The following is a 72089-nucleotide window of genomic DNA, read 5'->3' on the forward strand; positions in this document are numbered from 1 at the left end:
GTTACGCGCCCGGCTCAAGATCACGCGTCGGCTCTCGGGGTGTGCGCTTGAGCAACGCATTTCAGCATTGCTCTCCATTTAGCGGTACTTAGTGAATGGAATAATTTCGCGACAAAAAGACTTTAACAATCGGAAACTTCACTCTGTCAATCTCGGTAACCTACCCTGCGTCAAGAGCCTCTACAAGTATGCAAAACTACCAGGAATAACCTATCAAGGCTTTGTCAGTCCGAGGATAAAGATTCAAAAACAAATAAATAATTGAAAAGTGGTAAAGTGAAGCAGCGCTGGTTCGACTATCCATGTTTGTGCTTGAGCAAAGCATTACGACGACGACAACATCTCAACAAGTGAAAACTTTATTCTGTCAATCTTGATGGCTGCGTCAATAGTTTAAAGCAGTGGTTCCCAACCTTTTTTGGCTGTTACCCTAATCTCCACCCTGAAGTGAGCCAATTACCCCCACGATCAATTTTCAAAAACAAAAGTGTTTATTGCTATCAGGGATTTGCTATGTGTTTCAAAGGGCTAACTATGACAATCAAAATGCAATACAATACTGAATACAAGATAAAAAATGCGTGGTAAACATTCAATGGGAAGGTTGGGCCTGGACTTCAGCCGCCAGCTTTGTGATACTGGGCTTTGTGGTACTGAGGGCGATTCTTGTGTCGCTTTTAACATCCAGGCGATTGCGCTTCTTTGTCTTCATTCCCAAGACAGTTGAAAATCTTTGTTCATAATCATACGTTGTTGAAAAAGATGTCAGAATATTTAATGCATGTGTCGCTAATGTTTTTGTGCCCTAGAGTCTGCTAAACCAGAAGGGTTCCAACCTTCCTCCTTGAAATCAAGTTTCAACTTCTCGTTCATTCGGAGAGTGATAAATTCTTCTTTAGTCGGAAAGTCGTCATCATCCACCTGGCTGTCATCACATGTGAAGAGCTCAGTGCACCATTGGAGACTAGCCGTGTCCAAATTCGGAAAGTAGTTGTCCATTTTCTTGGCTAGCTGGCCTAAGTGGTCAGCTATGTCTTCCTTCAACGCCGCTGTCAAATCAAGTCCATTGCCTTCGAGTAGGCTACATGTCAAGCGTGTGAAACTGTGCCTCTTCCAACTCGGTTGTTCCACAATTTAACCTTTGAGATAAATGCTGCTACGGTTACTTTGGTGTCGATCACAATTACCTACATTCTTGCCTTGAGTTAAACGATTGCCTTTGTTCAATTCACCAAAGATATCAGCCAGATAGCACAGCTGGGAAATCCACTGTTGGTTAGAGAAGTATTCAGCCAAGTCGGACTTTTTTTTTACCGAAGAACATGGGCAGCCTCACGAAGTTCGACCAGACGGGTTATCACTTTGCCATGAGACAGCCATCGTAGCCTACTTGTGGTACAGTAATCGGTAAGGCGATCTGTGTGGTACAGTAATGCTTCGTATCTTTCTTCCATCTTCTTGCACAGTTCTTTGAAAAGACGGCTGTTCAATTCCTTTGCTTTTATAAAGTTCACAACCTTCACTTGCTTCACTGTTTCTAAATCGGGTCTCGTTACCCCCCAAAAACAGGCAAATTACCCCCCGGGGGTAATTTACCCCCAGGTTGGGAACCACTGGTTTAAAGCGAAACTTCCAGATTTAAGCCTCTAAAGCAGCTTTTTATGTAGGTGGTGACTGGTGATGAAGATTTCCACAAGCTACTCAAACAATACGCGTAAAAAACTTTATCAAGGTTATAAAAACACTGAATAAGACGTTACCCGAAGTAAAACACTTTTTGTACGGGTAGTAGATGATAGATATACATGTACGTGCTAATCTGAATGGACAGCTTACTTTATCCAAGATGAGATGTAGGCTACGTTCATCCATCGATCACAACATATTTGTAGAAGCTTTGGAATAGAAATTGATTACTACTATTGGTTATAAGTGCAAAACCAAACAATGATAAGCACTTTGCTCCATTAAAAAACGACTGTTCAGTGTTCATACAAATGTAAGTTACTTTGTAAGCTACGTTTTTGCTCGTGTAAATTCAGTGTTGCCATAAAGTTTTCAACAATCAATCGATATTTTGGAATCGGATCTTTGAAAATCCAAGAAAAGAAGATTGATCATTTTAAATCTCCATTCCTGATTCCATCAAACTTATAAACAATTCAAGCACAAAGCTCAAACATATTCAGTGTTGTATGTTGGGTTTGTAGATTTGTTTGGGAGTTTGTAAGCCGGTCGGTACGGAGGTGTACTGTCTATGTCATCGTCTTCATACCTACTTCCGCATATCATCAGCAAACCTCCAAGAATACATATCACCAAAGCAGCCCAGCCAACGAATAGACTTGTACCATAGACGTACTTTTGGCCAATATCGTTTGCAAAGTTCAACAGATCGTGGTTGTACTCTGACAAAACCTGAAATGTAGCAACAATCACTAGCAAGTTGATAACATCACAAAATTTATTAAATGCGATAAATAAGCTGAACCGTCAATAAACTAAACGTTGATTAACATTTAAAATGCAATACTTTTGATGCAATAATTTAAGAATCATATGCAAAATAAGGTGTTGCAATCGTGCCAAGTTTTGAACTGCTGATTATTTTATTTCGATCTCAAGCACATTATAACGTTTGCGTTCATCGCTTCTACCTTTTCTAGACCTGTGGTAAGTTTGGCATATGTTGTTTTTCTTTATGATGGTCAGAAATAAAAACAAATCGAACAGAAAATTTCTAAAGTATGTGATGCTGGAAAAGAATGTGAAAAACAAAAATTGTTGTCAATTGTTTATTGAGCTTTTACTCAAAACGCCCTTTAGCTTTCTTATTAATTCAGTAATGAGCTTCGTGTAAGCTATTAGATAGATTAAGCGCACAACCATACCTGATGAGCATAATAAGATACCGCAATCCCGATGCAGATTCCACAAGAAACCCAAAGCCCACCACCAATCATAGCTATTTTTGATTTGCTTTTTTCATCACTGCTGAGGCAGTTGGTGCAATCCATTCCTACCATTGAAGCTAGGAAGGCCATGAAACCAAGCGCTATGGCTGCGCAAGACATTCCTCTCGCAACCTAAACATGGAAACGAAGTTAAACTTTAGGGGTCTCTCAAATTTATGAAATAAAAATAAAAAGAACGTGAACTATAGCTTATTGCACTGTTTAAGAATAAAAAAATTGAAGCAAAAGTAGCCTGAAAAAGCTTTAAAATGTTTCAAGATATTTTCAATGGTTTAGGAAGACATAGGCCTACCTTATGCTTTTTATAGCTAACTTTCAAGACTCTGTCCTAAGCATTGCTTAATTCACCAAGTCACTGAACACTGCAAACCATATATCAAGTCATGAAGAAAAAGATTTCACACAAGCTGCGCATGAGCCTTTATGTCAGAGAGCATATTTTTACCACCCTATGTTGGCTACATAGTAGCCTAGGCTACATAGCCAATATAACTTACTTCATACTTTGTCACCCTGTTGCTGTATTTTGCAAATGGAAGTATGACAGTTGAAATGCAGACCATTAAACAAGAAACTATGGTTGGTTGGTTTTGAATCTTTATCCTCGGACTGACAAAGCCTTGATAAGTTATTCCTGGTAGTTTCGCATAATTGTAGAGGTTCTTGACGCAGGCCGGTTACCGAGATTGACAGAGTGATGTTTCCGATTGTTGAAGTGTTGTTGCCGGGGAATTATTCCATTCACTACTTGCCGCTAAATGGAGAGCAGTCCTGAAAGTGCGTTGCTCAAGCGCACACCCCGAGAGTCGTAGCCTACCAGCGCGCTCGATCTTGAGGCGGGCGCGAAACCACTAACGGGGCGCACAATATACAGATTATACAGTAGCCTTCGGTAGCCCAGCTATCCTATCGGTCTACTGCATAGGCGAATAGAAAAATACTCCTAGGGAAAATCACCCTGAATATCCCTCTAAGTAGGCTAATAACTCCTGAAAAATATCTCCCAAAAATTTCTTTGAAAAAAAAAATTCCAGAAAACATCCCCCCTAATAAATATAGGCTTACTTGGTAAAAATTCTTCGTGTGGACATTGTCAAAATAGATTTTTTCCGGGAGATGTATTATCAGGGACATTTTTTCCAAAGGATTTTGACCGATTATCTACATACAGTATATAATAGGTACCAACAACCTAATATACCTGAAGTTGTGATGGTAACCCAATAAAGAAAGTGTCAAAGTCTTCGCATTGCCACTGACCGGTGGGGTAACTAACACATTTCTCCCAAAGTCCTAAAAACAACCAATGCAAGTTTGATAGGGCATACAATTTAGATGTGAAGGCATTACCAGTAAAACAACTTGAATTAAATGTGCAATAGTCTAGTACAACTGCTGGAATAAATTCTTCCTCGTTAGGCTACATCAAAATGTCAGACAACCTCACATGAATCATAAACAGAGTGTTTCTAATGATGTAATTAGGCCTGTTAACTTAATAACTGGAATAACTAACAATGAGAAAAAGTAACAAAGGCAAAATATTTTTTCACTTAGTGAAAGGCAAAAGATACACAGCCTCAAATAAGCCATCTTAGAATCGTTATAGGCTAAATTTAAAATATTTATAAACATAACATCTGGTTCATGTCATTGAGAATACGTATATATGCTAAGCTATTGCCTACCTGAGAACGTTTTCGTGGCAGACGACGTGAAGCATATAGGCCTACTGCCAGTGGCAAAAAAGAGCCTTGTGGAACACCGAGCGACAGAGGGCGAAAGGGAGATACAATATTAGCGTGGAGTTAGTTGGCAGCCTGTTGGTTATGGTACAGAAGCTATCAAGAAAAAGCGTAATGCAACAAACTAAGAAGATATAGCCTATTTATTTTGCTTTAGTCAAGTACCTTGATATCGAACGATAGACTCCAAGAGCTCATCTGATGGATCATTTTTTCTCCACTCTGGCAACAAAGTGGTAATAATAACACAAATGCCTCCAAGGACTCCTATAACGGAGCCTATTAGTTGGAGAGGGCCGACAACCATGTTTGCGTAAAAGTTATTCTTTAAAATATATAAATTTTACATCGAAATGATGTCTGTTGAAGACCAGATAACATTATTAAACATTTATGATGAATATGACAAATCAGGCTAAGCTAATACTGGTCTTTGCGGAAAGGATTTAAGAACTTAAAAAAATGCAAAATAAATAAAAATATTTACCCAGTAATATAGCTAAAGGAAGGCCACGACTCCCCTTTCAAGACTTGTGTTACCTCACGATAATTGGATAACTAACACAAGCCAACACACTTTTTGTGTCAGCATAGTAAATGTCATTCTAGGGTATATTTTGGGTGCTGAATTCAAAAATCACATCAGATTTTTTGTATCACATCAGGATTTTATGATATCTGGGTGCTGTTTTGGTAAAAATTGGTAAAATCGACTCCTGATCTGTATTGGTAGACTATAGCGTTTCATGGAATTTGAAGTCTTTTTTGTCAACAAGGTCTGTGATAAAGTCTAAATTCATCACGATCAAGTCTAAAGTCTACACAAGAGATACAAACATAATATTAATGAAAACACTGAGGTATTTCAAGACCTGTTTTATTTTTTTTTATTTTTTATTTTATTGAAGTGTGGTAACTTGAACCTAATTCTTCAAAGTTTATCTGCTAACACTAAACGTTCAACGTCATTTTTTTTTACAAGAGTAGGCTACATTGTTACTTTTTTCGTGTTAAGAAGTAGGTTTGATGGCTGTGCAAATCCCCAATGCATATTTTAAACCTTTTGGTTTTGCCATTTTTTCCTTTTGTTGGTGCTACAGTTGTGTGTTTGTAATGTCATTCGTTATTATGTTTGCGCCAACAAAGAAAAATAAAATTGAAGAAATTGAATAAAATAGACACTTAAAAATAGGTTCAATTCTACAGAAAAAAGAAAATTCACATGCACATTTGGGAAACGTTACTCTGGACAAAGTTTCGCTTGCATGATTTTTGTGAATGTTGTGAGTGGATTTAAGATTTCCATTGATCTATCGTCTTAGGTTTTCCACACAAGCTTTACATGCAGCATGTGTGGAGCCCATGATTTGTCCTGATCACCCAGGCGAATTTTAAAGTATTTAAGATATGCTTGTTTCACAAAACTTGTTATGGTTTGCCTTTGGTTAGGAACAGTAGCCTATAACTGCTACATATGTAACAAAGAACATCCGGGTCATTTTCACACTTTTTTGAAGATGTCATTCTGCTACTTATTCACACCACAAACAGAATTAACACCTTGCTAATATGAAAAAATCTGAATACATGAAAATTCAAATAAGAATGAGTCATAGACAAGTTTCACATGCGCTTAAATCTCCACGTTCAGCGAAAAAGATAAAACCGATGTTATTTATCAAAAAGTAGAATGGTACTAAGCATTCAGGCGAAAGTGAATGTAACCCTGCCTGTAAGGGGTGGTTTATGGACAGTTCTCAGAAGGTACATAAGTTGGATGGTCTGCCATAGACAGATGGTCCACTAGCCAGATGGTCTAGGTGACTCGTTTGACCAGTGGACCATCTAGCTAGGGGGGCTTCTGACTAGTGTACCTTCTGAAGGTAGGTCGGTCACTCCAATGGTCATGGTGTCCTCATACATCTCCAAATGTTACAAAATAAAATCATTTCCATGAATATGACAAATTTTGAAACACTTTTGGCTCATAAGGTCTTTATAAAACGGTAACAGTAAGAGAAAATTCGGCCAAAAAGCCAATATTATGAGAAAAAGTATCATGCAAAAATCTCAAAAACCTGATGTGATGGATAAAATCTGATGTGATTTTTGAAATCAGCTGCCTCAATATACCCCAAATCACATCTTACATTGCAGACACAAATTTTTTTATCTCTTTTGTTGGCCTGTGTAATAGCAATGCCATTAGAACTTAATATAATACTTAAAATTATTGTTTTGATTTAACGATTGTGATGTTCCACACCTTTTACAAGAAGGGAAACTTTTGACTTCCAGCACTCTTCCTTATTATATTGCATCCATTACCTTACACATAAAGCTATAGGCTAAAGGCCTTGAACATGTTATTTTCTTTTTTTTTCTTGAACTTCACATGTAGGCCTACGTTGCAGAATCGTAAGTCTACAAGATTTTATTAGAGTTTTAGATCATGGGGGTGCAAAACTACATTCATTTTGGGCTTATCCGCCACACTAGCAAGGTTGCGTTTTTTTTTCTGATTTACAAAACATTGCGCTTTCTATGGGTTATAAAAAAGTAGTGAGGTTGTTTTAAGTAATTTAAGGTTTTTGTTGCAAGCTAAAATGTAAAGTTGGCAATTCAACCTTCTACTGTACCTACTATGACCGGAACAGCATAGCTGCACGTCCCGTAATCTAACGTCTCTAGATTTTATGCAAGTAGGATTTTTGTAAAAAGAAAGAGCGTGGTCTCTTGACAGAACCAATATGTTGCGCTGCTTTAAATCTCTTCACTTACATTCATGGTTGTTGCTGCCAATTTCAAGGCCTCCTGAAACTCTATGCCAAAATACAACGAAAGCTACAAAGCTTCTCAAACTAGTAGGCTTAGCACTAGAACTTTCTGGTTTGTCTTTTTTTGTTAACATTAGTGGCTTAAAACAAAAATTACCTGATTAGGTTATGTGCAGCTTTGCCAGCCATCAAGATCAGTAGCCTATTTGCACGAATAAAGCTTTTAAAAGCCATTTTATCAGATTTAACCTTAGACTACTGTAACTTGACAAATTGTAAATGTGTAGGCTATAACTTATTGCTATCTAATGTTAAAACTTGTTGCTATATAGCGATACCTAGACTAGGCTTGTTTTAAAGCCTTTACACAATTGTCTTTAAATTATTTTTCCGTGGGTAAAAAATCAATCAAGGCATTCCTACTGTCAATTAAGCAGCCGCAAAGAAACATTATTTTTTACATTTAAACGCAATGAAACTACGTTAAACTTACCGTACTAGCTTGGAAACATGTTCTGACCCAAGTACACTTGAAAACATTACGCACCAAATCGTAGGCTAAGTAGCTTTCCAAACGTTTTTTTGGCTGGAAAAACTTTGTTATTCGATTTCGAAATGGCCACTTCAAATGTGCTTCTTGTTGCACTTGTATTCAAGCAAAAACTTTTTATCTGTTACCAAGAACCTTTAACAACAACAACCAAGCAAGTAAATAGAAATGTTGTTGAAGAAAAATACTCCAGTTCAATCACGTGCCTGAAAGTTTAGCGCATTGGACAAACTGACTGCCACTTAAATATTACATTAAAAGCATTAAAACAGTAGCTTACAGAGCATAGGTGGACAAACTACGGCCCGTGGGCCGCATGCGGTCCGAAACAACTTTCTGTACGGCCCGCAAAAGCTTGAAGCAATTATATAGGCTAAAAAAAAAATTGCTAGCAAATTTATTGTCACTCTGGGCTATTGTTTGTTTATCTTTATCCTGCATTGCGGGAAAGCGGACTTGAGCGCTATGCATCGGTGTACGCCTTCCGACGTACACCTGACCCACGCTGCAGCCGACGGCAATGTCTGTTTCCGGTTGTCTACTTTACTTATGACTTAAATTTGGTACTACCCATTACTCGAAATCGATCACTGGGTAGAGGCAATTATCGTAAAGTTTTTTGCCCACAGAAACAACAGCAAGTGCGGGTGGCTGGAGTCGAACATGCAGGCTTTCGACTGTGAGCCCAACAGGCTAACCACTCGCCATTGCTGCCGGCTATCCAGCTGTGTAGGCTACACAGTACACAAGCGGCCGTAGACTAAACAAAATTACTTCGCCGTTTTAAAAGTGTTTACTTGACTCCATCGGGATTCGAAGCAAAGCCTGTCGTAATTAGAACAGACAAAAGATACTCTGCCATTGAGCGGGTTAATAAAAGTATGGTTTTATCTATTTTCGCTCTACAACAGCTAACGTCTTGTAGGGACAGAACACAATCGGTATGTACCGTTTTTAAAGTTTTCGGATTGACCCGACCTAGAATCGATCTAAAATCTACGAGTACCAGAGCCGAAGACGAAATCACTCGGCCACTGAGTTGGTCATTGAACGGGTTGGCCAATTCCTAAAAGTTTTTTTCCATAACTTCGACGTATAAAGATCATAGCGCAAAATAAAAACTCAAAACATCTGTTGATTTCTTTGGTGTATTCGCAAAAGAACAAACACAATTCTTATGTACAATCGCAAATGTCAAATTTTGATTACAAAAGATTCAAATAAACTGCTCATACGCTGTTCCTACCAGTCGCAATTAAGAAATTACGCCGCGCTGAACATAATGTCACTATGGTACTTCCCGAGGAAATTTAACTTTGAGAGGAAATTTAAAACCTATTTCTGGTAAAATGTTCCTTGGAGCCTTCAAGACGTAGAAGTAAATGGCAAGTTTGTCTTTTCACCGAACTAAAAGCTTCTAGTGTGCTTTCCCATCGGCATGTTACATCTATTGGTCGTTTTGAGTATAGCCCACCACGATTTGAAACACCATACGCTTCTATCGTCCAAACGCCTTGGAACGCTTCCTGGGACTTCGAGGGCCTTGTCTGACATCTTCCACGTATTTGGGTTCCGCTGTGACGGAACCATGGCGGCGGTGCAAGTGACGCTGACAATTGTACCTGAAGAACAGAAGACGAGAACGTTGATAGTCATATTGAGAATTGTGCAGGTTACTTATGGCAACCATGAAATAGCGCACAAGTTTGCAAATATTTATCATCCAATCGGTTAAGGCACTTCTCAAACTATGAAAAATTGCCAATCAGGATAAGAGCATTTCAACAACAGACTGATACCATCCACCAGTTGCAACTGAATGCTATGCTAAAAGTTATTCACTGAAACGTTCACCCTGGGAGTTGAACCATTGTCGCTTGATCTTGGCGTTTCTTCGTTTTTAAACCCTGTGAGACGCAGTGGCAACATTTTGTGTCAAAAGTTAACAAACATACAAAAACTTTGGTCAAGTGATAACTTCAAACGTTTGCTACAGCAATTATTCTTGTTCTTACTTGTTGGTAAAAGGCACGCCACATATTGTACAGTGCCACGGGTGTGGTATATTATGCTCTTCTAAATGTTCCTTTAACTCCTTCACATCCTTAAATATCCGTTTGCAGACTCCGCATCCGAAGTGCGTGTGCTGGAATAGATACGGATAAAGGAACCGTTACACTACTGATTTGTCTAAACATTTAGTAACAGATCAATCATACACATTGAAATTATTTTTGAAAATAAAAAATTGAATCTATATCGTGAAATGAAAACAATAAGGTTTGTAGACTAACCAACTTTATCATAGAGCTTTCGCCGCCGTAATGAATCATGATTCTATTTGAAAAAGCTAAACCACAGAAGACCAGCCAAACCACCCGCTCATCAAAAAAGACGTTTTTATCAAATTGATGCATTTAGCCACAGAGGGCATGTTTCTATACAAAGATAAATTGTACAAGCAAATTGACGGAGTGGCTATGGGTTCGCCTCTGGGTCCCACTCTTGCCAATTTCTTTCTAGCCCACCTTGAAAATAAGATTTTTTCTGAAAATACTTCCCAATTCTTTCCCAAGCTTTACTTACGTTATATTGACGACATTTTTGCCATATTTGATGACGATAATTCTTGTTCACAGTTTCTTGAAGTACTCAATACGCAACATCAAAACATAAATTTTACTGTAGAAAAAGCCACGGAGACTATACCTTTTTTTGGATGTAGAAATCAAAATAAATGGTAATGGATTTGATACTTGGGTCTGGCGTAAACCGACAAACACTAATCTTTTCCTTAATTTCAGCGCTGTTTGCCCGTCTAATTACAAATCTGCTTTGATCAAGTGCCTTATCTCGCGAGCTCGAGACATTTGCTCGAACAATGACTGTTTCAATAATGAAATTAATAAATTACGCTCATACTTTGGTGCTAATCATTATCCGACTTGGTTTTTTAATAAGGTTCTTAGAGGGTTTTTGAATTCGGTTTCCACTACGTCTCCAGTTGAGGAGCCTGATTTCAGAAACTTTCTAACAATCCCGTTTGTTGGCAAGGAATCCAAACGTTTTGCCACAAGTTTGTCCAGATTTATTGCATTGAAGTTTAACGTTAAGATTTTTCCCGTTTATAAAACATTTAAAGCTGGTTATTATTTTCAGTTAAAGTCCAAAACTCCTTTCCGCTTATGTTCTAACGTCGTGTATAAGTTCACTTGCTCGCATGATGCGAGATCGTCATACATTGGTATGACCACGCGACATTTGGTGACGAGAGTGGGAGAGCATTTGAATTTGGCTAATTTTAATAAAAACAGTGCAATTAAAGACCATATTAGAAACTGCCAATCGTGCTCAAATAATAAACCGTCATTGCAGTCTTTCAAAATTGTACGTAAGTGTTTGTCCGAATTCGAAACCAAAATTCATGAGGCATTGATCATCAAATCTTTAAACCCAGGGCTCAACAGGCAATTATTTGCTTGCGGAGCTTCTTACCTTTTAACAGTTTTTTGATTAAATTATCACGTCTTGTGCTTTTCGCATTACTTTGTTTTGTGCCACTATCTCTTGTGCTTCTGTCTTTCTTGCGTAATCTACCTGAGTCCTTGTCTGAACAATCAATTATTTTTACCTCTGAAATACTTGACCCGTTGCGCAGTGTAATTTTCAGTTATCATTTTGTGTGAGCAAGGCAGTTTCTCAAATGTTTAGATTTGACCATATTTTTGCTGTGATACTATAATTATGATTCTTTAGCATTTCTTTCAATAATGTATTTTTCTTATAGGCTTGAAAAGGGCTATATGACTAGCCGAAAACGTTCGCTTGTTGTTTTTTGTTTTTATAATGTTAAATGTAGTGTTGTTGCTTAGTTATGTCTGTTTATATTTGAAAAAGAATAGTGATTCTACGGTGGTGAAAGCTCTAATATTAAATTTTATTAGTTACCAAACCTGATTTATTTTATTTACTCATTTTATTCATTTGGGTTGCAACCCACAACACATGGATCTTTGTAAAATTTATGATCTGCAATTCTCCGAACATCGAGAAGCCAAAACGGAGGATTAAAAACGTCACTTCATTACTTAAAATGTTTTGAAACGTTAAAATAACCAACCCTGATGTTCTTTTTCCGTGGTTTTGCGTCTTCCTCTTCTGCAGCTGCCATGCTGGCCTCTCCTTCAATCTGCAATGACGTCATATCGTTTGCATAGAAAATACATTAAAAAGACGTTTAGTAGACGGAACTGGATGATCGTTCCGTCGCTTTGGTTGGCTTGCAACTTTTCCCGAGACATGAGGCAAATATAGGACTTGGCTTTAATTTTCCATTAATAAAAAAAATATTGTTTCTTAAATTTCCAGTCCTGCTAATAAAATAATTCTTTATCTACGCAAATGGGGTTTCGATGTACTCATTGCAAATTTATTCTTGAAGGTGTAAAGACAAAAAGGAAACGTCATTTTCTTTGAAAAAGTAAGATTGATAATTATTAGAAACCAAGGTTAAAGCAAAGGGATGATTATAATAATGTTGTTTGTAATCACGATGATGATAAACTTATCGGTGCGGAAGGTCTGCGTGTCTTGGATGATGAAACCAAAAAGTGGCTGCTGTTTGGTAGCCTTCCAGTGTAGTTAGGGAACATCGTGAATCTGGAGTGGTAAAAGAATAGACCCTCTTTCCCAGAGGCTCACGCGACCGAGAAGATGATGAAATTTGGATTTTATTTAAAGAAAAACTAACCTTTCGACGGGAAGAGGATCGACGTCTCTTTCCAGATGATAAGCTGGAGAATTCCTCTTGATCTTCTTTCAATGATAACTTTTCTTCCTCTTCTTCCTCTTGCTGAATCAATGGTTCTGGCTCCTTCTTAACGAGAGACAAATCCATTGGAGGATTGATATCGTCTGGGACAGATTCTTGATCTTCTGCATTCATTAAAAGAGCATCGGGAGAGGATGGGAGTTCAGGAAGATCTGGATCCAATGGTGGAGGACTAAGAGTAACATTGATCTTCACCTGTTGACAGGGTCAAAAACAATAAACGACTTTCAATTTTTTGTTGAATAACATAGTACTAACGTCAAAATAAACATACATTTTATATTGATTGTTTTCCAATGTAAATCAATTTTTGATTAATCGAAACACTGGTTCTTATGAGTGTCGTCAGAACGAAGGGAACTTAGCACTCATCAACGCATACAAACTGACGCATTGAAACCAAGTAAAAATAAAAAATAAAGTATTTACTTACATTGATATAGCAATAACAAAAGGTAAATATACGTAACATATTAAAATTTTAAAACATTTTGTTACCGTTTCGCTAGGAATAGCTTCATCATTCTTCTCTCTGACGATATTGTTCTGAGTCATATCGTTTCGAATGATGAGACTTCTCAACTTCTCGCTTCTCCTGTCGATGCTGTGTTGATGAGTGATGTGCCGCGCGCAGTTGTTGCGTTTGGTGAAACCGATGGAGCAAATCCCGCAAGTGAAGGGCTGGAATCAAGATTGAAAACGGTCAATCGTCTCGCGCCAAGCCGGCAGCGCCAGAATGTCCTGACCCCTTCTTCGTTCCACCATGACTTCATAACTAGCGAGTAGAAGGTTACTCAATACTCATAGCTTGAGGCTGCAGTTTTTTGTCAAACTCTCTTCAATTTTAAAACTACTGTAAATCACACGGTCAGAATCAAGACTGAAGATTAGTTGGTTCACAAGAGTGACCGGTACGCAACTTTTCAAAAGGTACCATTAAAAAATCCCCTTTGAGCAACAAAGGAAAACGTAAATCCAAGCTAAATTAAGTCATCGGTTTGCCATCACCTGACTTTGCGCAGATAGGATGATGGTAGTCATTTCATTGACGTGGGTTTGATTCCAACCACTGCTATTGCTCTTTTTCTTCTGTAATTACCAAACAAAGTTCAGAGGGGATTTTTTAATGGTATCTTTTGGAAAGTTGCGACCGGTATTGGTGAGTTGGTTGAGAAGCCACGCGCAGATAAGACCAGGTGGTTCTTTAGAACCATATACAAGCTCTTCCATAATAGCCATCAATAGCCAATGTTGCAAATTACACATTCGTTGTGATAACAACTTGTGGAGATGAGAAGGTATCGTATGAAGCTAAAGCTTGACTAGTCATTATTTAAGTCTGTCCTAAACAGCAAATCCGTTACTTTTACATTGATTTAACTTTGAATCAATGTACAAATCACGGATTTTTTCTGGGGTGTGGCATTTTTTCTATATTCTTTGTCAGATTGTGGATGTCTCATTGGACTACACTGAGAAGTTTCAGCTGTGGGTTTCGTCGTCTAACAAAGCCTTTCCAATAAGTCCATGTGTTTTATATAGTGTTGGTTCCAGGGGCGCCGGAACAATTTTTGACTGGGGGGGACCGGATTATGAAAAAAGGGCACTTTCATTGCTGAAAAGCCATTTTTTTAAGTTTTAAGATAAAGTGGTTGTAGGCAAATTGTTTGTAAGCAATTGTTCGTAAAGCAATTGTTCGTAAGCAATTGTTCGTAAAGCAATTGTTCGTAAGCAATTGTTCGTAAAACAATTGTTCGTAAACTGTTTTTCGTAAAATGAAATCCGTAAAACAATTGTTCGCAAAGCATTTCTTCGTATACATCAAATTTTAACTGCATGCACGAAAAAAATGCTTTAGGAAGAATTGTTTTACGAAGAATTAATTTTACGAACAATTGCTTACGAACAATTGCTTTACGAACAATTGCTTACGAACAATATGTCGGACACCAGATAAACTATAGCGATAATGCTCATCTATCAGCTCATTATCAAGTAATAATACAAGTGTCCGATATACAAATAACAATGGCACGGAAGGACGTCATACTATGTTATAATGATGTAACCTACTGTGATACAGAATTTTGTGTCGTGAATATTATTTTGGGGCAAAAGTGAAAGATTATAATTAGGCTAAAAGCGAATAGCAGGATTTGTTATATTGCAAAATGTATAGTAGCTTACATGATCTTAAAAGGGTACCGTTGCCTCCCCATCCACAGGAAAATTGAGGGAAGGGGGGCATTCGTCCCCCCCTTGCCCCTTCGCTTCCGGCGCCCCTGGTTAGTTCAGTGCGATACTACAGTCAAGTGAAAACGTAAACAAGGCAACAGTTTTCTTTAAAGATTTCGTAAAAGCACTGTGTCAACATCCTTAGCTGCATTTTCCACAACGTTTCTACAACGTACAGCAGATGTAGAATCTACATTGTAAGTATATTTGCTTCTATATATTTACAACTTTTCGTATATTTTAGATTGTAACAACTTGCAAATTTACATGGATGTTCGTGAAATAGAATTGATCGCAAATTATGAACAAACACTATTTGAGTAATTGAAAAAATTGGCAATTATAACAAAATTCGAAGGTGAAAATAGAGAAATTAAAAAATAAAGCTGTTGTAGAGAGGAAGACATACTTTGAGCTTCATGGGAACACCAACGGATGGAGATGAAGAAATGGAAGGAAAACTGTCTTCAAGAGGAGGAAGTGGAGGATCAAATCCATTCACCATGGTGGGAGGAGGCGAGTATCTGGAAAGTTGCTGGTCATCTTCAGGAAGAGGATTATCCTCAATTGCGTTCAATGAAGGAGTTGGAGGAAGAGCTAGGACCCTGTTGCGGATTTTGACCAGAAGTGACTGGAAAACAAGAGGAATAAATTATAACTTATCTGTAATACAAATAAATGCGGTAGGAGCTAGATTGTGGAATACATGCGTTAGAAGTTAGAATTTGTTATAATGTAAATCCGTTCTTCTTCTTCTTTCGTTTGAACCTTCTTCGCCACTTCAAGGGTCGAGGGGCTCTGCATTTTACCACCTTGGGAAGTGGCGGCGACGCGGTCTAGATGTTTGGGCAGGTGTCCAGCAGCCATTTAATTGATTCGTCATCCAGTTCACGCAGACCACACACACCATTTGGCGCATGTTAGATGACGCAGTTACAGATGTTGTGGTCTGCGGTTTGTTCCTCCTTGCCGCACTCACAGATCGCGCATGGAGCCATTCCCCATTTGTGCATGTTGGAGCGGAATAGTCCGACGCCAGTACGCAGGCGGTTGAGCCGCACCCAGGCCTTCCTTGGCAAATGCATTCCGGTTGGGTGGGGACTGGTGTCGGAAATGAAACTTTGGAGTCTTGAGTAGTTCTTCTTCCACTCCGAGCTCCATTGGTGGTCCGCCCAGGTAGTCGCACTGATGCATTGGTCTTCAGCGGTTTTCATCAGGAGTTGTGCGGCACGTACAAATGGGTGTCTCGATTTCAGTCGCCGAGGTTGCATGCTCGCAGACTCGTAGAGACACACGTCAAGCGCCGAATTGACAAGAAACAAATGACAGCAGACAAAACTTTATCAAACCACGCTTCTGCACTTTTGTGCCTCAGTGTCATCTTGTGATTTGAAGTAGAAGTTCAAGTAGCAATATATCTCACCCTAAAGTTGGGGTGATCCTTTGTGATGTCATGCAATCGGTGGAGATGGCGAACAACGTTAGATCGGTTGGCAAAAGGCAACTTGCAGAGGCCGCAAATGTACCGCTGGAAAATGAAACAAAAAGTTGAAAAAAAGTTTGTTTTTATCAAAATAAACTACAAAGATTTCGGTATCCTTGCTTATGACACGTATTTTGGTAACAGAATACGCACGGGACATTATGAGTCATGTTTGATTGATGAAAACAAAGTTAGTACAAATACCGTTTCTAATAACTCACCATGTCTTAATGTGTCATGCTTCAAAATTATTTATACTTATGTTCTGATTAATAAAACTGAATAATAGATTTACTTATTAAGTGGGGTATTGAGATCAATACCTTGTTTAATAACAATAACCATAGCGCAACACACTTTGGTGAAACAATTCACAAAAACAACAAGCGAAACCTTCATTCTGTCAATCTCGGTGATCGAGCCTGCGTCAGAGGTTCAAAACCTTTACAAGTCTACAAGTATGTGACACTGCTAGCATTAAGCTTTCAAAGAGACTTTCTCAGAAAGAAGATAAATAATTAGTCAAATATGATCTTAACTAATCGTTTGGTAATCTAAAGGTTTGGTACAGTAAATTAAAACAAACAAGATTTAAAGAAGAAAGGAGCGTTCTTCCCGGCTATCAGCACAAGGCTGAGCACTCACGAGCCAGCCCCATGGGCAAAACACGGTGTCTATCGCTGTCAATTCTTGCTACAAATCGGCTGCCGAGAAACATAAACATTTAAAGAGTTGATTTGTGGTACAAAGCTTGAAGATAACGAGGAGAAGGTTTATCATTGCTCAAAGCTAATTTTTTGTCTGGCTCTCTTTATGAGCTTGTCGTAAGAATAACATTCAACCTCACAAGATTACAACCTAACAACAAACAAGATCCCGGATCCTCCTCACCTTGTTGAAGTGCATGGCATCCTCTGGAACAGAAGCGCTGACCACCATGTCCTTCCTCGGTGTGTTTATACTGGTGTTAATGCTGCTGGTGTCTTTAATGCCGGTGTTGATGCTACTTGTGTTCGTATCTTCTACGTCCAGCTCATTCTGCGCATCATAAGTTAGATCGGTAAAAGGTAAAGGCTTGAACATGACCACAGATTTAAGAAAAAAGCATCAGCCGTAAGGAAAAAAGAGTGTGGCTTTTTTCTTGCTGTTTGCTGTTCTCTTTTTAAAATGTTAGTCTCTCATTATACTTAATCGTTTTCGTAAACCACACTCATTTTTTCCTTACAGCTTATGCTTCTCTTGATTTCTTAAATCAAGTCATGTACGAACCTTTACTGTCTATTATACATAAAATTAAGATCTAGTGACGATGAAATTGACGTTGTTGAATGCTCATAAAGTTACTAAACTAAGACTCGCCCACTCGCCATTATGAACGAAAGACTTTCGGGATAACTAATGTCGAATTTCTCGGTAGCTTATTGAGCTAAGGTAGTTAATTTTGTATCACAATAACCATCTCTAACAAAAACCAATAAAAAGGTTTCCATTTTGTGCCAACATCTCAAATACCTGCTCTTGCATGTGGAGCGCAGCTTCGGCTGACTCTTCATCCATTTCCACAAGTTTTTGCGCCTCTTTTTCCGCATACTCCTTTTGCTCACGTAACGACAACGTCACCAACATGTTATGACGTCCCTCCGACCCACGCTGTAGTCCGTGACGTCGATAGGCGTGACGTAACAAGTTGGAACGAGTCGTAAAGCGCATGGAGCAACCGGTACACATGAAAGGCTGGAACAAAGTGACAACGTAACAAAATAAATAGATTTAAAAATGCAGTTAAGGAAGTAGAAAAATCTTCAGTTGTTTGGCAAGCTTTATCATTAACAATTCAAGATATAAAAAGATTAAATCAAAAGAGTTGATTATGCAGTTTACAGACAACGTGCTGGTTTGTCGTATACCGTACCTGGTATATCATTTCCGTTCCGGACCGACTAATGACAAAAAATGGAGAAAAAAATAATTTTAAGTAGTTTTCTAATGGAAATAAAGACAATTGAAATTTGGGCAATAAAATATTTTAACTTCTTTTATTCTTTCAATAACTATTTGAAGCCCTTTAACTAAATCGAAAAGGTCAAGACCGACCTTGTACCCCGTGTGCGTCATGATGTGGCGGCTCAATGAGGAGGCCCATGGGAAGATCTTGTCACATTTGGGGCATTTTCGACCCTTAAGGGAATGATTTCTATGAGACAACGCCAGGGCTCGGCGCCGGTTGACTGAAAATGAAAAGAATTGTCTTCTGTGAAATGCGAAAAAAACAATTTTTTAAAATTTGATAAAGACGGTCAAATTCTTAATATTTAGTTGTATTGATGAAATAGGCTTAGTCTGAAGTTTGAGAACAACTAGATTTTTAAAACGGCACATGCGCAGTCACTGGTGTGCGCACGCGCACAACGTGTTTGAAGATAAATGTTCGGTTAGAGACAATTTATCCACTCAAACAATAACTGCAACGTTTCAAAGACAAACGGAAATGGTACAGTGTCTGTCATGGTGATCAGACGTGCGTTAGTGATTCAAAGTTCGGAGAAGTATGCAAATCTACGATTAAATGCATCGAAATAAACTTTCTGAATTCAGGAATAAATACTAATTATTGACCAGTACGCAACAGATCACAGCTACATATTTTTTACTGGTGTTTACATAAGTTGCTAAATCTTGTACTGAAATTGTAATAACCAGTCGGGAGGTGGGCTTGACAGGAGAGGACGCGTTAGACAGATCGATGTGGAGGCAGGGTGTGAAGGCAATTGCGGCACTTGGAAGTGAATCCGGCCATCCTCGGTAACGGGGACATCACCGGATTAAAACTGGACTACTACTACTACTAAACGTACTTAAGCGTTTCTCTATATTTGTGAATATATGTTATGGTGATGTAAGCTTATTGTGTAGCATTATAGAATCTGTTAGGCAAATAAAGTTATTTCTTTCTCACAGAAAAAAACGCTACTCAGAGTAATCAACCTTTCAGCTCCACCTACCGTTAAGATGAAATCTCCCGCTCTTCGACGATACCATCGTTGGTCGGTCATCCGCTCTTCTGAACGACGACATTGATGAAGAGGACGACTTGCTGGTTTCAGGAGCATTTGGATTTCGTACATACCTGGATGAAGATACATTCGTCAGGCATGCAAGAAATAGTTTTTCCAAGAGAAAAATATTTTAAAACCTCGCCAGAGATTATTTCAAGAAGCTGAGATTGAACAATTCGTCACTTTTCGACTGGTCAAGAAAAAATTATACAAGAACAAGATCGCATGGTGCTTTTTTGAGAACTATTACGTAATTGCCACAGTACTAAAAACACCTTTTAAGTATTCTTTGGTAACCGAGAAAGCTTTGGTAGAGAGCTTTGGTATGTAAAGCTTTAGTAATGTATTACACACAATTTTTATTTTGTGTGTAGTACATTATGTTAAACCCGTTGAAGCTTTTTTGTTTTGTCTGTCTTTGGTAACTACTTCATACAACTTATCACTATCACTCACTAAGACTTTGCACTTGTTTTTTATGTAGATATTACGTAGACAAGCATTTAAATCTTGAGAATAGTTTAGTCTGATCTAACGACACTATGGTCATCTTGTAAAGATTTATCTTTCAAAATCAAGTCACATCATCACCTTCCTCTCTCATCCCTAGTCCTTGGAGGTTCTGGGATGAATCTCCAAGTCAGGGCCAGTTTGTCTCTATTTGCAGAATCCTAGACACAGAAGGAACACAAATTAAAAGTGTTCTACAAACACACAACGACACAAGTATTCACGTTAGGACCAGTTAAAATTGAGTTGATACTTTTGTCTTTTGTTTTGAAGACAGCTTTTTCTATTCAAGTTTTCGTAAGACAGCTTTTTCTATTCAAGTTTTTTCTATCATGAACATATGATTCCTATCAACATGAGAAAGCAATCTATCGACTGCATAGCCGAACGGTGAGAGCCTACTGTAGTTCGACGTTCGAAAGGGCGCCAGTTCGACACCACTCTAGACTAGAGCATGTGGTATCTTTTGCAGAACACTTAATAAAGGCATGCTTAAACGGTGGACATGAAGATTGGCTTCCTTGCCTTCCCATTCACTTAATCTACATCTTCAACTACAAGGCGTGAGCTTACGACAAAAAAGGAGTTACATCTGAGACAAACCCTTTTTCGTCTTGTTTTCTTTTTCTCTTTTTTACTGACCTGATCGGTCTTCGGTTTCGCGAGAACCATTCGATATTTTCCTCTTAATCCACTTCCGCTAGACGGCGCACTTCGCGATGCGTGAAACTTCGCTTTTTCCTGCAAGCGCTTTGCTTTCTCTGACAATCAAAAACACTCTTTCGAGTACACAATAAAATCATCGAAACAAAAAAGATTTCTTGCCTATCTAAACACACAAGTGTAAGTTCATTCAAAACATACCAATGCAATAGATTTTAAAATGGGCCACCATGCTTTTCAACTACATCAAGTGTAGTTTAATGAAAACCCAATAGCTCAACCTACTGTGCCACTTCCCGTGATATTTTTAACTCACCTCGACTTGGCACTAGCGAAGGTTTATTAACAAAATTAACCAAGTCCTTCATGCTCGACAGATGCTCTCCAACGCGATGTGAGGAAGTTCTGTGATCATGAGCTGTGATGCCTGTAGCAGGAAAAGATATTTTTAAACATTGGTAATTGGTGTTGTCGTACCCAGATCTTTTTCACGTCAGACGACCAGTTAAAACTTTTTTATTATTATTATTACTACCATTATTGTTACTACCAATATTATTAGTATGGGATTTAACAGTGAAGGCAAAGATATGGTAGGGTTTTCGTTTAATATGTATAAAGAAATTGCTGAAGTTCTTAAAAAGAAATTCTACGGTAAAAATTTTTTTGTTGTTGTTGTATGCAGACTTGTCGGGAATGCATATTACAACACAGTGGTGTGCTCTCAATGAAAGCCGAACCGGTGCCCTTGCGAACGTTGAACGGAGGCTCTCGCCACTCGTCCATGCAGCCGAATCGTACGTCACTGACTCAAAAAGGGGACGTTAGGGTTAGGGTTAGGGTTAGGTTAGGGTTAGGTTTATTCAGGTTAGGGTTAGATTAGATTTATTCAGGTTAGGGTTAGATTCAGGTTAGGGTTAGGTTAGGGTTTAGGTTAGGGTTAGGGGCAATTCTTATTCATAGATTGAAAATCTCTCACGTGAATTTGAGTGACGACGACCATTCGCAGCGAAGTCCCGAAGCATAAGAGATGACGAGGAATTCTTCCAAGGCTTGAATGGACTTTCGTCGCCAGGAGATGCTTGTCGCTGGAAGTCACCATTTGTGGCGCCCTCAGAATTTGCTGAGTAATCTCCGTCAGCAAAAAGTTGCGCCATGTCATGATAGTTGTCTGCGTGAAAGAAGAACCATCGAATTTGACATTTTCGTTGTTGAAACAGTTTTTGTCAAGAAATAAAATCTGATAAAGCGCTTCCATGACTAAGTGTCTGGGGTAACATGCAAAGTGAACGGGTTGCATTATTTGGGGTTTATAAACGTTCCAACCAGTAGATATAATCGACTTCTTCACTAATTTTTACCAACCCGAAACGACCCGTGAGTTCCCATGGTCCAGTTGCAACAAAACAGTGTTAGGTAATGTTAAATTTTAATTAAATCTAAACCTTTATCCTGATCCATGTCATTTTCGGACTCGTTGATGTTTAGAAAGGAATTTTCTCCTCCTGATCTCTCAGATGTGCTTATATTGCTGTGGCCAGATAAAGACCGGAAGACAGATGATGCGGGAAGAGAATCCACAGGTGTGAAGACAGAGTGGGCATTTCTTTCATGAATGAAGTTCTGCTTCCTCATGGAGGATGTTGATCCAAGCAAGGAGACAATCTTTGAAAGGAGCTGCTCCGGATCTTGCGTGTCTGGGGGAAAAATATGATCTTGGAAAACACAAAATAAAAAACTGCAGACCGCATTGCAATTATTTCAACTAACTTTTTGTGCAAAGAAAGCAATGAACCACTTGAAATCACAATACATTTTGTGGAGTTGTATTTATTTCCATATAATCCTGGCCACCTACTGTTGTCACTTCGCATATGAATATTCCCAGCATCAAAGACTGACCAATTTATTGCAGCCCAGACAATGTGAAGAATGTCACGCTAAACACTATTATTAATATGGTAGAAAACTCTATTATTAAAACAGTGAAAATTGCAACAAATATCATACATCAGCCACAAAACAAATGAAGACGTACTAACTTAAACCAATCAAACCTGAACCCACTTGAAAAACATCAGCAAGTGACCAACAAGTTTTTCTTTGCCATGTCATGAGGAAGAAACAATTAGAACACACTACTTTTTGTGGAAAAATCAAAGGAAAACGAGCTCGAGAAAACAGGGTCTCACTTTCCTCAATAACCTCAACAATCATCATCACGTTCCAACCGCAACAATTTTTAACACAGTCAAATACCGGGATAGATGGAAAGAACTATGCATGAACGCCTGAGCCTGGAACAGGCATGATACACACAGAAGAAAGTGTTCTAAAATTTTCAGTAGTTGGCACCTCAAGATGAAGATTGTACGCTAGACATAATCCAACCTATGAGCTTTTCATTATTATCCGATAAAGTCCAGCAAACTCAACATAAAAAACATGACATTGCGTAAAGAGCTCACTTGAAGTTGTTGACACAATGTCGTTGTAATTTCGTTGGAAAAGCTTTAGCATCTTTTGTGACGCATTATGATAAGCCCGTATCTTAAACAGGGGTATCAGTTTGGGGACTTTTGGTGGCCGAGAAGGCATTGATTTCCACGAAGAGTCGCTGTTTTTCAACCGATTCTGTGATAAAAGACCACCATTAGTCAAAACCTCTAAATTTTGACATGAATCGCTTTGAATAGCTTTGTTACTTTTGGGAAATGATTAGTTTCAGAATATCAAAGATTTTACAAAACAAAATCACACTATTTAATACGAAAACAACACCTCATGTAGAAAAGTAGCAATTAAATTCATGTTTCAAAAAAAGTTTCTCACACGTAGACTGCTTTCATCTTCAATGGTAACATTTTTTAATTCCTAACTTTGTGACTTAAACCGCTATGAAATTCAAACTGATCTGATTGTTAAAAAGTTTTCTGCAATTGCTTTTTCAGCAATAATGATAAACTTCCCACAACGAATGCTTCAGAATTAAACGGGTTGTTCTAACTTTTTTCTTGTCAAAAGTTGCCGAGTATCACATCCCAGCCGTGTTCTACTCCCCGACCCTCAACAACAAAAAATCCCAAAAATTAACAATAGTTCTACATAGAAACATTTACGTGAAAAAAGTTTTACTTGAAATTAAACAATTGTAACATAAATAAAATTGGTTCCTTTGGTGCTTCATAGTGAAGCAAATTGACAACAACGCACGTTTTCATGATTGCTTGCCGACGTGCTTCTAGCTTGCAAGCTCCCAGAAGAAAATGAGTGTTGAGCTCTGTTGTCTGCAAACAAAATAAAAATAAACCTTCTTTATGCTTTTATATATGTAAAGTGCAAGAAATGAGCTTTGTGGCTGTGCAAGAGAAATGCATGCACCTTACTGCTTTTTAACAACTAATCAATTTAAAACATGTTAAACTCCCCAGGGTTTTGCCAGCTCTTTCCGTTTATTAACGTGTTGGAATATCACTTATTGCAGCTAGTACTATCTTTTTTGTTCCGCTACCACATTCATGACAACGAGTAAAAATGAAGTAGAATTTAAATACGAGTAAAATAATGCTGTGATAGTAATAATAGTTTTCTGACGCTTCACCACTACAAATGTCAAACAAACATTACGGTGACGGGTTAAATGGAGATAAGGCTATTGTACGATTACTACTATTACAATTATTGCTCGTTATACACAGTTAAACAAAAACGCTTATATAAAATTTCCTTCCATATCTGGCTGCAGTGATGTTTAATATGCTTAAAAAAACGACGGCACAATCCTTTGAATACAATTCCTAAACAATCAATGGATGAAGCAGATTCTAGAACATGGTGAAAAAGCCATGTTCTAGAAGTCTAGACACTTGAAATCTTTGAATACATTAAAAAAAGTCTTACGAAAAGTACCTTTTTTGTCGCTTTTTCCGTTTCCGTTTTCCGCTTTCTTTATTTGTCCGTCCTGGGCACGGAAGAACACCACAGCGTCATTAGCTTTCTTTCTATCCGTCACTCCGTGCTTCACCATTACATGGCGGGCTCCGTTGCTCCGAGAACTAAACGCATTCTTGCATAGACGGCATTGAAATTGAAAGCTAAACGAGGCTTGTGAGCTGCAGAATTAAACTATCTTTTACATTTACTTCACGTTTTAAAATGTTAAATCAATGAAAAAAAAATAGTACAGTAGAATCCTCTCTACCTCGGTGTGAAGCTATTCTGGATTTAATAAGTGATGAATGTCATGTTTAAAAATATCAATTGTTAAAATTTCGTCCCAATACAAACTAGATTTAAGATAAGTTTCTTCTTCACATTAGATTTAAGACTTAGTACCCGTGAATTAATCAAGCGGGTTCTACTGCATACCATGTTATTTTTTAATTACTACAATACACTCATAAAACTAATTAATCCTTTGATAAAAATTTTTAAACATACCTGCATTTAAAAGTTACAGCATAAAATACTAAGTCTACTCAAAAAGATGTAAATGTTAAAACAAATTTTCTCCATACATGTCCCTATACAAAGAAAGATATTCTTAGTATTCTACAACTATGAATTTTTTATTTGTTTTGAATAACTTTTTTTTGGTTTTTAAAAGTTCTTTTGCAAACAGACGGAAAGCATGTAGTTTATAAAGATTTTTTTAACTTTGTCAAATCGCCGAAAGTGTCCGAAAAATGCCGATCTTCGTCCGACAACCAAATTGACCGAAAGTTACCTGTAATAACGATTTCCGTGACCTTTATCACCAGCGGCTATATCAATTTCTCCATCTCTCGCTTTTTTTAGCAGGTCATAGTCACAGTAGACCTAAAGAAATACGAAAAGCGCAAATGAATCACGTAATTTTTGCACAACAAAATTGTGGACATGCAATACAAAATAAATAAAATATTAAACAGTTGCGCGCACCAAATTTCAGTATTTCAAACTCTCAACTAACTTTAAGAAAATGAACAAAAATAAACCGTCGGATATTTCCTAATGTGATGCTTTTATAACTAATAGAAGCTTCATCAGTGCAAACGGAGCGAATATAAGCACACAAAGCAAGACAAGGTTATTTCAAATTCGCCGTTGCTATTTTATAACTATGAGCAGAGGAGCGATAAATCAATGAATGAGAGCTTTGAGAAACTACATTTACAAGTTTTGTGCAAACGAGAATACGCAAAGTAACAATCTGGCCTAGACAACCCAAACCACCTATTCAGAAAACGGCACTGACGTGATTGACGTTCATTTGACGCAAATTAACGTAAAATTGATGTTAGAATAACATTCCACGTTCACATGATCACTTACAGCATTTTTGACATCGATATCTGTTCCCTCTCTCAAACGATGACGTTTGCGGATATGACGTTCGCAGTTCGCCTTGGTGGTGAAAGCAATGTTGCAAAACTTGCAGCTGTAAGGGCGGACCCCAGTGTGGGTTCGTTGGTGCCTAGAAAAGCGTTTTGTAATCGACTAAAAAGCAATAAAGCCAATTTAGACGTGGCTAGGTAAAAGGTGCGATTGTCTCCCTGACCGTTTATTTTCTTTGCACTTTTTTTCCGCTTTTAAAACTCTTGATTTTACAAAATTATTTTGCTCCCGGAAACAGGGGTTCCCAACCTGGGGGCCATGGCCCCCTAGTGGGTCATGAGCCTTTTTCAAGGGGGCCATAAAAAAAATTGAAAAATAATAATTTTTTTAATTCATCATTTCTAAGTCCACTTTAACACTAGGCCTATATAACAAAGAAATAAATTAAAATTTAATAAAAATACTAGTACCGGTTACTGTATCAACAAGTTTTTTTAATTAAAATGACGTTTCTTGATTTTTTCAAAAAGTTGAAAAAAATAGGGGGGTTTCGTTAATTTTTCAAAATTTTTAAAGGGGGCCACGGTGTAAAAAAAGTTGGGAACCCCTGTCCTAAAACAATCCTTCTAGATTTGCAATTGAAAAAAACGAACATGCAAAGTTATATCTATGTTAAAACGACCGATTTTGAAATTTAGGCTGATACCACAGATACTCTTCTTTGGGAATTTTCTTGAAGTGTGATGTATGAATAACGTGAACACGATTTGAACGTGGATGAATCATTGAAGTTTGGACAGTTGCATTCAACCAGTTGCATTAAACCAAAGACACAAGAAAATGAAATGTTACATTTAAAAATCTACATTTTGTCGAAACCATTTCGTGTTACAAAATATTTCCACAACCTAAGATAGAGTTAGACTTCTGTTTCAAATCGAGTAATAAATATATTTGTTCAGAGGTTTCCCGTATCGTAATCATCCTACCTAATCATCCTATCAGCCTACTTTAGTAGCAAAATACAAATCAGAAGTAAAAATTGAGTAATTCTGAAGATTTTTTTTTACAACAGTTGAAGGTTAAATAAATAGGTGATAAACCATACTTTCGGAGTAAAAATAAATAAAAACATGAAGTTTTAACTTGTACTAAAAAACAAAAACAATCTTGCACAATGCACATCATGTGCAAGCTACGGCCAAGTCTATCATTTGCACACAGTTGCAGGTGACAATCCATTTACCTTAAAATAGTGCTTTTCTCAAAGGAAGCGTAGTTGCAAAGTCGGCACCAAAACATCCTTCTACCATTCGCAGCTGTACGTACACCGATCCCGCACATGCTCCCAGTCCTGTGTCCCCCTAAAGCGGCCTCGTTGGGAAAAACGTCTCCGCAAATTTTACACGAATAACTGTTCCCACTTTTGCTTACAGTTTCCACGCCTGGCAAATCGATTGACATCAAGTCAAGATATGTACGACCTCAAGCAATTAGAGATATTGATGAGAGCAATATCGACTGGTGGTTTTGTAAAATCCAAATTTGACAAACAGTATTATATATTAAAACTTTAGGAAAACAAAAAATGATAATCGAGTAACCCTGTAAGTGTAACCCTCTACACAAGTAGAGGCTTACATTATTTTCGAAAAAATTTTTTCCATAATTTCCAACACCCGCAAAAGAAACTAAAAAAAATGTCAACAAAAAACACAGAAATTTACAGTATCATTTGCACTTGCATGTAGGATTGGCATTACATTTTTGTATAAATTGCTCAGACGAAATGCATATGAAATATGACAGAATAACACGTCGAAAACCATTCTTTTCAAAACAAGTGTCGGATGTGTACGACAAATTAAAAACTATCTTACTATCAAGCTTGCCATTCCAATTCTCCATAGTTTCTGCTTTGGACTTCAGAGTGTCTGAATCACAAAATGTACCCTTGATATTCTCACAAAACAAAAAGCCAAACATTCTCAATTGTTTGCGGAGAGTGCCACTCGCCTACTTTCACCCGTCAGCTAGTTTCGAGTTAACCCCTGTTTCATTTATCACCCAGTATATCTTGAATCAATGGGCCACAAACACAACAGTCAAAACGAACGATTTTATACGAATGGCAAATGACAGAGAAATTTGGAAGACCATGATCGCCAACGTCTGTATCAGATCAGGCACATAATCATCATCATATCTTATCTACATCATCGCATAAACCCAATAACATAGCCAGGGGGCTAAGATCATAAGCCTGCAATTGAGACAATTATGACGTCAATAATAACAATATTCGTTATTAATTTTGATCAAAATATCATGAATATCATAAATACAAGAGGTATGGCTGTCAATCTCCAGGCCGCGCTGCTAAGTATAGTTCTCAGTGAGTGTAAAATTACTTCTCCGGAGGATAAGTTTCAAAAAACGTGTTGTGAAAGATGATTGTTGTTGTACATTGTATAACGGGTTAACGGACAAAAACTGAGTAAAAAGTTGTTGTTGGGAAACGGTGGACCATCCAAACGAAATTTATAGATTCGAAGATGGAAACCCTGGCTTCCTGAGTTACACTCGCACACTTTCATACAGCAGATAATTATCACATACACAATACACACGCATACAAAGCCCCCACCTGGGTTATCATGCACAAAATAATCCCTAATTGCTAATTGGATAGGATCCTTTCCTTCTTCTCCACGACGACGAACGAGCTTCATCTTTAGAGGAGGACGCTCTTCAGGAGAGTCTGCAACAAATTTCATCGTGAAATCATCATTTATTTTCAGTATCATTTATTTCATCTTTCAAATTACCATCATTTTCATCGTGTTCATCGTCAGTGTGAACATAATACAATTATCACTTAGAGTTTGATAAATCAGTCACAATAATAATAATACAATAATACCAGATTACCAGCAGATGAATAAGCAATGTGTTGTTTAGCTTTAGTCCATTTAATTTAAACTCTAGCCAACATTATACAACTAAAATCATTGAAATAGCAAAAAGCCTCTTCTTCACCTTTGCCTGTGTTTACGGTGAACAAGTCAAAAAGATCATCTTCTTCACCGTCTTCTCGCATCCACTTGGGAACATTGACGTAAGCTACCATCGGTGAAGTTCGTACTTCGCTGCTGTTCATACCATAGCGTATGGTGGTGCCCTTGTGGTCGGATTTTTTATCTAAAAAAAAAACTCGCAGTTTAACAAAAAAAATGACTCTCTTGGTGTCGCTATTGAGCTGCAAAAACACATATATTGAAAGGACTCGACGGCAAGAAGGTTGCTGAAAGATAATTGCACGTAGGCTACTTGCCTTCAACAACAGCTGTCATTGATTGGCAATGGAACTTGTTCAATTCAGAATAACATTGTTTTTCATTACTGCTATGACACCAGAGGTTCAGCATAACGATTTAAAACCTTTCCTCAACTAATTTCCTCAACACTCATCTGAGAAACACAATCTTGCATCCCCAACAATACATGAGCAAAAAACCGCAATTTTATCACAATTAGTATCGAAATTAGTTTAAAATACCACTGAGCAAATGTATCAGTATCACAATAGCTAGCATGAATCTTCATAAGCTGAAATACGTGTAAAAATAATAGTCTGCAACAATTAAACTGAAAGAAATCGTCTTTTGCTATTTACTATAGTTATTTCACAACAGACCTTTAATTTTGTTTGATCTATTTGAGATCAATCCAGTGATTTCTAAAACTTCCTCTATAGTCGCATCAAGCTGTTGCCCGTGTGAGGAAACTTCACTAAGATCGGTTTCTTTCAAAGGAAGTTTGTCATCAACATCCATAACTTTTTGGACTTTCTCAGAAAGAGGATCTTCGTTGTCAGATGACACAGAGGGATGGACATTGCTCATGTGAAATTGAAGAGCATATAATGTAGGGTACAGAAGATTACAAAGCTTGCAGAGGAAAAAATGTTGTCTATCGCGCTCCGACAAACGATGAAGGGATCTTGAGCAGACGTTCTGTGGAAAAAAAATTCAATTTAAAACTTCTTTTTCAATTTCTCAAAACGTTGTTTCAATATTGTGTTTTGAATGTGGTGGTTTCAATTTGTTGGAAATTTCTTGACCAGCAGTAACATTTCTTGAAGTACAGTAAAAAGTGGAGTAATGATATCAAACTTATTAACTTTGGACAATGAAAAAACTGACAGGAAAAAGGTGCCCACCGTCTATGCATCTGACAGGACATTTCAGAACAAAATTATGTTTCCTGACACAAATAACAACTTGATTCGAAGGGACAATGACGTGATTTAAGTAAGCTAATGCATAGAAAACAGTTAAAACAACTAATATAATATCCACGTGAATCAAACTTTTCTAGAACAGAATTTATAAATCAACCAAGTGTTTTGTAAATAGTGGAACAATAAAATCACTTTAGAATTAAAGCAAAATGGCTTGAAAAAAGCATTTTGTTCATATAAAAACTAGTGTTAGTTAAAACTCTAACCTCTGATATCTTAGTGAATTTTTCGCAAGTGAAATCAACAAACGAAAGATCGTTAAAGCCAGATATGATTTTGTATTCATTGCTTGTGTTGACTGGTTTTGTTAACAACTTCTCCAGACTACTACTCCCGGGAGACTCCGAACTCCTGTTCTGTTGCTTCCGGTGGTGGATGTTGATCTGGTGGGCCACAAACGTGGACCGCGACATGAAGTTCATGTTGCATGGTAAACACCTGGAAAGATTTTTGCGACTTAAAGAATTTGATTTTGATAATTTTCACACAGTTATCATTGTGTAAGTTCCAGCGTATGTAACTAATCGTCACAAACATGAATGCTCATCAATCATACCCATAACCAAGGACGTAGCTACGGGGGGAGGATTGAGAGGCAATCGCCTAATGTTTCATACTATTACAGCATTTTAATACCATTGCGAGTTGTGTTGAATGACGATTGCCCCTCCCCCAAACAGTTGCTTTTGCCTCCTAAAATATTTTTTCTAGCTACTTCACTGTCAGCAAGTATTAATTAACCCGAAACTGGTGATTGACAAACATGTGGTAAGACAAAGTAGCACTTATAAGGTTGTGAAAACCATAACAATCGACTACTTGATTACTTTGCTTGTCAGCAAGTAGATTGTGGATGACATAAAGCGGTAAACAATTGCTTTCGTTTGTTGATTCATATAAATTTAACGCTTTTTAATAATCTCACAATTTTATTTGAAATAACAAATTTCTTACTTTAACTCAGGTGTGCTGTGTATTTCAGAATGAGTTAGCAATCCATATTTGGACATAAATGACTTAAGGCAGATAGGACATGTTAGCTCTTCATCAGTGGAGATGGCTCGCTTCCTTGGTGTGTCATCTTTACCAGCAATAAATAAAACTTTTCTAGTCTTGTTCTTAGTTGGATCATCCTGAAAAGAAAGCGAAACACTTCAAAAGGCCTCATAACGTTTTTACATGACAAAAGACATATTAAGTCGGGAAATGCATTGATATACACGGCCTCTTATTGAGATCCAATTTAGCTCATTTTTCTTTATTCTTCAATATTTTTGTAATTTATCAAAAGCACGAAGAAATGGCCAATGAAACATAAATTTACCTTAAAACGGAAATTCACTTTGATTTAAATGATGCATAAAAACTTATTACAACTCTTGTCAAATTCGTTGCAAACGTCATTAAGTGTGGAAGTCACAAAAAACAAAGAATCTTCATCCTTGCAACACTAAAACGATACCACTTTAAAGCTGTGAGTCAGCAGAATTTCAACTTGACTGTGGTTTCAAATTTACTCACATCATCACTTTTTCTTTTTTTCCCGCTACTGTTATTTTCATTCTCCTCGTCAGAATGCAAAGGAATGCGAGAACGGAGTCTCGCTGAAAAGCGCGATTGGGACTCGTCTGTACCTAAGAGTGACTTCTCGTCGGTGTCCTTTCCGTCAGGATCACAACTAATGAAAAAATGTAAACACATAACTCATTTTTATTGTAAGCGACAAGAAGCTTTTCCACTCTGAGGATAAAGATTCAATCAATCAACAAGCAATGCTCGCTCATACAGTCAACACTCAGACTAGCCTTGTTCTGGCAGTAAAAATGACCTACACGTTAGGATTTATTTTTGACTGTTTTTTTCAACGGGTGAGTTGACCGCTATCTGTTTATTCACACCTGATAGCTTAGTATTTTCGTTTTTAGTCTTGTAGTCACGGTACATTACGCTCAAGGTTTTTTAAAGGTGTTTGAAAAACGCTTCTTCAAGCAGTTGTCTTTTAATTTACTGTCTTACTCTAGATAGTTTTTTCAGTTTCAAAGTACAGTACACAAAGGCCTATACTTGATCCTTGATCGTTACCAAACATCAAAGCGTGGTTCAAAATACAATAAAAAAACGTTTTGTTAAACAAAATAGGCCAGTTGGCAATATTTTAACACCAGAGTTTAAACAGATTGCATTGTTTAGCTTTTATCGTTCGTTAGAGCAAGACATGGGAGATAAAACGAGCTATTGACTTTTAGCATGGGACCAAATAATAATCATGCTTTTATTTGCGCCCATTGCGATAACGATAACAGTACACTGCGATCACAGATGCGATACAACAGACATATAACAGCTGCTTTAAAGCAACTGTTATATGACATATTGTACGACATATATTACTAGACATATTATAGCTACAGGTGGAAGCAGCAAAGTGACATATAGTCTTCGAGTCAGCTTGTACCCTTAGTTTGGCTTGCCATTAAGTGGCTTTGCCGAGACACAGCCGCGTGCTCTGGAGCGGTGTCGAACCCACATCCTTTCGAACGTCGGGCAGACGTTCTCACCACTCGGCTACGCAGCCGACTAAGAAATTGCAAGATATGCAACAAGAGTTTATTTTCGTTTGGTAGTACGACTTTCCAAATGCTGGTATACCTGTGCAAACATCCACAGAAAATGTTTGTAAAAAATACACACAGCATGAACGAAAAATACGTGTTGCTTGTCAAAGAATTCATATTCTCTAACTATTGTTCAAGTGACTTGTGACAAGCCATCCGCAATCCGCATGACTCCGACGTTAAACGTTTTGAAATCTCTTAATAAGATATCAACTTTACTGAAGCATCTTGTTAAACACATTCATTAATGTTTTTTTTGTGCAATCTTTCACATTCTTTATCAAGTCAGTCTCTCTACTTATATGCTTTGACGTTCAGTGTGACTTTTACAAAAGTAGAATACAGTTTTCACATCAACAGCTTCAAAATATATTCTTAATTTTGAAAATTTTGTTCTGGTCGGCTCGCAGTGATAGATCGCAAACTACAGTAGTTGCAGACACTTTCAAGTAGTCACGGTCCAGTTGCTACGAACAGAAAGGGGAGAATATTAATGACTCAACTATGACCACTTTCACTTGAGCACACCCTTCGAGATCGCATGCTTTTCGTGTAAAAAGTTTTCAAAAACAAACTAGATATTTTCTCATAATCCACGTTGTTGCATACTCGCAGTGCTGCTGAAATTTCGGGAGAAATCGTTGAAAAGCTAAAATCAGTTTTTACAGCATATGATATTTCAAAAAATTCTTCTGAGATCGAATTCTTTTTGGATCATTTCGTTGTTGATATGTGTGTTCCTGCTCTCACTTATCGTTCTTCGTGGAAAGAAGTCTGTGAGCCAAAAAACTACAAGACTGCGTTGATGACTAATCTTGAATACGACGTGAAATGATGTTTGCTACGTCATGTATGCTGAAGATCTACCTACATACCATCACAACGATATCATTTCACACCACATCCACATCCCACAGGTGGATTTGGTCGTACATTTTTAAGGAAAATAAGGCAGATTCATACCATGGCACCAAAACTTTTAAAAACTTTGGTTACTTGACCATTATTATTGAAGCAATTCAGATTAAGATTTCGGATGGCTTCCAAGTAGAGGTTTGGGAGTGGGTTCCGTTGGCGATTCTCCGGTTTCTCGAACTTGTGTAGTGTAGAAAGGAGCGATCTACCTGGCAGTCAGCACAAGAACAGCGACCAATTACGATTCTCTAACCATAACAGTGTAGCGGCCGAGAGTCTGTGGCATGAGTTAGTGGTAGGCCACGCTACTGGTGAGTCCAGCCTCATGGGGGGAAACAAGTGTCTATAGCTGTCAATTCTTGCTACTCTAAATCGGCTGCCAAGAAACGTGTGTAATGTATTGCCATGGTTATTACTGCACATGGTTCATAAGATTCGTATTCTTGGTTTCTTACAATTACCAACGCCAGTTGTGCGTGATTTTGGCACCTCCGTGCAATCTTTTGCAATTGAACGGTCTGTAGAGGCTGTGGCTTCGTAGTAATTAAATTTTACATGATGTATGGACAACGTGGGCTTCTTTTTGGCTTAGCTAAAGACTTACTGAAACCACTGGTACGCGTAACAGCAAAATCAACAAAGCATAGACAACATTCCTATTCGGACACAGCAAGAATATGAAGTGAAGAAAACACGTGAATGCCTGGCTACGCATGCATGGAGCGTTGTTACGTTTTTAAGTTGTTTAAAACTTGCTGTGAAGAAATAGGTCGTAAAGAGCCATTGTTCCTTTTTAGAAAGACGGTACCAGTATCACTCCAAACACACAGGCAGACTTTCAACCAATCGCAGTTACTTACTACAATGCTGTATCTAAGCTTACCGCGCATACTGTAGAATCAACAGCTAATTCTGATCACATCAGCATCAAGTTTGTGATCACAAAATTGCATCACAAGAGCCAAAATGGCTTCATGGTGGCATAAAATCTAAGACAATCTAAATACTTTTTCAGACCACTAAAGACGTAACTCACAAGATAAAAGTTGCAATCAATAAACTGTTCCAACATCTTTAAGAGCATGCTTTCAAACCACATTCTTGGATGCTTTGCCTAGTGACCTCAAAACACCAAGTGGAACGCGTGATCTAACACAGGCCTTCAAAAACTCTTTTGCTGGCGATCCGTTTCAAATGGATGATGCTCTTTTGAAATCCGATTTTGTACAATATCAACCGACTGTTGTTGACGACGAATTAGCACAGTATATACCTCACACACGGCTCGTTACTAATGGTCAAGCCATAGCGCTTCGGATCAAACCAAATGAACAATCAATGTGCTAATTAAAGCGAGTGCAAACACAAGATCACAAAGTTCTCAGAAGCCCAAGATTGAATTTTGCCCTTTCGTGTTCGCAAATTCAAGTGTGGTGAGTTTTATCGATTTCTTATCGTTGTCAGCAGTGTACGAAGCTTTTTGTATCAACTGTGGACGTTCATGGTCACTTTCTCAGCATCATACTTGTCAATGTTACTGATGAAAGCCTGTCAATGTTACTGATGAAAGATAGAAAGCCTGGGTTTAATGTTATGTTTTGATTCATGTACACAAATTATGTAACTTGTTTAATTTAACAGCTCAGAATAAAGCTTCCCTGGTTTGGCTGATATCATATCCATGCTTAGTCATGAAGTGTGACATACGATGTTGTGCACATAAATCCTCAACGAAAGAGAATCAAACCCAACAAAGGAAATTTCTAAGTTTTGACAAAAAGAAACATCAAAAAAAGTAAAGAGATGTCTCCTTCAAATTCAAATGCAAACCATCTACCCTGTTACGATGTTACCATCTCACGATCTATCACCAGCTGCAACATGTGATGGAGCAGAACAAATAAAAACAGTAGACGAGGAAATGTAGAAAACTTTTAAAAGGTTGAAATATGCATGAAATTGGTTTAGTTGGTCGAGAAAAGTCAGTAAGCAAGAACGACACAGGCACAAAAGCAAGCTGCTTGCCTGTTAAAACGATTTGAACGTTATCAGAGTGGATAGTGTAGCTGTTGGACACATTCTTGTGAGTTGAGATGAAGTAAAATTGTATGCAAAGGACTTAATTCGAAAAACAATCCAGATGAAGCAATTTAAGTTTTAAAAGTGTTTTGTGTTGAACACTCACAAGCTGAAATGACAATCATTTCATTTGGACTTCGCAAGGAAATGAAATTGTTCGTCTTCGCATTGAAATAGTTTCGTTTCCAGCAAGCCTGGAAGTAAGTGATAAGCTCCCGTCATTGCGCAAAACAAGCCCTTTTTAATTTGCAAATAAACTAAAAATGTTGGTTTAAACGTGCATATATGAAAACTTGTTTAAACCAGTTTATCAAACGTGGTTGCCAGGTAAGTAGGTTTAATCATTGTGATCCAGAATGGTTGTCATGGCGAATGCTGAAGTGTGATAGAGATACGTGAACTGTAATCCCTTCAAACTCTTCAGCCAGCAATTTTCGCGCACAGTGCTTGTTCAATTGCATTGTGCTGACTTCACAACTGTAAACTTGTAGGAGATTCGTTCTCCACGGCGTACTGGGCACCTGGCCGTAGTGTGGAGGACTGTGAAAGTATCTGCTTTTCATCAAGATGATATCCCAAACAAGTTCACAGTCGGCACCCGGGCATTGCGGACAACAGAAAGTCTTCGCAGACATACATTCCTCCATGAAGACGTCACACTACTATAATTCTTTTTTTGTCTCATCCAGGCTTTACGTCCAGTGGTTGAAGATCTGAGTTAAGTGGTCACGAAGGAAAAAAGGCCAATGTTTTTGTTTACTTTCAAGTGCGTTGCTACAAAAACAGCCGCATGCTCTTAAAAGGCATAAGATTTAAGCTACAATAACGTGCCGAAGTGACATGATTCCACTGATATTCCCCTAAAAAAGATGTGAACCAAACATTCTAATATTTTTCAAAAAAGATCCAAATCGCAATGCACAAAAACACACAATTTTTAATAATACTAAAAATCGATCACAGAAAAAATATTATACGTAGGTTGTCGGCTGCATGGCCGAGTAGTGAGAGCCTTGGTACGCCGCTCAAAGGAGCAGCGGTTTGACACCACTCAACAGGCGGCAGGCGGCTGTATATTTGGCAAGACACTTAAACGCCTACCTGAAGGTGGACAAGGACTGGCTTCCTTGTATTCCCGTTAACTTGATCTAAATCTTTAACTACTACCCGTACGTAAGACTGGACGCAAAAAAGAACGAAAAAAAAAGTTAAAAAAACGACATGATTGAGAGTTATATACCTCGTTGAAGTGTCGTTTTTACGAAGAGATGCAGCATCAGTTACAGTATCAGAGATCTCAGCTGTTGAGTCTGCATCCATATTGTCTGTAGCATTGTGATGAGAGAAATCTAATAACAAAAATTGGAATCTTTGATCCAGAAGTTATGAAGTCGTTGAAGGTTACCACGCGGCAGACAGTCTGAAGTTGATGATAATACAGAGCCAAAAGCCAATTTAGAAAACGCCACAGATTGTGATTAATGGAATAGGAGAATACGACTTACAATTACACGTTGTGTGAATGAGATGAGATAAGCAGCAATTACAATTATCACCAAAAAAACTCTGTAACGGCAATAACAAAAGACGAGACTTTTTCGAGATTTACGACAAAGTAGAAACCTTTTTTCAGCACTGCGTTGAGGGAGTAACGTCATATTAGTGGTAGGCTATAAGCTTTTTTTGCTGTTTTGGTGATTAGTAATTCAGTTCACGTTAAAGACAAAAAATAAAAACGTTAAAGATGAAAAAATGGTGTTGCAATAATAAAGCATAATACTTCAAGTTCACAACCTTGTCGTTTTTCTAATGCCGGCAATTTAAAAAATATATGTCATCGTCATCAAAGTTTTTGTTAGCAAAGAAGCAGCGTAGCCAAGTGGTGAGAGCTCGAAAGGGCGCCGGTTCAACACCACTGCAGCTGAGTTATTTGGCAGGACATTTAAAAGCATGCTTGAAGGCGGATGAGAAAGTTGGTTTTCTATCCTTCCTGTCCACATAATCTAAATCTTCAACTATCTGGGGTAAGCCTGGATATGACAACACAAATCAAGTGATTTCAAATTAAATTTTAGCAGTTTCAAGCATACAGATCTCCAACATTTATTAACTGATTTGAACGCTTTGAAATATATAAAGTCAGGAAATAGCGTACACATCATCACTGTCCAAATTCGGGTTTGCTCACCCCAGTAGAGGCACGCAACACTACAAAACTGCATCCAGACACGTTTTCAAGAGCAAAATGTAATAACCAAACGGAACAATTAGAGCTTTCCAAATAAAATTTCATGTAATATTTTTGAAATTATTTTTGTTTGTTTGACAGTGTTAGACAGCTTTGAAAAACATTAATTTGATGCAAATGAAACGTATTTTGTAATGAAAAAATTGTTTCGTAGACCGTTTGGTTAACGATTTGCAACGCCATTTATGTTTCAAAGTGATGCTGCACAATGAAAACGAAAGCAGTTAAGAAGGAGCGATCTTCCTGGCGTCAGCACTACCTGACTACTCACTATAGAACAGCGAGCATTGTGTTTCGCTAACCATACCGGTGTAGCCTCCACACTAGCCAACAAGGCTGTTCCCAAAAACATGTGTTTCTCGGTAGAATGGAAGCATTAATGAATAATGATGTTCACTCTATTCATCGTCATTCAACATGAAACGAATAAATAGCCTATATGAATCATTCAATCATTTTAGTTTTCGTCATTAACGCGTCCTGGACAAAAAAGATACTATTAACTACAAAAGTCGATTAGACCTACCAGCACGTTAACGAACGGGAAAAAGTGGCAAAACCACTATGTGCATATGGAATGGAAGCATTAGTCTTTTAAGATAGACTCGAAGAGTCTTGCACCTTGAGTGCATACTTAGACTAATAATTATTATTTGGAAGTCTGGATACTTGAAAAAAAATTACAAGACAATTTACCAAAAAATACCAGGTTGTTTTTAGCAAATGTTTGCAGACGTTGAATCAATGTGAACAAAGCGGATTTGACTGGCTGTTACCGTTTGAAAAATACTTCGCATATCTGTGAGAAATCTCTTGAGGGATCAACAATAATCAACATTGTTGTGCGTCAATTGAGCAAATTGAAAATGGACTGAATGTCGAAACATTGTTTAGCGACGGACCCATATAACGCTTGTCCTTGCTACATGTCGTCATGTGGTAGAAGTTTAGGCACTGGAATTTATATTTCAGAACTGTTTCCGGACAACAGAACATACATCTACAACACAGGTCAGGATAATTCAGTGGCAGATCCAAGAGGGGGATTACGGCGATCGCATCCCTACGGCACAGAAAAGTAACTTTATTCACGGTGCATTTTCAAGGTCGGACTTAATGTGGATGTGGACCCACCCACACATCATTGTGTTTTGTTGAAATTCCCACCCCTTAAACTAATTGCTTGATCCGCCCCTGGTTGATATGATGCTGAGTGTGGTGCTGGCAACAGACCACAACGTTAACAAAGTCAACTGTTATCGTGGCACAATAGCAACGAAAAAAAAACAAAGTCTTTTATAACCATTTACTAATAATTATAATAAAACGATTCATTTACTTGTTGCCAGAGCTTTTGCTTTTTGATCTGTGTTGTTTTCATCCAACAGAGAATCTGTAAGTCGGTGTAGTTTTTCTATTTGTAAGGACGTGTCCGCTTTCGCTGGTATCGGGGGCCTGGAAAAACCTGTAGATAGGAGGGATGTCATTATTCAAATCGCTCTCCTCTTGTTTATCTGGAAGCTTATCCTTTCAGAATCAGTTAATTGTTGTTTGCAAAAACCATGAATCGTTATACTTCCGTAAAAAGAGCATAAAACGTCAATACTAAGAGCAATGCTTAGCAAAGCAAATTCAAGTAAAATCCCCACTGCTAAAGTAATTTTGGCGGTCGCTTCACGTTGAGGTTTCAAACGGTTACCACAAAAGTAGGATTTTAGAAGGCTATGAAAAAATGCAAGAAATAACCTGTGATGTTGTGAATTACCTGACTCTGTCCTCAATCAAAACTACGGGTCTGCTACTATTCGGTGAGTCCGATTCGGTGAGTTCCTAACCTCTTACTAACCCCTAACCCTAAAACGGCAATGATAATTAGGCTACGGTACCCAATAATTTAAAAAAAAAATTGAAAAAATCCCCCGTTAAGGGATCGGACTCACCGAATCGGACTCACCGGACACCGCATCGGACTCACCGAAACGGGCCATTCCGGGCGTTGTTGCACATTGTTGGGTTAAGAAGAGAAATTAGGACTTTTCGACTCAAGCCTAACGTTTAACTTGATCTCAAAGAGCAACCTCTCACGCAATTAACGCTAACATTAGGTCAGAGCACACAATCAAACGATCGAAGGCCCACGCATAAGCCAAAATATTCGCAAAGGCAATACATAAAGATGTTTTTCCTTTCACACCAATCAGTCTTCGTTTTTATATTAATAGTCAATGGGAAACACTGCTGATATTATACGCAAACGACAACAATGGTTGACAAAGTCAAGAAAGTTATCTTTAAAAGCAGGCCGAGTATCAATCACTAACTACAGTTTATCGCGCTCGTTAACAGGGCGTGGTCAGCGCGAATTAGGTGACAGAGCGGCGTAGTATCTGTTAGATGCCTGCGCTTGACGTTGAATCCAGGCCTCCACCAACGATGCTGAGTGATAAAACGTAAAAAGTACAGTCTCTCAACTCTGATACTGACGATAAAAGGTTTACAACAGAGAAAAGAAACATCAGCAGTAAACTGGCATTTCTGTACCAAAATCATCGCACAAAAGAACAGAATAACCAAGCGACACTCCAAGACCCACTAATTTATTCATAGCGCAGTCGAAGTCCAACTCAGATCAATGAATTGAATAGAAAATTCCGTACCAACAACTCAGCTAACAATTTATTGTTCTCAGATACATTGCTTCATCATCACAATACGTTGAAGCGCTGTAACAAGGAAAGCTTTGATTTGTTGGTAACGCAGGTGATGAGTGAGCGAAGTTACCACGACAATCAGAAAACGCTTGACATCCAAGAACTTCGGACCCCATGTCAAAGCAATGCACTATCTATAATACACTGTAGATATCCAAACAGATTGTTTTCATTGGCAAATTCAAGCCGACAAGATTGAACAAAATCGAGCTGTTCTTGCATCTTCTCTTGATGAATAATATAATTCCTTCAATACAAAATTAACCACATCCTGTCTAGATGAGGTCGAACCATAGACATGGTCGAACTAAAGAGGGAAGATGGAATGAATAGAATGAAACGGAGAAAAGGGGTGAAAACAATTGCTGCAAGGAATGGATCAGTCATATTTCCCACGTGGGGACAAAACCGAATTTAGATGATGGTGAGATAAAAAAAAAATACATAGAAAGCAGAAATCAAGAAGACTTAAATCGTTCCTGATGGCGAAAGCAATCAAAAGCTTTTTGAAAGCTGAAAAACGCAAATCAAGTGAACAGAGGAAAAGCAAGAAAGCTGATTTTCAGAAATACAATGAAAGCAAAAGTTTATAAATTTACAACAACTTAGTTGTAAGATATTTTTCAGTGCTCTGTCATTGATTGATTAAAGTTTATTCACCTTACAGCTACAGTGTTAAAGTTAGCTGAACTATAAAACTAATGAATACTGAACTGTTCAAACAGGTTTTCCAAAGGTGACAAAAGACGATGTCTTTTTCATCTGCTACAATCAACACACAGCCAATGAACCACGTGATCGCGTAAACGATCATACAGACAACGACTTAGTGCAAAATATTCAAATGCCGGGCATATGATTTCAGATGAATAAATAGTCTGACCAACTCTTGTTTTACCCATCACATTCAACTGCTGCAAGATTACACTTGTATGTCTGTCTTCTTTATTCGCAAGAAAAGTAATGGCTTCGAATAAAGCTGATTTTGTCTTTATTTTTGATATCCGATTATGTAACAAAGGTGCAATGGAACATGAGGACCCATTGTGATAAGCAGCAAACGTGTAGTCTTCACGTAATTTCAGTGCAAATAATGGCATTCCGAATTTCATAATTTTTGATTGGATAGTGGTATAATTTTCTGTTTTGTAAACTACGACATTTTCATGACTCAAAACATTGCACAAATCATCCAAAAGTAAAGTATCTTGCTTTACAAACTCACCAATTTCATCAGGAATAATACCTCGCTTTTCACTAGAAGCTAAAGTTTTCCTTCTTTTTGTTGGAGGCGTCGGAACACAACTTTTTGGAATGTCAGGAAACAGCGAAGGAGGATTTGTCGGTCGCAGTTTCCCATAGTGTGGAGAAAATGGTTCATCTTCAGGCCAGTGACGAGCACAAACTGCACTATGTTTAGTTACAACCCACTGAGCTCTTGGAATGCTATCTTTCCACTTTTGTTTCTCTACATCATCTTTTGGAAATTTATACACAGATACAGTGATCTTGGAAGAATCATAATTTGAATTGCAGTGAGGCACACAGCATTTAAGAGGCATTATTTATTTATTGGGTAATCTGTAAAAATACTTGTCTATTAACAAAAAGGGCTACACTGATGCAGGCCTATCATATAAAGTTTGCTTGATGCTATTCTTAAACAGACACTGTGAATTGCCTTAATTTAACAAGTCTTGTTTGTTACTTTACTAGCTCACTTAAGTTTTTACTGTGTTTAGCTAAAAACTTTTCAAGAATTATCAGGACACTGAACACATTTTCGGTAGGCTACAAATAGTGATTGTACAAAATAAAAATATCTGGTCAACTAGGGCTTTCAAAATAACTTCATTGCCACTACCCGAATGCGTATTATGATATAGCCTAACCCTTCCTACTCTAAAACAACTACCAGTTCCTTGTAAACCTTCTCAGGACTACAAAATAACCTCTAAATCATAAATCCTGCTTCCAGATACCAACACATTACAGGTATTCTTTATCATTTAAACTCTACTTTTTATATGTAGGCTACGAGCTTCTGTTAATACTAGTGAATTCAGTCAAAAGCTGCAGTTGACTGCACCCAGCAGGCCCTAGCTAGCAAAGCTTTCTATTTTATATCGTTTCAACGTCTACCGATGTTGAAACGACGTAAAAGAAAAACAAATTTTATCAACTCTAGAATGTGACTCACAATCGCAAGGAAAACCTCCTTTGGGAGTGACGCTTTTCTTTATCACAAACTTGGGAGTCAGCCTTCAGTTCTGAAATTTGTGCACGTTGTCCAGGCCATCTATTTTCGTAGGCCACGCCTTCAACGCTTAAAAGGATCAAATAAACTCATGTTGAGAAAAGGACTCTCTTTGTACTACACGGAGAAAAATCATCTTCGTGGAAGCAAACAAATCTTTTGCTGCAAACTTTTCAAAGAAAGGCAGTAGAAAGAGAGAAGAAACATATTCCAATAAAAATATACTGCGATTCTAACAAGTTCAAAATACCTTTACGTTTCATATAAGTCAATAAATTACTACATAAAGTGTTACAAAAGTCTTTACTTTTCAAAGCAGTATGAAAAGAAAGTGCAATGTTGTAATTTGGAACACCTCAAACTGTAACCAAATGTATGACAACCGACAAAACTAACAACACACTCAATCTCACTCTCTATGGAAAACAAATAGAACAAGTACCAGAATTCATATATCTTGGCCACCGACTATCAGCGACCAACGATGGAAAGACTGCTGTGCAACACCGAATTGGCTTAGGCTGGGCAGCATTTGAAAAGAACAAAAAGATTCTAACATTCAATAGACTCCCAATCAAACTGAAAGCAAAAATTTTTAACACCTACGTTTTACCAGTCGTGCTGTACAGTCTAGAATGCGTAAATTGGACATCATCAACAATGAAAATACTCACTACCTTCCAAAATCACATCATGAGAAGCATGACCAACAAAAGGTTACTTGATCACACGAAAATAGAAGATCTTCTAACTATAACAAAACTACATCCAATTGCAGCAATAATAAAATCAAAAGTTTTAAAACTGTTCGGCCACACTAAAAGATCACAATTCGGAATCAGCAAAGTTTGCACAGAAGGCGAAGTAGAAGGAAAAAGAAAACGCGGCAGACAACCAAAACCATGGCAAGACAACATTCAATCATGGACCGGACTCAACTTGACGACACTGGGCGAGTTGGCTCAAAATCGCCACTCTTGGAAGCAAATAAGCCCTGTTGATGCGCAATCTTCCGCAGGCGGAGATGACGACTGATGATGATACTGTAATCAATACATACTGTAATTACAAATAAACACATTAACACATGCGCATGAAAGACAGTATTTAGTAAAAGAATAAAGTTTTGTTGTCATGAAGTATTGTAACTAATTTCAGAAGCAGGAAGTGGCAAAAACTATTTTTCCTGTCTCCGTGTGTCTCAAAAATTATTTATGCACAGTTGCACATTTACAACCGTCGATTATGGTCGGCTGCATAGCCCAGTGGTGAAGCTCTTGCAGAATGCAGAACACTCAAAAATCTCCCGAGCTGACACCGCTCAAGAGAACGCGGCCGTGTCTTTGGCAAGGCAAGATACGTCTGAAGGCGGACACGAAAATTGAATTTTTTGTTTTCCCGTCCACTTAATTTAAATTTTCAACCTCCAGGCGTATACAGAAAAAAATAAAAATAGTTTGTCAACAACTGATGATTCCTCAAGATCAAGTCAATCTCTTCAGTTAAAGAATACTAAAGCAGCAGAAAAGTAGCAAATGCAGACAAGCCATTCGTAGCTTAGTATTTTGATGTTTGGAGGTACACTTGGTCTAAACTAAAACTTTTTAATACGTTTTGACTTCAAGCACAACAAGTTCGCTTTAAAATAATCAAATATTAGTCTTCCTCAAAACAAGATAAAGCACAGACATTTTTCAAGGTGAAAAATAAACAAAATATACCAAAGAAAAACTAGTTGGCCACCACTGGCTCATCAATCAACATAACAAATCTACTGAATTAAACTGTAAAAGAGAAAGACATTTAAATGATGGCTGCATTATCCTGTGTCATGGCAGGTTTTCTAACTGCATTTCATCGAATTACAGTCCCTTGAAACTAATAATAATACTGTTATGGTTTTATTTGTAGTCACTCTACAACAGCTACTTAGGGCTTTTAGCGACAGGGCTCATGTTTAATTTTATATCAGGTTTACAATGTCATCACATTATTACCCGACTTATCCTCACTGCATTATGCAAGAAAGAACACAATCGGCATCGTTATTAAAGTCTTTGGTTTGACCAGACCTGGAATCTCCCAGATCTACCAGCTGGTCCGCCACTGAGCTGGTCCCTTGAAACTACGTTTTGTTTCAAAGTTAAAGTTTTAATCGAATGAACTGATTTGAGGAGAAATTGAGTCAGTGACTGTAATAAAGGAAATGGCTTTTAGATTAATTTCCTTATTCAATCGATAGGTGTTGCAGTGATACATTATATTATCGTTCTACTGGTAATTTTGCTCTACAAATATGCTTTCATTAATTCCACAACTTTGGTTCCAGTAATAGTTCGATTGCACAAACAACAAAAAGAGCACCAGGGTCGTGTCGTGCAAAAGTACAGTGGCTTCTGAGCTAAAGCATCACGTTTTCGATTGCATCGGTAGACGTGAGTACGATACCAGGTCAGGTCATACAAATGACTGTTTCAAAGTGGTAGCTTACTGAATCATAGTTCTGCTGGACGCTCAGAAAAAGAGTGAATTCAGGAAAATTGACTGAATTCACGTTGGCTCTGTCTACTGTGTAAAGCGCTAAAAGCAACACATATCTGCGATAAGTAAAACGCAACACAAACACATCATTTCCTTAAAAAACATGTGGTAAAAGTTGATAAACAGAAATGGCTGCAGCAGTGTTACAGCTCAAAATCGGGAGCCAAATTTTAATTTAGGTCTACAGGTAACCTGAAAAGGAAATATTAACTAATTATTATCGAAGACAAGTTTGAGCAACGGTGGGAAGAGAGTAATGTCGTACAAAAATCTTAAAAACCTACTGGATAACTGCCAGTGCAAAAGTACTTTAGTGCTGATTTTAAGTGCTTTTTTTGTCTCCCATTAAACCAAGATTACGGTACTGAAATCGACTGTTATGAAATGTAAGGAAGCGGACAAAAACACCTTTATCCTTGAATGAAAAACCCTTTTCGGAGCCGTATTTTGTACTTTTGCGTGCTTGAAAGTGCTTCCAATCACAAACGCAAGCCTGGACACTAATATTGACCACATAAAGTTTGCAAATTGAAAAGTTCCTGCTTTAAATAGAATCGTACTAACAAAAAACAAAAATGAAATGACAATTTCTTCTCTGGTTTGATTGTTATTTTTTGTCAGCTGCCTGGCCAAGTGGCGAGAGCGCTTGCACAGCAGTTAAAGGACGTCGGTTCAACACGCGTTGTGAGCGCGCGGTTGTGTCCTAGCAAAACACTGCATGACATACTGTATATTCCTGAAGACAATCATATACCATTACCATTCACTGAAAGCCGTAACAGGCTGTTTCACCCTTATTGGAATCATCAGAAGGTTTTTATTAGATAGGCACAAATGTTTGTCATCTAGTATTCCGTCCACAAACACCCAAAGTCCGTAAACACCAGACATAAGCCTGAACACGACAATTGACAAACACAATACGTAACATAAGATCGTCAATCAAGCTATTGCCGACATTTCCTAATACCAGATGCCTGAATTTGAGAAGATAACAAATGTTTTATATAATACGGTATAATTATGCCAGTATTCCGCGAACGGAAAAGGTTACGCCACTGCTCTCGGATAGCATATAAGCAACGATAGAGACAACAAGCAAAGAGACAATTTTGTATGGATGTTCAGTTTCTGCAGCTAACTCCATACACATACCTGGATTGGAAGTTTTTAAAACTGCATACTTTGCAATTTCCCTTTCGTATTGACGAGAGATTTCTGCCAGCCTTCGTTTGCTTAAATTAATGTCTGTTATCTGGCTTCCAAACTCTTTTAGTAAAAAGTGAGCTTTGAGATGCTTCTTAGAAACCGCATGTTTTCGTACTGCACAGGAGAAATGAGTAAGGTCCGCATAGCCTTGTTGGTTCCAAACAGATAGGTCTGAATTAAAGAGCAGACAGGGCCAACAAAAAAGTTTGTTCTTTTCACTGCAACCTGTGAGCCAAGGAATTTCAGCAAATTTTGCAGCTGAAAACGTGCGGGTCACTTTTTTTGTTCCACGTTTGTGCATTTCAATAGTTACCAACCGAGTCATGTCTGGTTTGGGTTTTTCTTTCTCTAGAATAGAAAGTTTTTCACGAAACGACCTTGTTAAAAAACGCTTTTCCAGCAACGATGAAATAGAACATTCCATGTTTGATTAAAAACACTAAAGATAAAGTACTTCTAGTGCTCTAGCAATCAATACGCTCTAGTTCTACAAGAATAAGTAGGAAACATCAAGACCAACCAAATATCAAGCTTTCATAAATCAAACCAAAAAAATCACAATTCTATTCCAGCGCTTTAGAAGTTTTTGTATGTACCTACACCAAATTGCCATATTGCTGTTATATTATTTATTCTCCTACTTAAATTACTTCTACGTAATATAATGTGATGAAATGCAAGCAGTGGCGCAACTAGGGAGCAAGGGCACCATCTGATCCTGGGCGCAGTTTCTGGGAAAAACAAATTAATTGTTTTAAAACAGGGGTGTCCAACTCAAACACGCTGACGTGCTATTTCTTTCTAACAACATATTCGTGTGTCAAGGTTTATTTCCGTCTTGAAACACACGTACGGTATTGGCTCATTTCTTTTTCTGCTGATTGCTTCTACACACCAAGCTATTACAAAACATATGCTAATGCAAACCTCCACCACAGTCTAACAATCATGCCAACTTTTCACAATTATTATTTTGTCTGCAGTCAAAACTGAAAAAGGTTAAGTTAGCAAGTTTTCAACAATGCCAAAGCAACTTGCTGACCAGTCCTGTGCGCATGCTTAGATCATTAAATTGTGATTTGTGAAACAGGTCAGAAGTAAATGTTAGCCTATATGTGGTTCCCACTGTTTTGCATTATCAATGAACAATAGAACAATTGATGTGTACAGTACGAATCTTAGTTTTGGGTAGAGGAATTTTCGCAAGTTTGAAAACTCTTTTTAAATACGCTGCGTGCCACATATTAGACACCACTCGGCTAAAATTAAATTTTAAAATGGTAAAGCATCGTGCCGAGTAGCTACTAGCTCAAACTTGTCATCAGGGGGCACAGAAACTGTCATTTCTCCCAGGCTGTGGAAACCCCAGTTAAGCTACTGACAACAGTCTCTATAGGCTGGTGAAATAAAAATCACAAGGAAATGGATACTTTGCTTCAAACACACTCTGAAACAGCTATTTCTTCAGATGCCTTAAACGAAACAAATTCATTAACTCTACTACTCTTGCTTGGCTGCGAATTCACATTAACAAATGGTAATTTTGAAGAAAAATGTATAAATTCTATGAGAATCGGTTCGAAATAAAACAAAACCAATCAACAAACCGCAACTGTAAAAATTATCCCGTAATTCGGAAACAACACTAGCCAATTCTGCAAGAAAACCACGGAATAGCAACTCTGAAAACTATTTTCTTGAAAAAATAAGGTGAGTAAATTGTTCCAAATTATACTTAGACTCACGTTCTTGTGAATGCAAATAAAACACAAATGCAGGCCTCGAAATTCACGGCGGACATGTCCGCCGTCACAGCATGTGATGTCCGCGGGAAGTACCCTCTAGATCGGTCATATTTGTCCGCCGAGAAATATCGCAGAAACTGGCGATACAAATCGTCATTGCATAGCACGAACAACTGTTGCAAGAATATAATTTGCGCTGGGAAAGCGAAATTATCGCATTCCAAGCGCGCGTCTAGAAAAAGTTAATACTGTATCTCTTACCTTCCATTCAAGCTGAAAAACTTTCGAATTTTACGTTGCTTCAACGATTGATGACATTGAACCAGCGTAACAGAGGTGAATTCTTAGCTAAGAATTGATGGGAGTACCGGTACTTCTACACTAATCACGCGCAACTTAGTTCAAGTCTTATGTCACAATGTCTGGCTTTGATCTCCGAGTAATATTGATAATGCAAGGTTGGTTACAAAGTTAGATTATAAGAGTATAGGCTACTACAACAAGATGCCGCAAAACTTAAGTTTTGGTATTACAGTAAAAAAGAAGAGGCCCAGGGAAATTTCTGAAAGTGAGAATGAGGGCGATGAACCTACTACTAGGAATTTTAGTGGTGATAGACGCATATATATATTAAAGGAACAACGAATGTAAGGATTAGCTCTGTCAAAGATCACAACACATCGTTTACCCCAAGCCATCAATTTCCGGTCATCAAGGCCATCGACAATACGAGTGACAAAAAAAAAATCAAAATTAAGAGGTTGTTTGAAATCGCATATTTTATCGCTAAAGAAGAGCTCGCATTTACGCTTTTCCCTCAACTAGCCGGTCTGGAGAAAAGACACGGAATAGATCTCGGTATCACGTATCTTAACGACAAGCAGTGATCTCGTGGAGATTGGCGCACGTCTTTGAAGATCGATGTTATTGAAGCTCTAATCATGCGCATATGTTTGAATGGCCTTGACTGCGCTGATTATAACTCCGAGCCTGCCGTGGTCTCGTGGAATACTGATACTATTTTAGAGAGACGACCGCATCACGGAGAGGGGAAAAAATAACTGTGCTTTTTCTAATGTTTTGTTTACTCTTTTCGTCACTTTCGCTCACATGACACGCAAAAATAAACCTAAAGAAAAAAGCCTAGTGAAACTTTGAACATCAGAAAATAGTAGCGTTACGCGTTAGTGTAGAAGTTTTCCGACTCGTGCCCAGAGCATTGTGACGCAAGAAGCCACACGACCTCGTTCGGTGGAAGTTAATCAGTTATGCGGCGGATTATTTTTTTATTATTTATTTGCATCAAGCACAAAAATTCCATAGAATTTAAAGTTTTAACAATCATCATATTATCATCATCATCATATTTAGTAGCTACACGGCGTCAAGCGCACGTCGTTGGTCTGATGAAAGCCTTTCAGAGTGACTTCGCTGAAATTTTAAAAAGCCTAAACCGTAGCTATGGTTCTCAAATGGCGAAGACTTATCAAGATAAAGGGATTAAGTATGACGATCGACGTTAAAACTGGTGTGTCCGCCGTAAGACTTAATTTGTCCGCCGAGATAGCTGCTCAGACCGGACACGTTTGTCCGCCGTCAACAAAAACGAATTTCGAGGCCTGCAAATGCAACCGTTTTTGCACATTTAAGTCGCGATGGCAAAACTTTGTGGCGCCCAGTTTAAGAAAGTAACTAAAATCAACCTGGGTCGTTTATTCATAAACAAGATATCAAAAAATCCGCCTTTGCGGTGGCGAAAGCTTTGTGAATAACTCATATGCACAATTGCACAGTAATACATGTTATCCAACCTGGCTGATTATCTACCGGCATTTTATATGTTCAATCGCTCGGTTGTTGTATTCCATTTTATAAAATTTTGTATCACTTAGACCTATAACTCCTGTGACACCGAGACGCAGGAACGGAGGTTGCGAGACATGAGCTTCTACTTCATTATATTGTTGTTGGACATAAAAGTTTTAATTCGGCGCAAAATTTCTTGTTATGACTTCCTCTCAAAACAAAATCGTTTTTTGTTATCTCGAAACAAAAATCATAGGCACGAAATTGATTAACAGACAAAAAATCCCGGAACGCGGAAAAGAGCTTCCGTTTTAAGTTAGTGGCCTCGCGTCATGTTCGAAGAATTACCAATCAACTAAGGTTTACGACGACGAGTGTTCAAAGCAAAATACTTTAGCCTACTTCGACTTCTTTTTTTTTTTGTAAACAATTTCCTTTTATTTGAAACTACTTTTCGCAGTGCAAAATCTAGCTTCAAGCCTTCAACTAAGAAAAATTTTTCTGAACGCTCCAACGCATCGATCGTCCAAATGCTGTATGTAACTTGAAATTTAATGGCAGATGGAAATGTCTCGCTCCAATATCATCTTCTCAGCCACATAGCAGGTGAAAAGCATCCAGAGATAGTTAGAGACTGGAGACATGCTTTAATTTTGGTCCCAATGCTGATTTCGTTTCATCTTGCACGTTGCGGTGTATCCTTTTGTAGTTTGAATTTTCGTTTCGATTACCAAAAAAACATGAAACATGTTCTTTCTTCTGGATCAAATCACAGCCGCTCGTTTTCAATGAGACACGTACATTTGAGAGCCAAGTACAGTGCTAATTATGACGTCACATGGCGGTTTTCTAATTTTCAAGAAAGCGTTGGTTCGCTCACAATAAAAATGACCTAAGGCCAGCTGGCCAACACCGGTAAAGGCCAGCAGCCCAGTACGGGTGAGGCAAATGCCATGATAGCGATGAGATGATCTCAAAAACTGTTCGTATCCATCAAATCCACGCAAACAAATAAATACAAAGAAGATTCAACAGATCTTTGTTGGTCTTAGCTTCTCTTCGTTTCTATTGTTGGCAGTAGGTCTAACCAAACTTAACAGTTTAAAATAGATGAACTAATGGCCCCTTCGTTCATCAGTCGTGGAAACATTGCAAAAAAGACCTACTCTTTTATGAAGCGCCATGACTGGTTAAATGTCTTAAAAACATATTCATTGCATTGAGTTCAGAAGCATTGAGCATCACTGCAAGGCTAGCAGACATAAAACAGGTTATCACTATGATGATACTATCAGTTGACCAACCTCAACGCATTCGCTTAGTTGTAAAGAATGATGAAGACAACGGTGGGTGTAAGGCTTGCAGAAGTGTAATCAAACCATTGTGTCACAAGGGCAACAAAAATAAGAACTATAAACTTGAATTAAAAACACGGTTTTTAGAACAAACATATTGTTTACAGATACACTGTTGTGAAACGCCAAGGGCAACGCACATCTACAGCGGTAGGTCATGTAAAAATCGCACTTATTATCATGATTACAAGGGTTTCGCTCCATGTCCCCAGGGTTGCTAGGGCATTCAAAGGCATTCTAGGAAACAAAAAAGTATAAAATGTGGTAAAGGCAGAAACATTGGACTTGACACAATTTCTGGTTATAATGAATCAATAAGATAATTCGCTCCAGGTTGTGCGTGACAATAGCGTTTGAAAACTAGAAACTTAGCCCATCGCCATTCAATACAATTACAAGGCGCAAAGGCTCGAGCAAATTCACAATCTCAGGACTGGAGACGATTATTTCTAACCTACGAGAGAAGTGCTGAAGATTTACTGAAAAGTCGAACTAGCCTACTTCACGATTAAAACCAATTGTAATTCTGGTTAAATCCAAGTCAACACCAACAGCAACCGAGCTATTATCACGAACAGTAACACAAGTTAGGCTACATCAAATTTTCCTTTAATTACTCTAACACAAAGAGGAAGACATGAATCTCATTTATAAAATTATGTTTCCTAGGAACAGATGCAACTTCTTGTGAAGGTAATAAATAAACAAGTAAAATGGATCTGGAATTGTAGGACTGTGCCACTACCAACAATTTTCTTCCAGAAAAACAGCTAGTGCCTAGTGACCAGTGTGTTTCATGGCAAAAATCACGGAAGGAATAGGAGAAATGGCTTAGTCTGGAGGACCGCCGTGAGTTGGTCCAGAAAAGATAATAATAATAATGTTATGGTTTTATTTATTGTCGCTCTACAACAGCTAAGGTCTTTTAGCGACAGGGCTCATTTTTAATTTGTATTCAGGTTTTCGATGTTATCACATTATTACCCGACTCATTCTCACTGCGCTAAGCAGGATAGAACACAATCGGTACCGTTTTTAAAGTCTTCGGTTTGACCCGACCTGGAATCGATCTCAGATCTACCAGCACCAGAGCCGAAGGCGAAACCACTCGGCCACTGAGCTGGTTAAAAGAAATCTGAAGTTGTGTCAAAATTCTTTTTATCGCCTGACTTCCTTCTTCAAGGCAAGCCACTTCAATCACAACAGAACGAACCATGCCTTTCGTTTCCTGATTCAGTGACTACGCGGTGAAACGTGGCTGCCACTCCGAATCTAAGCTTTGTAAAGGCAAATGGAATCCGTCAACCTCATCGCGTATGAGCGCGCGCAACACAGACTAAATAGGAGGTATGTGCACAAAAGTGCGTGAGCAGTCGTTAGCCAGAAACTGGATGAATAATATCGCCTGCTCACCAGACCTTTGTGAGGAAGCATGTCAATTGCTGGCTTTGCTGATACATTTCTGAAACTATCACAAAAAAGCGTAGCACTTCACCACAAACTCATTTTCTGTGTCACTATCTATCGTTTTCAACATCGGTGTCTTTCTAAATCCATGCATAAATTATTCTTTCTCCACTAACAAAGACATTTAATAAAACATACCTTGAACTTTGCAAGGAATAGATTGTTTTCTTCGAGACATGTTTCAATAAACAGGATGGTAAGTCCTACGTTGGCTTTGTCGGGATTGCACAAAGCTACAATCTCACTTCAACTTTACAGATGGAACAAAGTCATCTTTTATTAACCTTGCGATATGCTACTCCGTTAACACTACTTCCTCAAAACAGGCTGTAACAAAGTAAACGATGGATTGAATTCGTTCGTTTGACTGCTTACCAAAGACACACTTCTTTGTCTAGGCTAGGCTCTAACGTCCTTGAATCGCTTGAGATAAAACATAAGGGAGCCGGCGGCGGTAAACTGCGCCCAGAGACTGCGTGTACTCAATATCCTCCTCCAACTTTCTTTTTTCTCTCTTTTCTCTTCGCGCGACCCGTTGTCCCATGGAGGAGATCACATGACCAAGCGTGAACTCTCTGCACAGCCATCCTTGTCATTTGTGTGACGTAATCGAACCAACATCCGCAGCAAATAACATACCTCTTCTTACACCACCATTCATCCAATTTCAAGAGTTGAAACTTTTGCAGATACGTTTGAAAACAATGATTATATTCAAACTTCAGGTAGACACAAAGCCAAAGATCAGCTGTCTTTTTGTACGGTCGACGCCATCTTTAATTTGTGTCTGTGACGGAAAGTGGTAAGTAACTGTATTTGGTTTTTCCTTAGTTATTATCTTTTATGTGGTGACAAAAAAAACCCACTGACAACCAACGCATTTCACGATTGAGTGCAAAACATAGACAATTTCACGTATTTTGATGCAACAGTTGTTCATCACAGTTTGCGTAGAAATTAGCAGAGATAATCACGAAAAAAGAAAACTGTATGATATATATATATTTCTGCTCTGCAAAAATACATCGCCTTTGCCACATATTCTTAGCGTTAGCACGAGCTGGAGGGCATAGGTGATTTTAGTTTGAGTCCAAGCAGAACAGTTTAAATCTGAATTATGCTGAGTTAGTTTTCTTTTAGGTATAGATATGGAATGTTGATTTAACCTATAATCGATCTAACTTCTGATTGCACATTCTACCAAGTGAGGATAAATAGTACTGTAGTTGGAATATTGGCCTGGACAGTAGAGTTTACTTAGTAGATTGTTAGGAAAGAGCAGAAATGATGTGTATTTTGCTAGCAATTCATGTGTTTGAAGAGAAACTGAACAATTAGGTTAATGCAAAACGGTTTATGGAAAATTATGTTGACGAGTAGGCAGGCGCGGATTTATGGGGGGGGCCGGGCCCCCCCCAAAATTTTGTGAAAAATTGTATGTTTCCGCATCAAATGGTTTGATATGCTTCTAAACAGCTGATATTAGTCCCTCGTCATCACAATTGATGAAAATGGTTGTTTTAATATCTATTTTCCAGCATATCGTATATGTCGTAGTATCATTGTTCATATCTGTTTAGCTTTTTCTTTCTTTTTAATTGATTTTCAAATTTTCTGGCCCCCCCCGAAAAAAACTCTTAGATTCGCGTCTGCGAGTAGGCTATGTTCTACAAGCAGCAAATAAGCATTGTTTTTGCTGCATGCTTCAAGTGCATTGCAGTATAATGAAAAACAAGACTTCTAATTTAACCTAGCATATGCTTTAAATGGTGGGATGGTACAGCAACTAAGGCCTTGGATTTCCAATGATACAAACCTGGTTCAATTGCTGACTTAGCTGATTGTTAATAAACACCGCTGACCTCTACCTTGAGTATCATAAATTGGGTGGGCATAAATACTGAAGGAAAAGTAGATGTAGGAACTGGCCACTCTACAATGAGAACCTTATCTTCTCATTCTTGACCAGGGGTGGGCAAAGTTGTTCAAAGAAAGAGCCGCTCGCGGATAAACCAAAAACACCAGCGAGCCGCAAAATCAGTTGACATAACATAACAGCAATAAAAACACAATAATTGTTTATCTATATGAGTTTTATATGTTTATCCACTTGACTCACTAATCTCTGAAAATTTGGACGATAAGTTGTTATGCTGTGCGAATTAATTCTTCCAAGTGTTCATTTGTCAAGGTTGCACAATGTTTTGATTTTACAAAGTTATAAATTCTTGTAAAAATGAATAAGTAAGTTCTGGTACTACAGTAGGCTACTTCTAAGCTTCAACTAATCGCTGCTTTTAGCGACTTTACTAAACTTCCAATTGTTGCTGACTGAACGCAAAATGAGCCAGGAGAAGCACAATGTTGCTTTTGCAAAGTCACAATTCCATTGTTTAACAATGGCTACAGTAAAAGAGAGACTATTTTTTGATCTTTGTGTATTGGCCGCAAATTAGATTTTGAAGACAGTGTTAGGCTAAGTCACAAATTTTAATTTATATCAACCGATTTTTGCGCCCCTATCAATGTGGTACCGGTGGCTCGAGCCATACCTGCTATACACAGGCCCGGATTTAGGGGGGGGGGGGCAAAGGGGGCAGTTGCCCCGGGTCCCCCGACATTTGAAAGGCCCCCCTATGTGGAAAAATTGTGATTTTGTGTTTTTTTTTTTTTTTGGCCTTTAAAGTTTCTGCAAAATGCTGTGCAGTACTGGACTGATGCTACTGTAGACGTAGAGATGTTTTTTTTTGCACGGGGGCCCCCCGATCTAAAATTGCCCCGGGCCCCCCATCAGCTAAATCCGGCCCTGGCTATACACCCTAGGTCCGCCACTGCTTGGTTGACAGTCCGAGATAATATATTTATAAAGTATGATCTTAATTTTTTTGTAATAGGCTATTACGATTCAATACAAGAGCCACAAAATGTATGTTGAAGAGCCGCATGCGGCTCGCGAGCCGCAGTTTGCCCACCGTTGTCCTTGACCCTTAAAGTTAAGGATGAGACCACTTCTTCATGCTACATAAGCTACCGGTCACTTGGAAACTTTTTTGTTAGATTCCTCACACAGCTGTTACGAAAAATTGTTGGCCAATAAGTTGTATACTTACTTGTTAGCCATGAAAACTTGTCAGTCATGTCAATACTACTTTGTTAAGTGTTTTAATTCTTCAGTAAATCCAATAATTGAAACTTTATCATTAACTTTAGAAAATTTGTGAATAAATATCACAAATTGCAGTACTGTATTGCACAAATGGATCCGATAGCTCAATTGGCCAATACAAATGGATCTGATAGCTCAGTTGGTTAGCGCGTCACTTCTGAAACAAAGAAGATTCAAGATCAAGAGGTGTTGGTTTGACTCTCGGGATGTGTGCTTGAGCAACGCACGTTAAGGACTGCTTTCCATTCAGCGGCATCTAATGGATGAAATAGTTCCCCGGCAACAAGACTTCAACAATCGGAAACTTCACTCTGTCAATCTCGGTGACCGGGCCTGCGTGAGTGATTCAAAGCCTCTACAAGTGGATGCAACCTAGTTCGTACCATGAACGGTTCGGACCGTCAGTTCGTACCTTAAAAAGATCAAGAAAAAAAATTTAAAAAAGCCGAAGTTGCTGATCGCAGTTTCCGCAATCATTTTAAAATTTTCCCCCTGAAAAGATCGAGAGAAAAATAGCTCAAAACCGAAGTTTGCTGATCAGTGGCGTAGCTAGGGGGGGGCGACCTCCCCGGGCGGCACGTCTGGGGGGCGGCACTTTCAGACAGGACGTTTTTTTTTGATAAAGCAAAAGTACACGGAAAATAAAAGCAAACAGAATGGCAACGTTCAAAACAGTGGCGTAGCCAAGGGGGAGGAGGGGTTTGGGGGTTACAACCCCCCCTTTGGCACGCATGTGACGTCACGATATTGAGAATGATGCTTTCAGTCTCTATGTCTCTAAAAAAAGTTTGCCTAATTTTAAACAAAACTCCATTAAAAGAGCGAGTTTTGCCAATACCAAACATTCAAATATCTCAGCCAGGAATTAGCAACAAGAAAACATAGAGACTTAGCTTTATTAAGTTACCGAAAAATTCCCAAGAAAACATGATCTTACCCTTTTTCTATGCCACCGGACAGCACCATTTTACAGGAATATTTATACTAGGGGATTTATACCCACATTTTTGTTGAAAATGCTCTCAGAATGCACCAAATCCAAAGTAATTTTTTTAAATTTTTTGGGGGAGGCCCCCCAGACCCCCTGCCGCTGGGTGTCATTTTTGGCGAGGACGCCGTCGGGCTTCGCCCGCCGGCCCTTAAAACCCCTCCTTTCAAAATTACTGGCTACGTTACTAATTCAAAACATACAATAATTCCACTTTAAGTCAATTAAAAAAATTTCATTTTCACATGCTTTTTCTTGAAGGGGCGGCAAAATCTGAATCCGCCCCGGGCGGCACATTCCCTAGCTATGCCACTGTCGCTGATCGCAGTTTCCGCAAACATTTTTCTGCAGTTTCAGCTAACTCTAACCATAGAGTAATCTATGCTCTAACCCTCGCTGATCGCAGTTTCCAATTTTTTCTGCAGTTTCCGTTAACCTTTACCCTAATTCTAACCATAGAGTAATCTGTGCTCTAACCCTCGCTGATCGCAGTTTCCGCAAACATTTTTCCGCAGTTTCCGCTAACCTTTACCCTAACCATAGAGTAATCTATGCTCTAACCCTCGCTGATCGCAGTTTCCGCAAACATTTTTCCGCAGTTTCCGCTTACCCTAACTCTAACCATAGAGTAATCTATGCTCTAACCCTAACCCTCGCTGATCGCAGTTTCCGCAAACATTTTTCCGCAGTTTCCGCTAACCCTATGCCCTAACCCTCGAGTTTGTTTCAAATTGTTTGGGAAAACTCCGATCAGCGACTTGGCTTTGTGCTATTAAACTGCGATCAACGACTTCGGCTTTTTTAATTTTTTTTCTCGATCTTTTCAGGATACGAACTGACTGTACGAATGGTTCAAGGTACGAACTAGGTTGCACCCTCTACCAGGCGGCAAGCGCGGATCTATGGGGGGGCCCAAGGGGCCCGGGCTCCCTCAAAATTTTGTGAGAAATTATTGAATGGTTTGATATGCTTCTAAACAGCTGATATTAGTCCCACAGCGGACTTACAACCCCCCTTTGGCACGCGTGTGACGTCACGATATTGAGAATGATGCTTTCAGTCTCCATGTCTCTTAAACAAAGTTTGCCTAATTTTAAGCGAAACTGCATTAAAAGAGCGAATTTTTCCAATACCAAACATTCAAACATCTCAGCCTGGAATTAGCAACAAGAAAACATAGAGACTTAGCTTTATTACCAAAATATTCCGAAGAAAACATGATCTTATCCTTTTGCTATGCCACCGGACAGCACCATTTCACAGGAATATTTATACCCATATTTTTGTTGAAAATGCTCTCAGAATGCACCAAATTCAAAGTAATTTTTCAAAATTTTCTGGGGGAGGCCCCCCCAGACCCCCCGCCGCTGGGTGTCGCCTTTGGTAAACACACCGTCAGGCTTCGTCCGCCGGCCTCCAAACCCCCCAAATTCCTGGCTACGCCACTGGTTGTTCATGTCTGTTTTTTCTTTTTCTTACTTTTTAATTCATTTTCAAATGTTCTGGTCCCCCCAAAAAAAAACTCCTAGATCTGCGCCTGCCCTCTACATGTATGCGAAACTGCCAGGATTAAGCTCTGAGGATAAAGAAGCTTTCCCAGCCCGAGGATTAAGATTCAATAAATCAATCATTTGCATGCTGTATTGAAAGCTATCAAACCTTTCAGTTTCTCCATATTGCTTGCAGCTGATTGTCACTTGCATTGCATTAGTGCTTGAGCTCACACAACTTTATCCGTTCAAATCTTTAAGAAAAGATACAGATTTTTTGTCTATTTAAAATGTTATTTTCTGTATTTATCAGTGCTATAGGCTATTTTATAAATGTATTGTGGTCTCCATACATTTGCAGTGTGCTTAATCCTCTTTTTGTCCTCATATTCATTTACCCAGGAAGATCACTTGCTGCATTCTACATTTAAAATGTACGGTATCTTTTTTGCTATTGAAAATCTGTTATGGCATTTATCAGGTGCATGTAAGGCACCTGCAGCTAATAAGGCCCGCTAATTTTCAAACCTCAATATTTTTCTAAATACTGCATAATTTTGAACAAAACTTGGAATGAGGATACTTTGGGTCTATCTAAACAACATATCTGTGAAACAAGTTTCTAAGTTAAAGGAGTTGTAAAATATTAAAAAAATTTAAAAAATCTCAAGCGGGCCTTATTAGATGCACGTGTTCTGAATAAGGCCCGGTTTGAATTAGCACCAAAATTGATGGAAAAGGTGTATTTTCACAATAACAACACCACAAAACAAATTCTAATCGGCAACACAGGCACATAACTAATAATTAAATACACAGAGACAACTATTCCCTCCCCCGCCCCATGCTCCATTTTTTAAAAAGCGACATGGTGTTTTCAGATATGGTAGGGATACTAAAGTATTTTGATTCTGAAATTATGATATTTCCATTGCAATAACAAATTGGATTAATGGTGTAACAAGAATTTTTTAGGTCACTCAAGTCTTTAACCCCCACTTTCTTAACCAGGGGTGCACAACGTTACCCCAGGGGCCCATGGGCCTCATTTTTAAAATTAGCCTAGTCTGATCATCATTATCAGACTTGCTTTAATAAGAAAAAAAGTTCGAATTTATTGGTTTTACTGCATCAGCATGCACATATCTTTCACATAAAATGCAAAAAAATGGAAGTCAAAGCGGTTTGTTAACTGTAGAACAGTCTAAAATATGTGAAAATTAATAAAACCACTCAATTTCAGCCCCCCCAAACTTCAACTTTCCGTAACTCAAAAAGTTCTCAACTTTAGGCTGTGAAACTTTACCAGTTAGTCTCAATTCACCATAGCACCAATCAGAGCTTCCAATTTTGTTTAAAAGATTTGTAACAACGGAGATCCAGGGGGTGGGCCTTATTACTGGCTGGGCCTTATTAGCTGCAGGTGCCTTACAATATATTTAAGTAGGCATATAATAACATAAAAACTTTTAATACCACAAAAAGTGCTCAATGCTAAGCAAAAAAGCAAAGCAGATCGAATTAAATCAAATAGGTATATACATGTTTATTTCAATAGCGCATACATATGATCCATCTTCGGAAACGAAGGGCGAACATCATCATCACATAAAATTATTGCTTTTTAAGGATGAGTTTTTCTATTGTTTGCCTGTTACTTATTTCAGGTTATAGTTATATTTCATTGTCCATTAAAAATTACCATTGTTAAATGACAAGATGGAAGGCTCATACATTAGTAAGCCTACTAGATTCATAACCACGGTTTTGCTCTCGGGGTGTATGCTTGAGGCTTGAGCAACACATTTCAAGGACTAATCTCTATTCAGAGGCATCTAGTGGATGGAATAATTCGTCGGAAACTTCACTCTGCTAATCTCGGTTACTTAGCCTGAGTCAACAGTTTAAACTAAAGCATGTGCACTATTGAACAAAAATAACTTGACTATATTCTACAGGTTTGCGTAGCGGCCAGAAACAACCTATCAAAGGTTTTCTTATCCTGAGGATAAATATTTAAAACCAACCGGAAGGGAGTTATTTTCTGTACATATGATTTATAAGCTGTGACTTTGTAATGTGCATTGGTTAAGTTGACAAACCAAGTAGAAGGTCATTTTGTTAAATGAAAGTGTTACATCAATTGCTTGTATGTGTCTTGACATGGCTGGTGTCTCTTGCAGTGCTTGCTAAGCAAAACCATTTTTAGGCTGAATAGTAGGCAGTAGCTCTTTGCTCTAAATTGAAATTCTGTAACTAATATGTAATGATATAATTTACAGTGTGTCATGAAGAATAAGATAAAATGGAACTGTTGTTTTGTGTCGACTTAAGCAAAGCATTTGAAGCAGCAACCAGGAGATGGAATTGTTGTCAGTCGTTGTCTTTAAATAACTACATTTCTCCAATCTGAGTCCGCCTCTTTTATGGATGCAGTGAAACAATGATTTCTCCAAAGGTAATACTGATAGTCCAGCAGCCCGTGACGTATTTGTAACATCATAAGGTACAAAAGGTTTGAGTGTTTTATCAACTTTGCCCCACTGTGGGATGTTCAGAAACCCACATCCGAGGTTTCACTGCTGGGGCGTTTGGGGGCTACGGCCAGGTGAAAAACCCATTTTGGGGGTCAAAAAAACATCATAAGGTACAAGAACAAAACCTACGCCAGATTTTATGCCTTTACTTGTAGACTTTGGAACAAGTCGATCTGGGTGCCCCAGGTGGGGCTTTCCCGAATAAGGGGCCTCCAAAGTTCGGGCAAAATACATAAAAATAACATTATAAGGTACAAAGATGGAACTTCTTTCATCAGTTGGGGCATGTTCCACTGAGTACGAAACAACTTTTCTTATGGCCCTAAGATGGGGCTTAACCTCATTTTGGGGGTATAACCCCTAAAATTCACAAAATCAACATCATAAGGTACATGGATGAAACCAAGTGTATGTGAGATAGTACCTCACTTACGGATTTCAGAACATTAAAATTTGGTCGCCCCAGGTGGGGCATTCCCGAATAAGGAGCCCCCACAGTTGGGGCAAAATACGTAAAAATAACATCATAAGATAGGCTACAAAGATGGAACGCTTTTGACAGTATTTATTCATTTTTGGAGAAGAGTGTTGTAGAAAATGAGGAAGTTCAATTGATGATAGATATTTGTAATCAGTACGTTACACACATAGGCGAACTATTTGAAGATTACGATTCATCCAACAAATTTAGCGTGCAACACTTGCAAGGGAAGCTTGTGCAACATTTCAGCAAAACCATACAAATACAAAAAAGCAATCAAAAGTTAGATTACATACATGATCTACAAAAGAACTATGGATAAGTCCATAGCTTTAGAGAAGGTGGCTGCCGAAAGAAGTTGTGCGGCTATAACTGTTCGTGATGTTGCCTTTGTGATTCCTAAAGAAGTGCTTAAAATGCCAAAAAATCATCTTCCAGAAGAATTATCAGCGAGAGATGTCGTGAAAGGGGAAGCTGATATGCCAAACGTTTTGCTTCAGTTTTTTACTCATTTGATATGTGAACCAGATGCACGCAGGGGAAGCAGTGAACAAAAACTTAATAAAACTGCATCTTTTTCTCAGGATGTGACATATGCTGTTACCAATGGGCGTACAAAACCATCTAAGCATTTGAAAATCGGAAACGCAGTAAAGAGTCTTACGAATAGCAAAACAGTGATTAATATCCTTAATCGTCTCGGGCACTGTGTAGCGTATGATTGTGTAGAGGAAATCGAAACTGAGCTTGCATATACTCATTTCAAGCAAAACCGTGCAACTCCGCAAGGAATAGACTTACAACCTGAACTTTGCACCGGTGTAACTTGGGATAATTATGATGCTTTTGTCGATACTTTGGATGGAAAGGGAACCCTCCTCGACACAGTTGGCATCTGTTTTCAGAATCTGGTTGTAACTTCGGAAACGGATAAAATTGTAAAGGAGCCTCAACCTGAAGATGGAATCTTTCGGCAGAAATCGAGGCAGCGGAGGTCACTGGCAGCTGATGTTGTAGATCTTCAACCGTTAGAAAGCGAAAACAGATGACAGAGCTCGTTTTTTGGCTCTTCAGAATGAAAAGAAAATTCAAACGCACAAGGCTTTGCAAAACTTTCCTACGATTGATTCATTGTGGATGGTGTCCCTTGCCTTGGGTATTCCAAGGACACCTATGTGGGTCGGATGGAATGCAAAAGTATTCTAAGATAACTTCCCAAGACAGAAGATCTCGTACCTTCCGCAGATCAACCAGTCTCCCACCAGTCTGCAAGTGGTTGCTGAAACAATGAGAAGATTTTTACAGATAGCAGATGAATGCCAGCAAGAGTATATGACGTGTGTTACGTACGATCTGGCCATTGCAAAACATGCCCTCACCATGCAAGAGCAAGAAAGTCCAAAATATGACGGTTTGTTCATATTACTGGGTGGTTTCCACATTTGCATGGTGTTCTTTAAAGCTATGGGTAAGTACTTGGATGGTTCAGGTGGTCCATACATCCTAACAGAAGCTGACTGACTTTGGTGTAGCTTGTAGCTGACTTTGGTGACCTTTTGGTCTTTCGCTGCCATCCTTGTTGTGCGAATTATTTGTGTTTATTGTGTTTTTGCTTTTTGTGTCTTTCTTTTTCGCCAACAAAACAAAAAATAAACTGAACTGAACTGAAGCTGGTATTCTTCCCTAAGGATCCCTTAACGGGTTTCTGCGTGGTACTCATTACAATAGGTCAGTGCTCTTCAACCTCTTTGTCAACACGGAACCCCTCATGTAATTTCGCGTTTGTCACGGAACCCCACTAACAAAACTTTGGTTAAACACTGTTTTTACTTTATTCTCACAAAGGCTCAACACTCAACAGCAGCTCAAATCTGTAGTCTCTACTCTACTTAGTCTGCTTGTACTTCTGTGATCTTTACATGGGCAACATTCTATGACTGTGATGCAACAATAACGTTCTTGTTGATAGAATAACAATAAACAGCAAGTGACGCCATAATTAAATCAATGTTTTATTCGGTTGTTGACTGCATTCAACCTCTTGTTTAACAAAATGGTCTACTTGGAGTGTGAATGCGGTGCAGTGATCTAAAGAAATCGGAATGACGCATCAAAAAACTCACGGAACCCCTGTTGAAGAGCACTGCAATAGGTGCAAACGAATACACGTTCTTTTCGGAGCAGCATTAGAAATCTTGCATTTTAATCAATTCTTGTTACAATGCCCTGCTCCTGAAAATCTGGACAAAGAACTACGTCGTTTATGTATGCGTCCATCCCAGTCAACAATTGGCTTTTTGGATGACAATGTTAAAAACTTTTTGAGTTCCTACCAAGAATTTTTAAGGAAAACCGAAACAGGAGAAAATGGCAAGACTGCCCAGTACTGGTATGGATACTTAAAACTTGTCAAGACGTAGGCTACCTCCTCTTTGCTCGGAGTATTCATTCTGCAAATCATCAGTTGTTTGTGCACTGCATAGGAGAGATGTCAAGCGTGTTCTTCATTTTCAACCAACCAAATTATGCAAGATGGATTTTGCGACTGCAGGATAACATGCTACAAATGGAAGAAACTCACCCTGGAATAAGTGATCTGTTTGAACAAGGCATCTTGTCCGTAAAAAGACCTGAAAAAAACTTCTGTTGATGTGCTGTTGATCAAGCTTTGGAGCAAACAATCAATGCAGAATCCGCCAATCGACTCACTGGGATTAAGTCTTTTACCAATTCAATTGATGCCAGACAAAGATGGGCACTTACCCACTTTATGCGCCGATCGATCCTTCACCACTCAAAGGTTCAGATGGAAGCAATTTTCCCCCCTGCAAAACTGTGCTCCATCAGAAAACACTCAGAGCGAATTACATTTGTGGCATTTGGAATCATGTTGCCGCAAAAGGAAGCTTTTTCCAGACATCAGTTGAAAGCGGCTGACGTTTGGAAGATGGTAAATTCACTCCAGTTTGGTTTCATGGAGATCCAGTTCCGTCCACGCTGGACAACGTTCTGCAAAGTGAGAAGGGTTTGGACCAAGACGGAACAGAATCAGATGATGAAACAACAGAAATGGATGAATGTAACTTTTCTGACGACGAACCTGCAGACCTTTAATGAATAGATGTTTTTGCCTTTCTCCACCTCAAGCATAAATAAACTGTAGGCTATAGCCTACATAAGCAACTCTTTAGCTTTATTCTTGTAAACATGATAGAGTATGATTTGAACTTGTATTAATTTTACGGTTTCCACCAGAACTCACGAAACCACATGGAGCAAAGTGTTAGGAGTGATCTTTTCACATGGCTGCAAACCGGGGCCAATGGTGCATAGCCTACTCGAGAGAGATTATGCAGGAGGCATGCTTTTTCAAGAAGCCTTTTGACTTGATGAACAGGGCATACGTTTTGAAATAGTTCAATGTGCATCTTTTCGTTCTAGTGTATAGTTTAACGTTTCTTTCGCACGCCGTTCCAGGTTTCGTTATTTTGTAGCGAGCAATTTTTCCATTTCTTTCAGCACAAATCACATGTTATTCGAGAAGTCCTCTCAGTTGTTTAAATGAGACCACATAGTGTGATTTGTTTCTTTTCAGTGTTTAGTCTGAGAGAAACTTAATGTAGGCAGGCCTACGTAAAATCAGGGGCGGATTAGCAAACTGAATTAGCCCGGGAATTTAAAAATAATAACGGTCCACTTCTATCAAAATAGATTTAGCATAAAAATGCTCGTTTCACAAACAATTTATTTCATTTCAGAAAAAGTCTTTCACTGGTAATATGATGTAGGCCAGGGTGTGCAACCTTTATTACAGGAGGGCCAGATATAAATATTTGGGTGAAATCGCGGGCCGCACGTTTATTTAACATATGCTTTTTAGTAGTTGCAGGCACAAAAAAGTAGTTTTTTTGTTATTTATGTTATTCTTATGGCATTATTAGGGGTTATCTCCTTCCAAACGTAATAATAATTTTTTCTCTGTAGTCTTGTATTGAGATCATTCAGGTGCGTAGTTAAATCAACCAAGAAAACTAGATTGCATATTCAATTTTTGTCTTCCATTTCAGTTATTGGGTGCCCTTTTAGTTTCAAAAATTCACGACTTCTTTCCGCAATTCGTAATTTCTTCGCAACATGCAGCCCTTGCTTAATCAACGCACCTAGGAAAAGTACAGTAGATCTTTATGTGCCCTGTTGAAATCATCCAGAAACTTTTGAAACTGACAATGGTTGAGCCCTCGTGCTGGAATGAAATTTACTGCCTTAATAACCGGGATCAAGACGTGTTTGAACTTCAAGGATTTTGCGCACAGGTTTTGCTGGTGAATGATAAAATAAAAAATTGCTATGTCATCATCGATTTTTCTCTTCCTCAAGGCAGACTTCAAGAGACCTATAAATCCAATGCCAGTTCCGAACATGGATCGAGCACCATCAGTTGCGATTCAGCAAAAACTGGACCAGTCCAGTTCAAACTTGTCAAAAGCATTAATCAATTCAGGAAAGATGTCAGCCCCAGTTGCCGTGCTCTTCATTGACTGTAGTGACAGAAGCTCTTTCGTTTCGTTCAAGTCTTTGTCCACTCCTTCTACAAATATGGCCAACTGTGTTGTGTCCTTCTGGTCCGTACTTTCATCGATCGGAATATTTCATGAAACAAAGTTCTTCACCTTATCCCTGAGAGTGTCACTAATATTACAAGCAAGATCATCGATACGCCTCGCTATCATCCACCGTGACAGACTTATTTTCTCGCTCACTCTTCATTTTAGGGCACATTTCTTCTGCGACATCGATAAGACACTGCTTCACAAAATTACCGTCAGAATACGGTTTTATAGTTTGAGCTGTTTCCTGTGCAATTCTGTGCCTCTGATCTACTGACGTTCCAAATAATTAAATACAATCGGATTAGCGGTGGCTGGTGGGAGATTTCTAAGATGGTTAACAAAAGGTGCGAAATCTATAATAATCCACTCTACAATGAATTGTTCACACGTACTAAACTAAACTATAAACACGTTTCGTGGGCCGCATACAATTCAAAATTGGCACATCTTTGCGGGCCGCACAATTTTTCTTCGCGGGCCGCATTTGGCCCGCGGGCCGCACGTTGCACACCCCTGATGTAGGCTATAAAATTAGACATTGTACGTGTTTGTATAGCAAGCTTCGATTTGAAACTTGAATCATTGTCAGTGTTATTCAAACAAAGAATAAGGATATTGCGCTACGACTATTATATTTCAAATAAAATTTTCTTTTGTACATAAAACAGGACAGTGACCCTCTAACCGGCCAACCGGGAACGTTCTCGAATTCCCAGTAGGCTAATGATTAGCCGCCAATCCACCCCTGCGTACAATATCTATTTTCATAGTGATAAATTTTAACTTAATAAGCAAATGTTATGCTGTGTAGATATTATATCTTACATGCTTCGTTGATTTTCCAAAATATTTGCAGACGCTGTGAAAAAGATATGAGAGACACTTGGTTTTATACCTTATGATGTTAATTTTGTGAATTTTAGGGGTTATACCCCCAAAATGAGGTTAAGCCCCATCTTAGAGCCATAAGAAAAGTTGTTTCAAACTCAGTGGAACATGCCCCAACTGATGAAAGAAGTTCCATCTTTGCACCTTATGATGTTATTTTTACGTATTTTGCCCCAAGTTTGGGGGCTCCTTATTCGGGAATGCCCCACCTGGGGCGACCAAATTTTAATGTTTTGAAATCCGTAAGTGAGGTACCATCACCTACACTTGGTTTCATCCATGTACCTTATGATGTTAATTTCGTGAATTTTAGGGGTTATACGGTTATACCCCCAAAATGAGGTTAAGCCTCACCTTGGGGCCATAAGAAAAGTTGGTTCGAACTCAGTAGAACATGCCCCAACTGATGATACAATTCCATCTTTGTACCTTATCATGTTATTTTTACGTACTTTTCCCCAAGTTTGGGGGCTCCTTATTCGGGAATGCCCCACCTGGGGCGACCAAATTTTAATGTTTTGAAATCCGTAAGTGAGGTACTATCACCTACACTTGGTTTCATCCATGTACCTTATGATGTTGATTTTGTGAATTTTAGGGGTTATACCCCCAAAATGAGGTTAAGCCCCATCTTAGGGCCAAAAGAAATGTTGTTTCATACTCAGTGGAACATGCCCCAACTGATGAAAGAAGTTCCATCTTTGTACCTTATATCTTACTTTTACGTATTTTGCCCCAACTTTGGGGGCCCCTTATTCGGGAATGCTCCACCTGGGGCATCCAGGTCGACTCGTTCCAAAGTCTATAAGTGAAGGCATAAAATGTGGCGTAGGTTTTGTTCTTGTACCATATGATGTTTTTTTGACCCCCAAAATGGGTTTTTCACCGGGCCGTATCCCCCAAACGCCCCAGCAGTGAAACCTCGGATGTGGGTTTCTGAACATCCCACAGTGGGGCAAGGTTGATAAAACACTCAAACCTTTTGTACCTTATGATGTTACAAATACGTCACGGGCTGCCGTACTATTAATTAGGACTGGGCTAGAAATCGGCCTTATTTTTATGTGACTTTATTAAAACAGTATACACCTGACACAAAATACAGCCTGATTAATGTACTACTTTCAAGAAGGAAGACGTATCTTCTGACAGGCATAAAACTCATAACAATGCTGGATATAAACGTTTCGGCCACAAGCAACATGTCTTGTGACACAAATCAATTTCTCTTGTGTCAGTTTAATCATATTTTGCCAGCAATCGATTTTGATAAGTAGGAATGTCTTCCGTCGAACTTTTGTCAACGAATAAACTTGACAGAAGAAGGATCCCATGGATCAAAATTGATTGCTAGATGAAACTGGTGAGGTGAAAACAAGTTAATTTTATTTTTGTAACTTGTGCTCAAGTTTTCACTCTCCTTTATCATATCCAGGCTTACGCTCCACAGTTGAAGATTCACACAATCCAAAATCGTTGCTTATTGCAGCAACACAGCTGCAGACTTGTCATCTGAAAGTTTTTCAAAAGTGATCAGTCCGTTTCGGGGGTCTACGTCAACGAGAGGAAAAGATCTCCCATAAACACCCTCCAACTGTGTCCATTGACATTGTCCATTGACTTGTGGACGAACTTACAAACAGAAGAAAGGTCTCCAAGAACATTCGAGAATAAAACACCGCCCTTCTCCACCCGATGCGAGAGAAACAACCCAGGAACCAGATATTTGGTAGATATGTATTTTAATTTCTTCTTTGTAGAGAGTGTCTCACATGGTAAAGTTTGCTTTAGTGTTTTTTATTTTCTTGAAACTACGCAAAAAAAAATTTTTGTTATTTCTTTTAGATGATACAATTTGGGTAGAGAGGTAACTCTTTTAAACCATAAACAGACATAACTCAGCAACAACACTACATTTAACATTATAAAAACAAAAAGCGAACGTTTTCGGCTAGTCATATAGCCCTTTTCAAGCCTATAAGAAAAATACATTTTTAAAAGAAATGCCAAAGAAAACCTTTTAGAGGAGAGAACCTCCCCTCTCGTATAATAAGCTTGTGGATTATTCTAAATACAGTACAAAATACTTAAAACAAAAATTTAAAAAAAATTTGAAGTAATGTTAAAATAATGTTAGTTAAAAGACTGAGCTTGTGTTTATGATGAAAAGATTTTTTTAATACCTCTGGAGTGTAATGAAAATGATTTGCAGGGGGAATGTTTCTGATGGTGAGTTGTATGAGGCTGCGGAGAAATTTTCACAGAACAGAGAGAGGTGGGTTTATTTTCGCTTTCATGAGCTTGTGTTTTTGTGTCTTCAACACGTTTTTTTTTTTTTTTTTCTAAAATAGGAGAAATTATATTTAAAAACACTAAATTAAATTTTTAATAATTTTAAAGTTGAAATAAATGTTAAAATAATGTTAGTTGAAAGACTAAGCTTGTGTTTATGATGAAATATTTATTAAATAGTGAGCAGAGTGAGAAACCCGTATCAGAACTTCAAGTGTTAGAGGAGAGTTGGTTGGTGGACTTCTTTCTTTCCGACTCTCAGGTTGAGGGACTAGAAGAAGACTGGAGGTAAGTCTGCAGTATGTTTGACTCGCTATTTTTACTTCCAGTGTAGATTCAAACGATCTGTTAAAGCCTGATGCTGCGGGTTCTTTTTGGCAATATCAAATCACACTTAGCTTTCGGAACACAGTTCCCTAGTCATGTGCTATGACGAATGGTGTTGAAGTCATTGAGTGGTTCTTTAAAGTGGCTCTTTGGTTTAGCTTGAGGCTGCCGGCTGTTGAGTTTCTGTGCTGTTAGGCGTTACTGCTGTGAAGTTTTGTTGGATCAGTAGATTAGGTGACGTAGTTCTTCCCTTTCGGCGCGGTTGTTGATTTTAGGATTTTGTTTGCTTATGAATATGGCCTCTTTGAAACGTAATTGTACCGCGTCATTTTCTCTTGCAATAATTTTAAATTCAAAGTCTGCGTGGCATTGTTGTTGGTGATCAAATACCGAACTTTTATCCGAGCTGAGATGTTCTTTGAGGCGGGAGTGGAGTGGGCGGATCGTGCTGCTTATGTAGCTTTCCCTGCATTTTTTGCATATAATCTTATAGACACAGTTCTTGGTGTTGCACATGTCGTCGTTCCGTAGTTGGCAGTTTTGCAGCCGGCAGGGTTCGGGTTTTTGTGGTTTTTTAAGTGCGTCTCGGAGGGTTCGGGAGCGCCGAAAGAGGCGGACTGGTAAGTCCAGGTCTTTGAAGACTTTCTTTATTTTACGGTCCGCGTCGTCGCTCATATAAGGAAATTCGAAATGTATTGGGTTGTATGGTGTCTGAGGGGAGGATTGTTTGCTTTGTCGGTGTCGTCGTCGTCTGGGTGGTTGTTTAAGGAAGTCTTTGGGAGAAATTTCGTGCAACACCAAGAACTGTGTCTATAAGATTATATGCAAAAAATGCAGGGAAATCTACATAGGCAGCACGATCCGCCCACTCCACTCCCGCCTCAAAGAACATCTCAGCTCGGATAAAAGTTCGGTATTTGATCACCAACAACAATGCCACGCAGACTTTGAATTTAAAATTGTTGCAAGAGAAAATGACGCGGTACAATTACGTTTCAAAGAGGCCATATTCATAAGCAGACAAAATCCTAAAATCAACAACCGCACCGAAAGGGAAGAACTACGTCACCTAATCAACTGATCCAACAAAACTTCACAGCAACAACGCCTAACAGCACAGAAACTCAACAGCCGGCAGCCTCAAGCTAAACCAAAGAGCCACTTTAAAGAACCACTCATTGACTTCAACACCATTCGTCATAGCACATGACTAGGGAACTGTGTTCCGAAAGCTAGTGTAATTTGATATTGCCAAAAAGAACCCGCAGCATCAGGCTATAACAGATCGTTTGAATCTACACTGTGAAGTAAGCAACGATCATGCTGCTAAAAGCGAAACTCATTCAACTACATTCACTATGTCTAATTCATCTTCTAGAGAAAAAAATTAACTTCGTCTTACTAGTTTGCATATGATTCCTACAATGAGAAAGATTTGTTTTGTATATGATTCCTACAATGAGTAAGATTTGTTTGGTATTCCATTTTTTTTTTTTTTTTTAAGGATGGTAACTAAAGAATTTAATCTGTCTTGGCTGTGGAGCCAAGATCGTCCGATCGCGAAGGAAACATTCAACCTCTTTCCACCCTGTGATTCAATCATCCCTCTTCAAGAACAAAACATCGAAGCCTCCCTTCAAACTTTTGATGAATGGGATCTTAGGAGATGTGAGCATCGAGGCTGCGACGCCCAATGTCTCTGCGACATTTTTGACTCATTTGAGGAGGTTGAAACCCCACCTCAATCCTCACCCAATTTGTTTAATGATGAATTTTGGAGCGTTAATAAATCGTGTAAATAAGTATTATTCTGTTATCGAAATATACCACACAACAATTTGTTTTATTGGACTGCACAAGCGAAGAAATTGTAAGCGGAGTTACACAGCAATTAAATCTTTTTCGTTGATCCAAGTGT

General features: G+C 38.4%; 2 protein-coding genes and 1 long non-coding RNA gene across 5 annotated transcripts; 1 reads left to right on the plus strand and 2 right to left on the minus strand.

The window, feature by feature from the left end:
* Positions 1-343: 343 nt before the first annotated feature.
* Positions 344-5068, minus strand: LOC145775797 (claudin-1-like). Its single transcript, XM_082587170.1, has 4 exons — positions 4886-5068; positions 4177-4268; positions 2892-3086; positions 344-2418 (listed from the first exon to the last, which is right to left on the minus strand). Exons 1-4 carry the CDS (start codon positions 5025-5027, stop codon positions 2176-2178), a joined length of 672 nt encoding a protein of 223 aa, XP_082443296.1. The 5' UTR covers positions 5028-5068; the 3' UTR covers positions 344-2175.
* A 4121-nt stretch (positions 5069-9189) lies between these two features.
* LOC145771069 (uncharacterized) lies at positions 9190-53693 on the minus strand. 2 transcript variants are annotated; one of them, XM_082582820.1, is made up of 32 exons: positions 53531-53693; positions 39641-39766; positions 37294-37402; positions 31966-32122; positions 31399-31577; positions 30651-30882; positions 29839-30157; positions 29181-29342; positions 28789-28902; positions 28022-28075; positions 27388-27586; positions 26139-26280; positions 25552-25643; positions 24735-24880; positions 24039-24112; positions 23294-23459; positions 22271-22522; positions 21805-21996; positions 21142-21252; positions 20805-20923; positions 20244-20323; positions 19599-19723; positions 18691-18824; positions 18109-18330; positions 17488-17634; positions 16537-16641; positions 15523-15744; positions 13377-13559; positions 12798-13073; positions 12168-12236; positions 10063-10193; positions 9190-9669 (listed from the first exon to the last, which is right to left on the minus strand). In XM_082582820.1, exons 1-32 carry the CDS (start codon positions 53568-53570, stop codon positions 9546-9548), a joined length of 4803 nt encoding a protein of 1600 aa, XP_082438946.1. In that variant the 5' UTR covers positions 53571-53693; the 3' UTR covers positions 9190-9545. The 2 variants fall into 2 exon arrangements, with proteins under 2 accessions (XP_082438946.1, XP_082438941.1); XM_082582815.1 differs by having other exon boundaries at positions 24735-24937.
* A 7154-nt stretch (positions 53694-60847) lies between these two features.
* On the plus strand, positions 60848-71815 carry LOC145778681 (uncharacterized). 2 transcript variants are annotated; one of them, XR_014290455.1, is made up of 5 exons: positions 60848-61506; positions 68587-69281; positions 69765-69827; positions 70025-70132; positions 71676-71815. It is a non-coding gene; the product is annotated as an uncharacterized LOC145778681 (long non-coding RNA). The 2 variants fall into 2 exon arrangements; XR_014290456.1 differs by having other exon boundaries at positions 60870-61494; positions 68988-69281.
* The last annotated feature ends 274 nt before the right edge of the window (positions 71816-72089 follow it).

Source organism: Aplidium turbinatum, chromosome 1 (assembly GCF_918807975.1).
Source record: "Aplidium turbinatum chromosome 1, kaAplTurb1.1, whole genome shotgun sequence".
NCBI lineage: Eukaryota > Metazoa > Chordata > Ascidiacea > Aplousobranchia > Polyclinidae > Aplidium > Aplidium turbinatum.

Excerpts from the sequence above, each read along its gene's own strand:
- LOC145775797 (XM_082587170.1), bottom strand. The coding sequence starts at position 5,027 with ATGGTTGTCGGCCCTCTCCAACTAATAGGCTCCGTTATAGGAGTCCTT. Across the intron at positions 4,269-4,885 it reads GTCTATCGTTCGATATCAAG|GACTTTGGGAGAAATGTGTT; the intron begins GTACTTGACTAA and ends GGTTGTTTTTAG. Across the intron at positions 2,419-2,891 it reads TATCTTATTATGCTCATCAG|GTTTTGTCAGAGTACAACCA; the intron begins GTATGGTTGTGC and ends GCTACATTTCAG.
- LOC145771069 (XM_082582815.1), bottom strand. The coding sequence starts at position 53,570 with ATGTCTCGAAGAAAACAATCTATTCCTTGCAAAGTTCAAG. Across the intron at positions 32,123-37,293 it reads AAAAACGACACTTCAACGAG|TTGTGATCCTGACGGAAAGG; the intron begins GTATATAACTCT and ends TTTTTTCATTAG. Across the intron at positions 20,924-21,141 it reads TTCGCTAGTGCCAAGTCGAG|AGAAAGCAAAGCGCTTGCAG; the intron begins GTGAGTTAAAAA and ends TTTGATTGTCAG.